The sequence below is a fragment of the Ranitomeya imitator genome, chromosome 1 (genome assembly GCF_032444005.1).
Source record: "Ranitomeya imitator isolate aRanImi1 chromosome 1, aRanImi1.pri, whole genome shotgun sequence".
NCBI classification, from domain to species: Eukaryota; Metazoa; Chordata; class Amphibia; order Anura; family Dendrobatidae; genus Ranitomeya; species Ranitomeya imitator.
The window spans coordinates 233,008,792-233,080,880 of record NC_091282.1 but is presented as its reverse complement, the minus strand read 5'-3'; the positions used below and the strand labels follow the sequence as shown (position 1 = coordinate 233,080,880).

Here is a 72,089-nt window from a genome sequence, read left to right as displayed (position 1 = left end):
AGGTGATGGTACTTTGACCAAAATAGCGTATTTTCTGGTATTTCTTATTACACACAACTGGCCATATGTACCTATCGCTAGACTAATAGGAATAGACACAATATAGGGGCTTGTCTTTCTTTTTCCTAGTCATTCCTCGGCCATTTTTTAAACCTGGATAAGGTCTGGTCAGATGGCAGTGGTTGCTGACTCAGCCATATGATCCTAGGACAGGGTTACAATTGTGAACTTCGTGAAATGGTCAGTCATCACCTGGCAATATTCATAACCACTATGAGATGGGCCAATCATGAGGTAATCTAGCATTAACACTTCCAGTGGTTCAGACATTCTTAATAGTTGCATAGGTGCCCTCTGTTCTGTTGGCTTAGCCAACTCAGCACTTCCAAAAAACTACTTCCACCACTCGAAGTAGCTGGGGCCAGTAAATGAGCCGCAGCAGCCATTGGAAGGTCTTTTCCCACCTCATAAGCATCCATTGCCACACTTAGCACCATCCCTTCAGGAATCACTACTTGCAACGTAGTCCCGAACTCTCGAGGTAACTGTATAAGAGGCAATTCTTCATACAAAGCCGCTCTCATTGCCCTAGCATATGTAAGGTACTGATAGACTATGCTGCCCTCTCTTCTCTGTTAGGCTTCTGGTCTAGGGTCACCCATTTTCTTAACTCCGATAGCTCTGGGACTGACTCTTGCAGCTGTATCATTCATTTCTTGGCGTCCCAGCACTCGGTTTAGTTGATGTTCTTCTCCCGACTCTTGAGAGGCCACTAGAGCTGTCGCAAAGCATCTGAAATCCGGGATCTCCACCCCCTACAACTCTTCATTCATATCTTGGGACTGTCAGTCATGGGTCACTCTTGATAGTGCATCCGCATGGGTATTTTCAGCCTTCGCCTGATAGGCTATCGTATACTGGTTCTTAGATATCCTTTCGACCGACAACTGCTCTAATGCTCCCAGCTTTCCATTTTCTAGGTGGGCAAGTGTGTTGCTGTGAGTCCGCTCATGAACTTCCAACCCCGACAAATATTCTGCAAACTTCGTAGTCATGGCCCACACCAGGGCTAACAATTCCAGTTTGAATGAGCTGTAATTTTCAGGGTTCTTCTCTGTGTCTTAGGCTACTTTCACACTAGCATCGTTTTCAATACGTCGCGATGCGTCGGTTAGGGTAAAAAACGCATCCTGCAAAGTTGTCTGCAGGATGTTTTTTCCCCATAGACTAACATTAGTGGCGCATTGCGACGCATTGACACACGTCGCAACCGTCGTGCGACGGTTGCGTCGTGTTGTGGCGGACCGTCGGCAGCAAAAAACGTTACATGTAACATTTTTGCTGCGTTGTGTCTGCCATTGCCGGAACTCCGCCCCCACCTCCCCGCAACTCACAATGGGGCAGCGGATGCGCTGGAAAAATGCATCCGCTGCCCCCGTTGTGCGGCGCTTGCACAGTATGCGTCGGTACGTCGGGCCGACGCAGCGAGACGGCCCCGTACCGACGCTAGTGTGAAAGTAGCCTTATAGCGATCGACTGGCATAGGCAATTTCTTGTTCCTGCCCCTCCTGGACCTGGGCCAGCACAGCTCCCAGATCGTAGAGACTCCCATCTGTGTATAACACGAATGGTTAAGAGAAGTCTGTGTAGGCCAAGATAGCAGCAGTCCTCAATGTAAGCTTTAGCGCTTGGAAGACCTTCTCTTGTGTCTGCTCCCACTGCATCGGCTGACTCTTGGGACCTCCTGCCATCCCTCTCAGCAGTTCATGCAATGGTGCTGCAGTCTTCGTGAAATCCTTGATGAACTTTCTATAATACCCTGACAGACCCAGGAATTCTCTTAACTCTCACAATGTCGTGAGCGTAGGCCACTTCTGCACAGCAGTCACTTCCTGCTTTGTCAGGTACACACCTTCACTGGAGACTGTATCCTCCAGGTACTCAATTTCCTCCTGAAACAGGTGATATTTTCAAGGCTTTATCTTCAATAAAGCTGAAGCTGCTCTAGCACATGACCAAGTTTAGCTAGATGCTCTTCGAACATAGTGGAGTATATCATAATGTTGTCTAGATATATTGATGTTGCCTCAAAGTTTAGGTCTCCAAGACACCTCTCTGTCCTAGGGGCATTAGCCTTAATGGCATCCAATTCAAATTGAACAGTTCCTCAGGGACTATGAAAGCCGTTACTTCTTGCAGAGCGTGCACGTATTGGGCAACCATCTCTCCCTGCCTCTGAACCAGACAGAAGAGGCAAATACGCAGATTATCAAAGTCAGTGATATCGCCATGCATGTCCTCTAGAATCATGATCACCCTATCTACCGTATCATGATCTTTTGGCTGTCTGAGCATGACCATCAGTCGAGCCTCTCTGTCCTAGGTCAGCAGGGCTATCTCTGCCTATTAGGCAGGTGTCATGGGGTGTGTATATAACATACCGTACTCTTTAGATGTTCAACCCATTCCCACATCAAGGGGGAGGCTTCCCGCTGTGGACTCAGTTACCGATTAATCTGCATTTCTGCACTTGAGTGTTGCATCCTGCTGGCTACACCAAGTGCAGACAGATGGATGCAATGATTCATAGAATGTGGGAGACAGTGGTACTTAACTCACAATTATTTATTTGACTAACACCTATAAGTACTTAGTACCTACTGCACAATATCAAATGTAAAGAAATAAATAGTGTCAATACAGTGAATTATGGCAAGTTAATAACATCATATACAGCTAACCAGGATATTTATACAATACAATATTATTTACACACCGCCACTCTATAGTCACAACTAAGCAAATATTGTCGTAATAATTCTGTCCTAATTCCTCAACTAACGGGCCCTTCGCCGCCACTTCCCGGGTGATATGAAGTACTGCACAGACCCTAAATGGACTCTACGTTACTCCCCGTTAGGCCGCAAGTCTCATATCACTCAGCCCATGTGACATGCTGTCCGCCTCTGTTTTCTGAAGCCCGGTCATTTTCCGCCTGTGTACTGTACATTTGTACCGGATATTATGCTCTTACAAGTGTCTCTCTCCAGCAGTCTGATCGCGTCTCCCGGTTACGGCTTTGCTCACATGACTCGGATCGTCCAACTCGGGTCTCTCATCTCCGGGTCTGGTCTCTTGGGTCTTTAGTCGGGTATGGTCTCTCGGGTCTTCACTCGAGTTTGGTGTCTCGTAACGGTGGCTATAAGCCAACAACAAGCACTTTTCACCTATTGTGTCCCCCCATTTCCTTGTAGATTGTAAGCTTGCGAGCAGGGACCTCACCGCTAATGTCACTGTTTAAATTGTCTTAACTTGTACTGAATTTATTGTCTGCACATGTCTCCGCTTATTGTAAAGTGCTGCGGAATTTGTTGGCGCCAGGGCCGGTGTCAGCACCCGGCGCACCTGGGCAAATGCCGGGGCCCTAGAGAGAGAGGGGGGCCCACTCACGCTGTCATAGATACAGCTGGGAGAGCAGAGCAGGAGAACATGCTCTCTCCACCCACAAAGTCACTGATGGCTGCATTCTCTTAACCCCTATGTGCCAGCTCTGACACAAGCATCTTCTCACTCAGTCAGTGCAGCCAGGCAGGCACACATAGGGGTTAAGAGAAGGCAGCCAGTGTGACATTGTTTGTGGGCGGAAAGACCACGTTCTCCTGCTCTGATCTCCGCCCCTGGCTGGCTGCAGTGCTGCTGAACTTATCAGGCAGATTCTGGAGGAACTCCTATCAGTGCCTGAGTGAGTGGCACTGCTATATACTACATGGGCAGCTGGGCTGCTATATACTACGTGGGCTGGGCTGCTATATACATGGGCTGGGCTGCTATATACTACGTGGGCTGGGCTGCTATATACTACGTGGGCTGCTATATACTACATGGGCTGCGCTGCTATATACTACGTGGGCTGGGCTGCTATATACTACGTGGGCTGGGCTGCTATATACTACGTGGGCTGGGCTGCTATATACTACGTGGGCTGCTATATACTACGTGGGCTGCTATATACTACATGGGCAGCTGGGCTGCTATATACTACGTGGGCTGGGCTGCTATATACTACGTGGGCTACTATATACTACGTGGGCTGCTATATACTACATTGGCTGCTATATACTACGTGGGCTGGGCTGCTATATACTACATGGGCTGCTATATACTAGGTGGGCTGGGCTGCTATATACTACGTGGGCTGCTATATACTACGTGGGCTGGGCTGCTATATACTACGTGGGCTGTGCTATATGCTACGTGGGCTGCTATATACTACATTGGCTGCTATATACTACGTGGGCTGGGCTGCTATGTACTACGTGGGCTGTGCTATATACTACATGGGCTGCTATATGCTACGTGGGCTGCTATATACTACATTGGCTGCTATATACTGTTATGAACAGGTAATTCAGAACCACAATGGACATTGAAGTTAAGAGCACACAAAGTGACCTGACAAATACCAAAAACAAAGGACGAGCTCTGAGACGTGGGAACTCTGCTGACCGCAATCCCTAATCCTAACACACCACACTAGAGGTAGCCGTGGATTGCGCCTAACGCTCCCTATGCAACTCGGCACAGCCTGAGAAACTAACTAGCCCTGAAGATAGAAAAATAAGCCTACCTTGCCTCAGAGAAATTCCCCAAAGGAAAAGGCAGCCCCCCACATATAATGACTGTGAGTAAGATGAAAATACAAACACAGAGATGAAATAGATTTAGCAAAGTGAGGCCCGACTTACTGAATAGACCGAGGATAGGAAAGATAGCTTTGCGGTCAACACAAAAACCTACAAACAACCACGCAGAGGGGCAAAAAGACCCTCCGCACCGACTAACGGTACGGAGGTGCTCCCTCTGCGTCTCAGAGCTTCCAGCAAGCAAGAAAAACCAATAAAGCAAGCTGGACAGAAAAAATAGCAAACAAAAAATAACACAAGCAAAACTTAGCTTATGCAGGATAGACAGGCCACAGGAACGATCCAGGAGGAAGCAAGACCAATACTAGAACATTGACTGGAGGCCAGGATCAAAGCACCAGGTGGAGTTAAATAGAGCAGCACCTAACGACTTAACCTCATCACCTGAGGAAGGAAACTCAGAAGCCGCAGTACCACTCTCATCCACAGGAGGGAGCTTGGCCACAGAATTCACAACAATATACTATGTGGGCTGGGCTGCTATATACTACATGGGCTGCTATATACTATGTGGGCTGGGCTGCTATATACTACATGGGCTGCTATATACTACGTGGGCTGCTATATACTACATGGGCTGCTATATACTACGTGGGCCAGGCTGCTATATACTACGTGGGCTGGGCTGCTATATACTACGTGGGCTGTGTTATATACTATGTGGGCAGTGTTATATACTACGTTGGCAGTGTTATATACTACGTGGGCTGCTATAAACTACGTGGGCAGTGCTGTATACTACTGTGTGGCTGTGCTATATACTACTATGTGGGCAGTGCTGTATACTACTGGGCTGTGCTATATACTACTGTGTGGGCTGTGCTATATACTATTGTGTGGGCTGTGCTATATACTACTGTGTGGGCTGTGCTATATACTACTGTGTGGGCTGTGCTATATACTACTGTGTGGGCTGTGCTGTATACTACTGTGTGGGCAGTGCTGTATACTACTATGTGGGCTGTGCTGTATACTACATGGCTGTTCTATAAACTATGTGGGCCGTGTTATATACTATGTGGCTGTGCTATATACTATATGGGCTGTTATATGATACGTGGGCTGTGCTATATACTACGTGGCTGTGTTATATGCTACGTGGGCTGTTATATACTACATGGCTGTGTTATATACTACGTGGGCTGTGTTATATACTACATGGCTGTGTTTATATGGGATCATGAATCGTGGTATGTGATAAGGGGGGGCCCACTGAGACTCTTTCGCCTGGGGCCCTCAAAAACCTGGAGCCGGCCCTGGTTGGCGCTATATAAATAAAAATTATTATTTATTATTATTAACTCTGCTTCTCACATGACTGTCCTACTACAGGTCCAGGTGCCGACTCCTCCTCTTCTTGAGCCTTTTATATTTAGTAGCTAGTTAGTTGCTATAATTTGGTTTCTATATTCTGCTATGAAGACTGTTAAAGGGATATGAGTAGATTGGTTAAAGGAAAAGTAATTATGGTTTATTAAATTTACTATCATGCCACAACTGTCACCTGACCTGGCGTCTCATCCAGTCTCTCGTCAGGAGTTCTCTCTGCTTTCCCGTTTTTTTTCATCTTTAGGGTAAGTTCACACAGGGCATTTTTTATGCTTATTTTCAGCTGCTTTTTACAGTACCAGCAAAGCCTATGAGATTTCAGAAATCTCATGCACACACATTGTTTTTTTTTGTGTGGTCAGTATTTTGTGCTGTGCAGCGTTTTTTTGACATAGGGCATGTCACTTCTTTCAGCGTTTTTCCACCCATTGACTTGAATGGATTTGTGAAAAAAAGCTGCAAATACGCAAGGTTGACTTTTCTTGCAGCGTATTTGCTGCAGAAAAGTCAAGAAGAGCCGGATGTGACGTCACACTCGGCTCTGCTACATCTAGATGGCAGGCTGCATGGTGCGTCCATGCAGCCTGTCATCCAGCAGAGAGGACCTGATCCCCATTCACTTGAATGGGGGCTCCGACATTACAGTGTTTGCCACGCTGTCATATGCATGACAGTGCGGCAAACACCACTTCTGATCAGCGGGGAAATCCTCCCCGCCGGTCAGAGAACCACGGCTCCCGGCTGACAGAAGACAGCGGGAGCGCTAAGATGTGATCGGAGGTGTAAACTCACCTCCGATCACTGGTGTGAGCTGATGGGACTACTGATCACATCATCTGACACTTACAGCCGCTAATTACAGTGACAGCAGAAGCGGCGGATGGGAGTTTTCATCTGCAGCTCCTGCGCTATAAATAATTAAAAAAAAAAACGGCCTGGCTTCCACACCTGATTTTGATAACCAGCCAGACAAAACTCACAGCTGGGGGCTGCAACCCCCAGCTGTCAGCTTCAGCAAGGCTAGTTATCAAGAATAGAGGGGTCCTCACGCTTTAAAAAAAAAAATAATTTAAAAAAACTGCGTGGAGTTCCCCCATTTTTGACAACCAGCCTTGGTAACGCTCTCAGCTGGGGGCTGGTATTCTCAGGCTGGTAAGGGGCCATTGATATAGGCCCCCCAGCCTATAAATAGCAGCCTGTAGTTGCCCAGATCTGGCGCTTTGCCCTGCTCTTCCCACTTGCCCTGTAGCGGTGGCAAGCAGTGTAATGAGGGGTTAATGTCACCTTGCTATTGTAAGGTGACATTAAGCTGGCTTAGTAATGGAGAGGTGTCAATAAGACACCTATCCATTACTAATCCTATAGAAGTTAAAGGGTTAAATAAACACACATGCAGAAAAAAAGTATTTTAATGAAAAAAAAACAAACACAGAAAAAGAAACATGCATAAACGCAGGGATCAACCAAAATAACAGATTTTATTTATTACAAGTCCTTAGACCACACACTATACACTTAAAAACATTGGGTACTGTTGAAATATACTATGTAGGTCTAGCGGTGTCTCTGCATGGTGAATCTATGGGAGATATGCGCCTGTGCACTAACTATTGATTAAGCAGCAGCTCTGTCAGATTCCTTGAACATGCGCAGTTCTCTGTGACTAGGAGGGGATGGTGTCGATGCGCCTGCGTGATTGGGCCCATCGCAGCGGTGCACCCTCCCGACGTCCTCCTTGGTCGCAGTGTGCACGCAGACTGTGGCATATTGTGAGCAGTATCTACCATGCTGGCGGAGCCGGCGCATGGGTAGGTAGTCTAGTTTACTGTGTTCCCTAGGCAACCATTCATTCAGCATTGCGGTGCATGCTGGTACTTCCGGATATGCGCAATTGCACCCTGTGGCTAGCAACAAAGTGACGGCGACGTTTTGGATAATGGAGTCTCTCGTGGCACTGCTTGGCTCGGTTTGATAGGTGCATTAATGATCATCAGCATGCACTGAGGGATACCTGTATACGAGCTGTCATTATGACTACCATGCATGTATGATGTAGAGCGGCATCGCTGTATCACCTAGGCAACCACTGACCATGCGCAGTGGTAATTTCCAGGACGCTGAGCAATTAGGGCAATCTGATGGCGCTTACATTCCAGAGACAGACTCCCTACAGCTGTAAAGCATCGTACAATTAGTAAGTACTATAAAAATTGGGATCCACTAGCCACTACACTATCTTTACCCCTGATGAAGTCACTGATGTGACGATACGCGTTGGGTGGGCCGCATGGGGGCTGGTTCCCTTTCATCTTATCTTCCTCAGCGGTATGATCGAGTATGAGCATGTCCATTGGGAATTTATTGTGGTAATATGTACTCTCATACGTGTATAGCAACATTGTTATGTTTCTGTCCTTTAGCCGGGTAATATGCTGGGTCTAATATTACAATATTGCTAATCTTATGGCAGAGTAAAGACTCTTGACAGTTTTTTGCACTATTGCACTTTGTTGTCTATATTGGATACCAATACATTAAGGCAGGAGACACTTTAGGACAGTATGCGATTTTGGAGGTAGATTTGTTGGGGATCATGCTCTTTGTGGATTATTAGTCATCTTGGGTAAAAATCTTTTGTACTTTTGCTTTTTAAATGTTTTTAAGTGTATAGTGTGTGGTCTAAGGACTTGTAATAAATAAAATCTGTTATTTTGGTTGATCCCTGCGTTTATGCATGTTTATTTTTCTGTGTTTGGTATGATTCATATTTGACATGCTGCGGGTTGAGCACAAAAATATCCATTGATGGTGCCCTCTATTTGGTAGCTTTCAATTAAATAAAACAACACACAGTTTAGCAATCTTTTTATTGTTCTGCCATTCTAAGAGAAGCCCTCGACCTTCTGTAATAAAAATAAAAAAAGCAAAAGTATACTCCCTGATCCGTCGTAGTCCGATATAACGAGTGTCCCACACAGCAATCCATATCTGGGGGAGATAAAGCTTACAGCCAGGAGCGCTGCTAATGTGACCGCCCCGACTGTAAGCGACTGGGGAATAAATGAGACGGAGCAGGCGCAGGCTCAGTAACGAGCGGTGACGTCACTGAGCCTGCGCTCTCTCACAGCCTGACCGGAGGTAACCTCTGCACCGTGGGAAATTGCCGGGGAAGAGGTTACCGCAGGTAATGTATCTATTCTATCAATCTATCTATTCATTCTATCTAATCATCTATCTATTCATTCTATCTATTCTATCAAACTATCTATTCATTCTATCTATTCATTCTATCTATTTAATCAATCTATTCTATCAAACTATCTATTCATTCTATCTATCTACATGAAGTTGTATTTTCTCTGTGTGCACGCAACTTTTTTGGCATGCACAAAGAGAAAAAAAAACGCATGAAATAAACGTACCAAAAACACAGCAAAAACGTACCAAAAATGCACCTAAACCTGCATTTTTGGCGCAGCTTCTTTCCTGCCAAAATAATCATGTTTTGCTGCAGAAAAAAATGCGCTGTGTGAACTTACACTTAGGGCTCCTACTCACATGGGAGAAACTCGGATGAGTCTCGCACGTCAATACTCGGCACTGCACCCGGCACTCAGATCGCAGCATGCGGCCGCATAGCAATACGTGCAGCTGCACGCTCCGCTGCTGAGTGCCGGGTGCAATGGCGGGTATTGATGTGCGAGACTCATCCGAGTTTCTCCCATGTGACTATGAGCCTTTAGCAGATGGTGATATGCATTTGCAGACACTTGGTTTAGGCATTACTTTGTGTGTCTTCTCACCCATTAATCCCTACACTATGGTTTGATTTCTTTGCCTATGTTGATTGGATGGGTTGGTACCGTTATCTGGTGAGAATTTCATGTCAATAGCACCTTTAGAAATATATTTACTTAGAAAATTGGTCATGTGTTCAATACTTATTTCACCCTCTGCACATTATAAAACTATGCTGTTCATATTTTCAGTGTTTTGAGCGTTTTTCCTCCTTTAGGTTTTAAAAAACGCATGGTGGGATATAAAGAAATTGCACTTTTTTTTAAAGCAGATCCTGAACAAAACCTCTCTAAACTAGGCACTTTCCAATCAAAAGGATGAAAAACATGCATTAGGAAAAACTCTCCAAAGAAGGATTATTTCCCACAGCAGTTTCCACTGGAAAACTCATTGTTTTTTTTTACTGCTGATAAAAACTCCACAAACACACAGCCTCACTTCCCATAGAACAAGAGGATGGGGCATTGTAGTTTAACCCCTTAGCGACCCATCTATTTTTTTTTTAAATCTGACCAGTGTCACTTTATGTGTTAATAACTCTGGAACGCTTAAACAAATCCCATTGATTTTGAGCTGCATGTACCGTATTTTTCGGACTATAAAACGCACCCAGGTTTTAGAGGTGGAAAATAGGGAAAAAAATATTTGAAGCAAAAAAATGTGGTAAAATATTTAATAACATAAATAACATACTATTATATGTGGTGTTATTATATATAATAGTATGTTATTATGTTGGAAGCTGCGGGACCAGTGTAGTGTCGTAAAGTACTATATGAAGATGCTGGAGGGTGAGTATAAGAATGGGGGCACAGGGCTTATATTGAAAGCACCAATCCAGCACTGCAAAATAACACTGGAGTGCGGCTTTAAAATCCCATGGGAGAACTATAACTCCCAGCATGTCCTGAAGATCCTATGGCATGCTGGGAGTTATAGTTCACCAAAGGAGTAGCAGAGTGCTTTATTATGTGTTGTAAAGACTAACTTCTTAATTGTGGCAGCCAGCCACATTGTGGTGAGGTAAAGTCATCCCATGACTGCACATACAGAGCCCTCCCTCTTGTTGCCTCTCCACAGCACAGGTTATAAGAGGAAGCTGCAGATTCTAGTGTTGGAGTCTGAAAGACCTGTGATGACATCAGAAGAGGGAGGGCTCTGTGCTGCCATGTGATGCTCCAGCCCGCCCACTTCATGACATCACACAGGTCCTTAAGCGGCAGCAGAGTCTAGACCAGGCAGGTTTGCAGCTCTCTTGTCCCCTCTGGCCCCTGCTGCTGCCCCCTCCTCCACTGGGCACAGATCTCCCTGCAGGAATCCAGCATTGGGGAAACCATGTGTGTCTGCTGCTTAAGTAAAGTATTCATTTGCTGCTCCCCACTCACTGCTCAGCTGACAGGTGGGCGGGAAAGCGGCTAATGAATATTCACTGCACTTAATCATCGGGACCATGTGGTTTCCCCAGCACTGATTCCCTGCAGTGGTGACATTTTTCTGCCTCCTAAAAGTGGGATCCCAGTGCGATCCCACTAGCCGCTGCCCCCCTCCCAAGTTACATTCGGACCATAAGACGCACCCACACTTTTGTCCCAAATTTGGAGGAAATAAAGTGCATCTTATGGTTGGAAAAATACGGTATTTCTGAGTGCCGGCAGCAGTGCTGGGTATTGAGGTGAAAGACTTGCATGAGTTTCTCGCATTGCACTCGCAAGTGTGACCGCAGCCTAATCCAGACAGTCATACCACACACAAGCATTAATAAATAACATTTCCCTCATGTCTGCTTTATATCAGCCCCATTTGTAAAATGTGGTTTTATTTTGTTAGCATTTTAGATGGTTTAGCAATGTAGCAGTCATTTTTCAAAGAAATTTAGAAAACTCATTTTTTTAATGACTTATTCAGTTTTGAAGTGACTTTGAGGGTCCTATATATTGGAAACCCCCAAAAGTGAAACCATTTTAAAAACCGCACCCCTCAAAGTATTCCAAACTGCTGTCAGGTAGTTCATTATCCAGTCAGGTGCTTTTCAGGAATTAATGCAAAGTGGCATGACAGGAAAGGAAAATGTTATCTTTACCAACTTTGATAACTGTAGAACAGGCTGCTGTGGCCGGTGGACTTTAAAGGGACTCTGTCACCTGAATTTGGAGGGAACAATCTTCAGCCATAGGGGCGGGGTTTTCGGGTGTTTGATTCACCCTTTCCTTACCCGCTGGCTGCATGCTGGCTGCAATATTGAAGTTCATTCTCTGTCCTCCATAGTACACGCCTGCGCAAGGCAAGATTGCACTGTGCAGGCATGTACTACGGAGGACAGAGAATGAACTTCAATCCAATATTGCAGCTAACATGCAGCCAGCGGGTAAGGAAAGGGTGAATCAAACACCCGAAAACCCCGCCCCTATGGCTAAAGATTGTTCCCTCCAAATTCAGGTGACAGAGTCCCTTTAAGGCTGTTATTTGGCTGTGAATTGCCATAGCAAACACCAGGACCACACAATCAAGATCTCAGGGTGCCGTGGGGTTAAAGAGGGAGCCCCCACACTTTGTTAACCATTTAAGTGTCATAGTCACTATTGACAGCAGCATTTAGCATCCCCTGACGGTTGACAATTCTGTAGCTGTCGGCTGTTCACTATAGCTGACAACTTGCTGCTTCAGCCACGTTCAGTGTTGGCATCATAGATACTGACACAATTGAAAACAGTTGAGAGCATTCCTCTCTGCTGCTGACACAGCAAGTACGCGCTGATGTTACTTCATTGCGCACCAGCTGTGTGTCTGGCAGACGGCAGTGAGTGCAGCTGCTGAGGCCGGAGTAAACCCGAAATCAGAGTGGGAACGAGGAGAGGTGAGTATTGTGTTTGTTTATATATATGGATATCAGTGATTCCTGGTTGGACTATACCCTATGAGGAGGCTGCATTATACCCTATGGGGGGCTGCATTATACCCTATGGGGGCTGCATTATACCCTATGAGGGGGCTGCATTATACCCTATGGGGGCTGCATTATAACCTATGAGGGGGCTGCATTATACCCTATGGGGGGTGCATTATACCCTATGAGGGGACTGCATTATACCCTATGGGGGGCTGCATTATACCCTGTGAGGAGGCTGCATTATACCCTATGGGGGGCTGCATTATACCCTATGAGGGGACTACATTATACCCTATGAGGGGGCTGCATTATACCCTATGAGAGGGCTGCATTATACCCTATGGGGGGGCTGCATTATACACTATAAGGGGGCTGCATTATACCCTATGGGGGGCTGCATTATACACTATGAGGGGGCTGCATTATACCCTATAAGGGAACTACATTATACCCTATGGGGGGCTGCATTATACCCTATGAGGGAGCTACATTATACCCTATGAGGGGCTGCATTATACCCTATGAGAGGGCTGCATTATACCCTATGAGGGGCTGCATTATACCCTATGGGGGGCTGCATTATGCCCTATGGGGGCTACATTATACCCTATGGGGGGCTGCATTATACCCTATGAGGGGGCTACATTATACCCTATGGGCGGCTGCATTATACCCTATGAGGGCGCTGCATTATGCCCTATGGGGGGCTGCATTATACACTATGAGGGGGCTGCATTATACCCTATGGGGGCTGCATTATGTACTATGAGGGGGCTGCATTATACCCTATGAGGGAACTACATTATACCCTATGGGGGGCTGCATTATACCCTATGGGGGGCTGCATTATACCCTATGGGGGCTGCATTATACCCTATGGGGGGGCTGCATTATACCCTATGGGGGCTGTATTATACCCTATGAGGGGGCTGCATTATACCCTATGAAGGGCTGCATTATACCCTATGAGGGGGCTGCATTATACCATATGGGGGGCTGCATTATACCCTGTGAGGAGGCTGCATTATACCCTGAGGGGACTACATTATACCCTATGTGGGGGCTGCATTATACCCTATGAGAGGGCTGCATTATAACCTATGGGGGGGCTGCATTATGATTAAACTCATAAAGTAAACCTCAGGAAAAAATATGTATAAAACCACTATTTATTGTTTAAAATAAAGGCGACTAACCCAACCCATAGTGACCAATAAACCAAAAAAAACAACCAAGAAAACATGCAAAAAAAGTGCTATAAAAACACCATTGAACTAATGGGGTAGGCTATATGACCCTAGTAAGGTAGACTAGATACTCTCCTACCTAGCTGCGGAGGTTGACACCCTAGGGGGAACGTACTGGCGCCCCCACTCCACGATGACTGTCCCTAGGGGCCCTAGTGTACCCTACACCAACTAATGGCCACCTCTACCCAGCATCTAAAGGATCCTCTGGTGCTATACAGAGATCTACTGCACTAGGGAAAGCCTGTACCCCAAAATGAACAATGAAGATGATAGACACCTATGGCGGTAGGTGAAAATGCTAACATCAGCACAACAGATAGTACTCCAGTACTCAACAATAGCGGGTAGCTGCACAAGATAAGATATATTGCTACCAGGCCAATCTGCCTAATACACTCTTCCTGGAGCATCCTAATTTGGTACCCCCAATACACCATCGATAGCTTTGTCAAATCAAGACATTAGTGTGTATATGAATCGATAGTACTCATCTGCCGGCATATTCACTCTACCGCCATCTATGAACCACGCCTCAACGCGTTTCGCCTGCCACGGCTCTTCAGGAGGCCAGATATAAAGATGCGTAGTGTCACTAATGATAATGGATGACTGCATTATGCCCTATGGGGGGCTGCATTATACACTATGAGGGGGCTGCATTATACCCTATGGGGGGCTGCATTATACACTATGAGGGGGCTGCATTGTACCCTATGAGGGAACTACATTATACCCTATGGGGGGCTGCATTATACCCTATGAGGGGGTTACATTATACCCTATGAGGGGCTGCATTATACCCTATGAGGGCTGCATTATACCCTATGAGGGGCTGCATTATACCCTATGGGGGGCTGCATTATGCCCTATGGGGGCTGCATTATACACTATGAGGGGGCTATATTATACCCTATGGGGGGCTGTATTATACCCTATGAGGGGGCAACATTATACCCTATGAGGGGGCTGCATTATACCCTATGAGTGCGCTGCATTATGCCCTATGGGGGCTGCATTATACACTATGAGGGGGCTGCATTATACCCTATGGGGGCTGCATTATGCACTATGAGGGGGCTGCATTATACCCTATGAGGGAACTACATTATACCCTATGGGGGGCTGCATTATACACTATGAGGGGGCTGCATTATACCCTATGGGGGGCTTCATTATACACCATGAGGGGGCTGCACTATACCCTATGAGGAGGCTGCATTATACCCTATGAGGGGGCTACATTATACCCTATGAGGGGGCTGCATTATACCCTATGAGGGGGACTGCATTATACCCTATGGGGGGCTGCATTATACACTTTGAGGGGGCTGCATTATACCCTATGGGGGCTGCATTATACACTATGAGGAGGCTGCATTATACCCTATGAGGGGGCTACATTATACCCTATGGGGGGCTGCATTATACCCTATGAGGGGGCTGCATTATACCCTATGAGGGGGCTACATTATACACTATGAGGGGGCTACATTATACCCTATGAGGGAGCTGCATTATACCCTATGAGGGAGCTGCATTATACCCTATGGGGGGCTGCATTATACCCTATGAGGGGACTGCATTATACCCTATGAGGGGGCTACATTATACCCTATGAGGGGGCTGCATTATACCCTGTGAGGGGGCTACATTATACCCTATGGGGGGCTGCATTATACCCTATGAGGGGACTGCATTATACCCTATGAGGGGGCTACATTATACCCTATGAGGGGACTGCATTATACCCTATGAGGGGGCTACATTATACCCTATGAGGGGTCTGCATTATATTCTACGAGGGGGGTACTTTATATTCTATGGGGGGCCACCCCAGCCCCTGCTACATAAGGCATGTACTACCTTACATTATATCCCGATACTAGCTTGTTTTACCACACAATTGGTGGGCTTGTATATAGTTCTATGTAGCTACATAGTGGGCGTGAAGAATGATTTTTTCTGGTGGGCCCAAGGTGCTCCAGTCTGATGCTGGGGCGGACGGGGAGGCGGCCTGACATGTCCTGCGCTGCCTACACTGCTGGTCCTTCTCTGTATAGTGCACACAGTGGTGCCATTACACGGGATCACATGGGACAATGTCTGATGCTGCACGTCAGGTTCATAACACTTCTCCACGCAGGAATATGAGGCCGTCAGGACGTGAAGCAGGGGAGGGAGGATCATGCAGCTGTCTCGCCTCGGCCCCGCATCCCGGTGCAGGCAATGGAGCGTCTTCTGCAGCGTCTAGCGCTAGTGACCATACACCGCGCTGCAGCTGTCACTCCGTCTATGCAGCCTGTGCGCTGACTGGCCCATTCACACGGGTGATCCCCCTCCGCCAATAGGATAGAAGTGCTAATCTCCGCCCCTTCTTCTATTGGCTGAAGCTGACGTCGGGGCGGAGCTATCAGAGCCGTATGTTGGTGCGAGTAGAAGTGGCGCAGACTTGTGTGAGAGCACGATGCCTGTGGACGTGTCTGAGTGGTGCGGGGCTGTGGCCCTGGACGAGGTGGAGGAAAAGCCCGCGCACCCGCTCACTGTGAGCTACGGTCCTGTGGTGATAGAGGAGCTGGGCCAAGTGCTGACCCCTACCCAGGTAGTGACCGTGTAGGCCTGGCGTGGGCGCCACTCCCACTGTGCGGGCACGCTGCCTGGGATCACGCCTTCCAGTACTGGGGTGGGCGATGTATATATGATCAGGGCTGTCCTCCCTCCTCCCTGCTGGCAGACTGCCTGCAAGTCACGTGGGGCTGCATATACTGTCTGTACAGGGTGGATGCTAGGAGTGTGTAACACCGTGTATGTCCTGCCGGCTACATAGTGTATAACCCCGATCTGCAGTGTGTATACTGCCGGCTACATAGTATATACCCCGATCTGCAGTGTGTATACTGCCGGCTACATAGTATATACCCCGATCTGCAGTGTGTATACTGCCGGCTACATAGTATATGCCCCCGATCTGCAGTGTGTATACTGCCGGCTCCATAGTATATACTCCGATCTGCAGTGTGTATACTGCCGGCTACATAGTATATACCCCGATCTGCAGTGTGTATACTGCCGGCTACATAGTATATACTCCGATCTGCAGTGTGTATACTGCCGGCTACATAGTATATACCCCGATCTGCAGTGTGTATACTGCCGGCTACATAGTATATACCCCGATCTGCAGTGTGTATACTGCCGGCTACATAGTATATGCCCCCGATCTGCAGTGTGTATACTGCCGGCTACATAGTATATACTCCGATCTGCAGTGTGTATACTGCCGGCTACATAGTATATACTCCGATCTGCAGTGTGTATACTGCCGGCTACATAGTATATACCCCGATCTGCAGTGTGTATACTGCCGGCTACATAGTATATACCCCGATCTGCAGTGTGTATACTGCCGGCTACATAGTATATGCCCCCGATCTGCAGTGTGTATACTGCCGGCTCCATAGTATATACTCCGATCTGCAGTGTGTATACTGCCGGCTACATAGTATATACCCCGATCTGCAGTGTGTATACTGCCGGCTACATAGTATATACTCCGATCTGCAGTGTGTATACTGCCGGCTACATAGTATATACCCCGATCTGCAGTGTGTATACTGCCGGCTACATAGTATATACCCCGATCTGCAGTGTGTATACTGCCGGCTACATAGTATATGCCCCCGATCTGCAGTGTGTATACTGCCGGCTACATAGTATATACTCCGATCTGCAGTGTGTATACTGCCGGCTACATAGTATATACTCCGATCTGCAGTGTGTATACTGCCGGCTACATAGTGTATAACCCCGATCTGCAGTGTGTATACTGCCGGCTACATAGTATATGCCCCCGATCTGCAGTGTGTATACTGCCGGCTACATAGTGTATACCCCCGATCTGCAGTGTGTATACTGCCGGCTACATAGTATATACTCCGATCTGCAGTGTGTATACTGCCGGCTACATAGTATATACTCCGATCTGCAGTGTGTATACTGCCGGCTACATAGTGTATAACCCCGATCTGCAGTGTGTATACTGCCGGCTACATAGTATATACCCCGATCTGCAGTGTGTATACTGCCGGCTACATAGTGTATAACCCCGATCTGCAGTGTGTATACTGCCGGCTACATAGTATATGCCCCCGATCTGCAGTGTGTATACTGCCGGCTACATAGTGTATAACCCCGATCTGCAGTGTGTATACTGCCGGCTACATAGTATATACTCCGATCTGCTGTGTGTATACTGCCGGCTACATAGTATATACTCCGATCTGCAGTGTGTATACTGCCGGCTACATAGTATATACTCCGATCTGCAGAGTGTATACTGCCGGCTATATAGTATATACCCCGATCTGCAGTGTGTATACTGCCGGCTACATAGTATATACCCCGATCTGCAGTGTGTATACTGCCGGCTACATAGTATATACCCCGATCTGCAGTGTGTATACTGCCGGCTACATAGTGTATACCCCCGATCTGCAGTGTGTATACTGCCGGCTACATAGTATATACTCCGATCTGCAGTGTGTATACTGCCGGCTACATAGTATATACCCCGATCTGCAGAGTGTATACTGCCGGCTACATAGTATATACCCCGATCTGCAGAGTGTATACTGCCGGCTATATAGTATATACTCCGATCTGCAGAGTGTATACTGCCGGCTACATAGTATATACTCCGATCTGCAGAGTGTATACTGCCGGCTACATAGTATATACTCCGATCTGCAGTGTGTATACTGCCGGCTACATAGTATATACCCCGATCTGCAGTGTGTATACTGCCGGCTACATAGTATATACCCCGATCTGCAGTGTGTATACTGCCGGCTACATAGTGTATACCCCCGATCTGCAGTGTGTATACTGCCGGCTACATAGTGTATACCCCCGATCTGCAGTGTGTATACTGCCGGCTACATAGTGTATACCCCCGATCTGCAGTGTGTATACTGCCGGCTACATAGTGTATACCCCCGATCTGCAGTGTGTATACTGCCGGCTACATAGTGTATACCCCCGATCTGCAGTGTGTATACTGCCGGCTACATAGTGTATACCCCCGATCTGCAGTGTGTATACTGCCGGCTACATCTACTACATAATTGTCTAAGGGTCACTTCCGTCTTTCTGTTAGTCTGTCCTTCTGTCACGGATATTCATTGGTCACGGCCTCTGTCTGTCATGGAATCCAAGTTGCTGATTGGTCGTGGGCGTTTTGCCACGACCAATCAGCGACGGCCACAGTCCGGCGGCAATATGACCGCTCTCTCCTCCCCGCAGTCAGTGCCCGCTTCATACTCCCATCCAGTTAGCCCTCACAGGGTTAATGCCAGCGTTACCGGAGAGCAGTGTCGCACTCCGGTTACGCAGCTATTAATCGTGTGACCAACTTTTTACTGTTACAAATTTTCAACTGTTACAAATAATAAAAAAAAAAGTTATTATCACCCTCCGATATCTTCCTGTCCTCGGCAGTGCAAGCGGCAGGTTCCGGTGCTAAGGATGCTATGCGAGAAGGACCTGCCATGACGTCATCATAGGTCCTGCGCTCATACCAACCCTGGGACCGGAAGCTGCCGCGTACACCGCACACAGGCCACAGGACTACAAGGGGCCCCTCGGAAGGTGAGTATATGTTTTTTATTTTTTAACCTGTTACATACCTGGCTGGGCAGTATACTACGTGTCTGTGCTGTATACTACGTGTCTGGGCAGTATACTACGTGGGCTGAGCTGTATACTACATGGCTCTGTGCTGTATACTACGTGGGTTGGACAATACACTACGTGGGCTGGGCAGTATACTACGTGGACATGCATGTTCTAGAATACCTGATGCGTTAGAATCGGGCCACCATCTAGTAGTGTATATACCCCAATTTGCAGTGTGTATCCTGCCGGTTACATAGTGTATATACTCCAATTTGCAGTGTGTATATACCCCAATCTGCAGTGTGTCCTGCCAGCTACATAGTGTATATACTCGAATCTGCAGTGTGTGTCCTGCCGGTTACATAGTATATACCCCCAATCTGCTGTGTGTATACTGCTGGCTACATAGTGTGTATATACTGCAATCTGCAGTGTGTATATACCCCAATGTGCAGTGTGTGTCCTGCCAGCTGCATAGTATATACCCCAATCTGCAGTGTGTATGCTGCTGGCTACATAGTGTATATACTTGAATCTGCAGTGTGTGTCCTGCCGGTTACATAGTATATACCCCCAATTTGCTGTGTGTATACTGCTGGCTACATAGTGTGTATATACTGCAATCTGCAGTGTGTATATACCCCAATGTGCAGTGTGTGTCCTGCCAGCTGCATAGTATATACCCCAATCTGCAGTGTGTATGCTGCTGGCTACATAGTGTATATACTTGAATCTGCAGTGTGTGTCCTGCCGGTTACATAGTATATACCCCCAATCTGCTGTGTGTATACTGCTGGCTACATAGTGTGTATATACTGCAATCTGCAGTGTGTATATACCCCAATGTGCAGTGTGTGTCCTGCCAGCTGCATAGTATATACCCCAATCTGCAGTGTGTATGCTGCTGGCTACATAGTGTATATACTCCAATTTGCAGTGTGTATACTGCAGGCTACATAGTATATACCCCAATCTGGGGGTGTGTGTGTGTTGGCGGCTATATGGTACGATGTGCATATTGAGGTTCTGCTCTATATGGTAAATGTGTGTATATGTGCAGCTCACTAGTGTACAGAGCCAGGTGTACTTTGGTGTCCTCTGCCATCGGTTTTGGCCTTTGTTCAGACGTCCTTGGCTTGATCTTTGTCAGATGTGTAAAAAATTAACTTGCCTAGCACTAGATAAGCCTTCATGTGATATAACTGCGGCTAAACGTCTGTTCCTCAGTCTCCCATGACAGCACCACAGACAGAGGGGATCTGCCCTTCAGGGACAGGAAACCTACAGATAAAATGGCGGTACCTCTCCCTCGCATCAGTTGGTTTCCTGTCCCTGACTGGGAACCTTCAGTGCGGTACCTGGATGAAGAGGACCAGGGCCGGGCAGTCGGGTTCCGGCAGTGAGGTGGCTCCTGCTGTGGCTGATCTGGTACTTGGGGGGGGGCACCGCTGGGACTGATGGGTCCTTTAGGATGTGTGGGAGGGGAATGCAGCCGCCACGCCAGAGTATGGGATGGGGCACCCGGGAGTACACGCGCTGGCAGCGTGTACATTAGGTGTACCAAGATGGCCGCTGCTCTGGAAATGGAGCAGAACTTCTGGGGCGGGTGCATGCGCAGTGGCACTCTCCTCGCTTCCAATGGCCGCAGGTGGAGGGGGCGGGACCATAGAGGACACCGCAGAGCAGCAGATTTAAAAGGAGACCCATGCAGACAGCTTCTGCTGCATGGAAGGCAGCAACGAGCAGCCCCAGGAGCAGCAGCAGCTGCACCAGCTAAACAGCAACAGAAGCACCATCACAAACAGATGGACGGACCAAAGGACAAAGATATGCGGAGCAGCTGTTCCAGTAACCGCTCCAAACAGCGCAGCAGATCGGCTGCAGGAAACGAGTCACCATCTACGGTTCCCTTGGTCCAAACAGCCCCCCCCCCCCCCCCTCCAGATTCGGTACCTGCGAGTTCATCTAATGGTGAGAGGACTTCAAGAAAGTCAATCATTATAATGGGGTTCCCTTAATAGGGAAAGAAGTTGGGGAAAACGAGGAACCGGTCCTGCCCCACGTGTAAGAGGCCCTTATCAGAATCTTGGGATAAGAAGCTCTGTAGATCATGCATACAGAAAATAGTATGTGAGGAAACCCCGGATTTTGCTTCTGAACTAAGATCTGCAATTAGATCTGAAGTTCAGAACGCCTTCTCAACCATCTCCCAGGGGGAAAAAGCAGTAATTAAAGATCCTATATACTCCAAGTCTGACCCCTCTACTTCAGGGGAACTGGATTCGGATGCCTCAGACTCCTCAGCTTCATCCTGGGGTGAAGATAAAGGAGGGCGTTACTGCTTTCCCCTAGACGAAGTGGAAGGTCTGGTAAAAGCAGTGAAATCCACCATGGGGATGGAAGACCCCTGTCCGGATAGAACAATCTAGGACATAATGTTTGGAGGTTTAGGACAGAAGAAACCTAAAGTGTTCCCAAAAAATCAAAATGTTCAAACCCTAATTAAAACGGATGGGAAAAACCGGATAGGAAATACCCTTTTGAGGAGGAGGCATCCAAATCCTGGGACAAAGTTCCAAAAAAGTTTACACTCCCCTTTGACGATATGGGCACGCTTAAGGATCCCCTTGATAAGAAAGCTGACACCCTCCTAAAAGGGGCCTGGGAATCAGTGGGGAGAAATCTTAGGCCAGCTATAGCGGTCACATGTACCTCCCAGATCTCTCAAGGTATGGGTGGATCAACTGGAGAAACAACTAACAGACGGGACACCAAGGAATAAGATCATGAAATCCCTACCCATGATAAGAGGGGCAGCAGCATTCCTAGTGGACTCATCGGCAGATTCAGTCCATTTAACATCAAAATCGGCAGCACTTTCAAATGCTGCCAGACGAACTCTATGGCTCAAAAGCTGGCTGGGAGACCTTCAGACCAAGCTTAAGCTATGCTTAATTCCCTGTGAGGGTAAATATCTGTTTGGTGAAACTTTAGATGATATACTCCAAAAAGCAGGAGCTAAAAAGAAAAGATTCCCGAACCTAGGGCCAACACCATACCAACGGCCCTTTCGGAGTAAGAAATTCTTCCGTAGGAAACCCCTAAGGGAACAAAATAGATGGGAAGAAGGACAGGGGATTTCTCTTTGGCAACCCCTCCCGAGATAAAAAATCCCCAAAGTGACTGTCTCCCCAGGGTGAGGGGGGGATTAACCCTTTTCCTCCCGGCCTGGAAAAAGATATCAAACAATCCTTGGATCCTAGGTCTGATCAGATCAGGGGTGAAAATAGATTTTTCCTCCTTTCCCCCTCAAAACTACGTCATAACTCCACTACAAAGGAACAAATGGCATTAGAAAATGAGGTCTTAAATCTAGTAGAGAAAGCGGAATCAATAAAATCCGCCATCAAGATACTGTTTCCAGGATGCATTATGGTGGTATTGGACCTCAAAGATGCATATTACCATGTACCTGTCTGTAAATTCCTCAGACTAGTGATTTATAAACAGGGAGGTGGAAGGATTCCAATACAGGGCTCTTCCGTTTGGAATATCGATAGCCTCACGGGTATTTACAAAATTAGTAGCAGAAATAATGGCCCACCTGAGGGAACAGGATATTCTAATTAGTCCATACTTAGACGATCTGCTAATGGTGAGCGACTCAGTCTAGAACTGCAGAGTCCAAAGAGACAGTGTAATAAGAACCCTGGAAAATCTAGGATGGCTCCTAAACTTAGACAAATCAAGATTGGAACCCAGCAGAATACAAGAATTTCTAGGCCTAACACTGGACTCACAAAAACAGGAATGCCGCCATTCAGCACGCAAAACACAAAACATTTTACACATTGTAACAAAAGCCTTACAGAATCCCTCCATGACATTAAGGAAGGCAATGTCACTATTGGGCTCCCTCTCAGCTTGTTTACCGGCAGTACAGTGGGTTCAACTACATACAAGAGACCTCCAATCCGTACAAATTAAGAGGCCACATAGAAGGACAACTAACTCTAAATTCCTCATCTACTCATTCCCTACTTTGGTGGACAAATGTCCACAATTTTTCCAAAGGGATTCCCTAGGTAACAAAAATACAAAATATCTTGTATAATTACCACAGATGCAAGCCCCACAGGATCGGGAGCCCACATGTACAACCTAGATACTCAAGGAACATGGAAAAATCAGGAGCTGGAAGCTTCTTCGAATCAGAAAGAGCTGTGGGTCGCTCTCGGCTTTTCTACCCCCAACTGCGGGGTCAACATGTCTGCATATTTTCGGACAACAAAGTAGCAGTAGCTTACGTAAACCATCAGGGAGCTACCAGGTCCCAAACACTGAACACCTCCGCCAGGATCCTCAGACTAGCGGAAGAGCATCTTCTATCCCTCTCGGCACTTCATATCCGAGGGATAGAAAATCAAAAGGCAGATTATGAGTCGTACTCAATTAAAACAAGGCGAATGGGTCTTGAATCAATCCATCTTTCAAAAAATAACAAGGATGTGGGGAACTCCAACGATAGACTTGTTTGCCGATCACAAGAACAAAAAAGCAGAAGCCTTCTGCTCCCTCAATCCCAAGGGTAACCCTCAGGTTCTAGATGCCTTCATGCTTCCATGGACCCAGAATCTGACATACTCCTTTCCCCCATTCATCCTTATACATAGTAACATAGTTAGTAAGGCCGAAAAAAGACATTTGTCCATCCAGTTCAGCCCAATACCTGCAGTATTACGGAAAGTCAGAAGACAGGGCAAGGATGATACTAATAGCTCCATTCTTGCCGAAGAGAACCTGGTTTTCTTGGCTGAGAATACTATCCATCACCAATCCTTGGGTCCTACTTGACCTCCTGTCCCAGGGACCAGTCTCACACCCTCAAGCAGCAAACCTCCATTTAACAGTATGGACTTTGAAAGGTCCCTGAGAGAAAGAGGATTCTCAGACGAACTGATCTCTACACTAGAAAAGAGTAGAAAACCAGTTACCACTAGAACTTACAGCAAAACCTGGAGGAAATTCCTATCCACCTCCAGAGTAAAGCCTCAATTATGGAAGTGCTTGAATTTTTACAAAAAGGTCTAGAGAAGGGCCTAGCGGTCAGCACGTTAAAAGTTCAGGTAGCAGCCTTAGGTGCACTTTATAATCAGAATATTGCAGGCAAACCTCAGTCAAAAACTACCATCCTGGGATCTGAATCTAGTCCTAACGGGACCCCCGTTTGAGCCGATAGACACAGCCTCCCTTAAAATATTATCCTTAAAGACCATACTATTGGTAGCCTTAACATAGGGCCTGAATGTCACTCACTCTACGGGCCGATCGGCAACTTCCCCATTCACGAAGATCCTAGATGAGTTATATTAAAACCTGACCCAGCTTATCTACCTAAAGTGGCATCTTGGTTCCACAGGTCCCAAGAAGTAGTCCTTACTTCCTTTTTGCCCAAATCCCAGGATTAGTAAAGAGGAATTCCACACTCCAGATGTCAAAAGATACCTAGTCCAGTACCTAGAATCCACCAAGAGCTGTAGGAAGGAAGGATCTTAGTTTGCTTTCAGGGACCAAGAAGGGGCCTTAAAGCATCCAAAGGCACCCTGGCAAGGTGGATAAAGGAAGCGATAACCCTGGCTTATTCATCCATCTGGGGAACACAATCCCGGATGGTCTTAAAGCTCATTCTGCAAGGGCTATAGCGACCTCATGGGCATAAAAGTCAGAGGTATCTATAGAACAAATCTGCAAGGCGGCCACCTGGTCATCACCTTTGACCTTCTTTAGGCAATACAGATTAGACTTAAACTCTACATCTGATTTGACCTTTGGGAGAAGAGTCCTTCAGGCTGTGGTACCTCCCTAAGCTTCCATTCTCTGAAATTCTCTCCGTGGTGCTGTCATGGGAGACTGAGAAACACCGGTTATTGGTGAGTAACTGACTTTTCCCAGGTCGCTCTTTTCCATAGATGGCGGAGTCTGTATTAGGGCCCCGCTCCATATATATTCATAGCGCCCACATCTTATCCAGTTCCGGTCCGTCATGTCACTGACTAGGTGCACGTTGTGGTAAATCTGCCCCAGTGGCAGTCATCTTCAGGACAAAGTCAGGTTAGAGCTACATAGCACATTCTCATCACGTGAGTTGCTATAGCAATAGAGAGTACAATATATAGCTAGCGCCCCCTAGCGGGTGACAAGGATGTGTGCTTGAGGCACACTGACATGCAGAACACAAATGGTTTCTATTTGTTAAATTGATAAACTTCAAAGTCCCTGTAAAGGCAAAAATAACGTAAGTTCACCTTATATGAATAATCTGTTCTCAAGAATGTGGGGAATTTTACACTTATACTGCTGATTGCCTAGGTTACCGGCCACCCTGTAGTCTAAGAGACTGACCACCTCTGAGACAAGGAGTTCTCGGCTAACGCTCGCCAGTAGGGTTGAACGACCTTGACCTTTTTAGAGTCGAGCCGTGTTTCGCGAAACCCGACTATCTTAGAAGTCGAGTCGAGTGGAATTGGCCGATTATCGCGAAAAGTCGGGTATCGCACGAAACACGAAACCCAATGCAAGTCAATGGGGGAGCATAGTCGGCAGTGAGTGGAGGCCAGGAAAACATCTACACTGCCCATTTTAATGGCAAAAACATCCATTCTTGTTAAAGAAGCTTGTCAATCGTAATTTACCTTATAATAATTGGAAGGCATTTGAAATTGGGGGTCATTTGGCTAAAGTTGTGGGGGGTAGGGCTGGTTCAAGTAATTAGTGGGCCCAGTAAATCTGGACCACGTCACGGCAGTGGAGCAGGGAGAGGTAAGTATTTCAACTTTGCAAGTGCTGTGATCCTGAGCAAGCAGGGGGGGCCCACTCGTTGGCATTGGCACTGGCACAGGGCCCCTCAAAGTACAGCGGTGTGTTTGCACGGCGGGGGCGCCTCCCACCGGCAGCAACACTTTTGCGTACTATGAGAGGCCCTGTGCCAGTGACGTCGCCAACTAGTATTCCTCCCCCCACCTGATGAAGGAACCTGCACTTTCATCTGCACCTTCCTCTTTGTCCCCGTGTAAGGTGGTATGGTATGCGGGAAGAGGAACCTGACTTTCAGCAGGGTCACAATCTTGCTGTGTAGCGTGCACGGGGAATTTTGCGTTATGGGTCAATGTACCAGCAGACTCATCTATCACTGGCTGGGCAATGGGCAGGATGAGGAGGAAACACAGATATAGGCCCAAAGAATAAAGTTGGCTAAATGCAGTTCAAAATTGGTAACACAGGACTAACCAGGGGGCATTGCAGTGGAGGACAACTGGAATGAGAGGCTGACACAGAGAGTAGGCCCAAATCAGTAAGTAGTCGAAATGCAGTTCAAAATTGGCAACCGTAGTAAACAGGCGGCACAGCTTTGTTCAGTGGAGGAGAACAGCAAGGAGTGGCAGACACCGATAGTAGGCCCCAAACCAACTAGTACGCCAAATGCAGTTGTTCCGTTTAACCACAATTTAATGAGAGCCTGAAGATAGAAGTTCAGGAAAGGCAACCTGGAGAACACCTTGGAGTGTAACACACCATCTCTCTACACCCCATACCCAATTTGTAGGCCTAATGCAGCGTAGTTTCCAACAACTACTAAACGAGAGCCGGAAGATCGAAGCTCAGGAAAGGCAACCTGGAGAACACCTTGGAGTGGAACACACCATCTCTCTACACCCCATACCCAATTTGTAGGCCTAATGCAGTGTAGTTTCCAACAACTACTAAACGAGAGCATTAAGATTGAAGCAATGGAGAGGAAACCTGGGGAACACCTTGGGGAGGCAGACACCGTTAGTAGGCCCTACCAAAGTTGTACCCCCAATGCAGTTTTAAAATTCCTAGAGGCTGAAAACAAGACTATTGACGCTCAGCTTTTTTCAAAGGAACACAGCTGAATTGAGTGGCGCAGACAGACACAGGTAGTAGGACGTAACCCAAAAATGTGGCTCACTGCAGCTTAAAAAAGTTACAGGGGTACACAAGCAGCAGTGCTCTGGGCAGTGGAGGACAATTTCAATAGTGGACCGCAGACAGACTTTGTACGCCTACTATTAAAAAAAGGATGCTCTATGCAATTAAAAATTGGTTCCAGGGGTCCACGGGCAGCAGTGGTGTGGTCAGTGGACGAGTATTGGAAGGAGGGACCGCAGACAGGCGTAGTAGGCCTAACATAACAAAATTAGGCTGTAGACACTGTAAAATTGGTTCCAGGGGTACATGGGCAGCAGTGGTGTGGTCAGCGGAGGAAAATTGGAATTAGGGACTGCAGACAGACTTTGTAGGCTGTCCCCTGTGGACCATGCATCCAACACATTAACCCAGTGCGCCGTAATGGACACGTAACTTTTTGTGGACATGCCTACTGGTCCATGCGTCTTGTCAGGTGCACCTTTCTACTGTTTGATTGCCTGAGTGCTATGACAATGCAGACTTTTTCATGCCGGTGGAGGGCTGGGATGGCTTTTCTCGCAAAAGAAATGTCGACTGGGTAGCTTGAACCGTTGCACAGCGTAGTTCATCTGGGCTTTCTAAATATAAAACAAAGAAAAAAAGGAGGCTACATGCACTTTCAGCTGGGTTCCAGGGGTACACGGCCAGCATTGGTCTGGTCAGTGGAGAACTATTGGAAGGAGTGACCGCAAACAGGCATCGAAGGCCTAACATAATAACACATTGCTGTTGGCAATTTTAAATTGGTTCCAGGGGAACACGGGCAGCAGTGGCCTGGTCAGTGTAGTAGTAGTAGAAAGAACGGACCGCAGACAGGCATCGAAGGCCTAAAATAAAAAAATTGGGCTGGCTGTAGGCAATTTTAAATTGGTTCCAGGGGTACACGGGCAGCAGTGGTGTGGTCAGTGGAGGCCTAGTGGAAGGAGTGACCGCAGACAGGCTTCGAAGGCCTAACATAACAAAAATGTCAATACAATGGTATTGTCAGTGGCAGGCATTGAAGGATGTCAGCGCATAGACTAAACATTGGTGGAGCTGTGAGATAATTTTGCAAGTGGTAGAGCACTGTTTGAGCTGGGGGGGGGGGGGGAACTGTCTTGTGGCCGGCGGTACAGGCCCAGGGCCCCTCATATTACAACGGTGTGTCTGACGTTGGGTGCGCACCACCACCGCCAGAGACACTTTATTGTACTAGGAGGGACCCAGTGGCAGTGCCGTCGACCAAAAGGGGCACACCCACCTCTTCAGACAAACAGCACTCTCACGGGTGCTGTCGCCAAGTGTCGATACCACGGCACCGTGTGGGGAGTTTGGCCATTTAGTGAGGTGTAAACATGTCGTATGCTGGACAATCAGGTGCAGAAAATTACGAGATTGCAAAAGGCATTCAGAATAGTCCACAGGCAAGACCTTTTCATAGGAAAGCTAGGTGTCAGCCGGGCAAGGTGGGGCAAAAGATTTCGAAATCCAGTTGTGGTTCATTTTAATGAAGGTTAGATCATCTACATTTTGGGTAGCCAGACGAGTCCTTTTTTCTGTTAGTATTGAACCTGCAGCACTGAATACTCTTTCTGATAGGACACTAGCTGCCGGGCAAGCAAGCTCCTGCAATGCATATTCTGCCAATTCTGGCCATGTGTCTAATTTTGATGCCCAGTAATCAAATGGGAATGACGGTTGAGGGAGAACATCGATAAGGGATGAAAAATAGTTTGTAACCATACTGGACAAATGTTGTCTCCTGTCACTTTGAATTGATGCTGCAGTACCTGTCTTGTCTGCGGTCATAGCAAAATCACTCCACAACCTGGTCAGAAAACCCCTCTGGCCAACGCCACTTCTGATTTCTGCCCCTCTAACTCCTCTGGTCTGCTGGCCCCTGCAGCTCGTGTGAGAACGATCACGGGCGCTGTGTGCAGGGAATGCCAGAAGCAAACGGTCAACAAGAGTTGATTGTTTGGTTGCTAATATTAGTTCCAAGTTCTCATGTGGCATTATATTTTGCAATTTGCCTTTATAGCGAGGAGGCAGGCCAACCAGTAATCGTCATCGTTCATCATTTTAGTTATGCGTGTGTCCCTTTTGAGGATACGTAAGGCATAATCCGCCATGTGGGCCAAAGTTCCAGTTCTCAAATCTGCGGTTGTGCTTGGTTGAGGGGCAGTTTCAGGCAAATCCACGTCACTTGTGTCCCTCCAAAAACCAGAACCCGGCCTTGCCGCGCCACCAATTTCCAGTGGCCCCGGAAAAGCTTCCTCATTAAAAATATAATCATCCCCATCATCCTCCTCGTCCTCCTCCTCCTCCTCTTCGCCCGCTAACTCGTCCTGTACACTGCCCTGGCCAGACAATGGCTGACTGTCATCAAGGCTTTCCTCTTCCTCAGCTGCAGACGCCTGATCCTTTATGTGCGTCAAACTTTGCATCAGCAGACGCATTAGGGGGATGCTCATGCTTATTATGGCGTTGTCTGCACTAACCAGCCGTGTGCATTCCTCAAAACACTGAAGGACTTGACACATGTCTTGAATCTTCGACCACTGCACACCTGACAACTCCATGTCTGCCATCCTACTGCCTGCCCGTGTATGTGTATCCTCCCACAAAAACATAACAGCCCGCCTCTGTTCACACAGTCTCTGAAGCATGTGCAGTGTTGAGTTCCACCTTGTTGCAACGTCTATGATTAGGCGATGCTGGGGAAGGTTCAAAGAACGCTGATAGGTCTGCATACGGCTGGAGTGTACGGGCGAACGGCGGATATGTGAGCAAAGTCCACGCACTTTGAGGAGCAGGTCGGATAACCCCGGATAACTTTTCAGGAAGCACTGCACCACCAGGTTTAAGGTGTGAGCCAGGCAAGGAATGTGTTCCAGTTGGGAAAGGGAGATGGCAGCCATGAAATTCCTTCCGTTATCACTCACTACCTTGCCTGCCTCAAGATCTACAGTGCCCAGCCACGACTGCGTTTCTTTCTGCAAGAACTCGGACAGAACTTCCGCGGTGTGTCTGTTGTCGCCCAAACACTTCATAGCCAATACAGCCTGCTGACGTTTGCCAGTAGCTGCCCCATAATGGGAGACCTGGTGTGCAACAGTGGCAGCTGCGGATGGAGTGGTTGTGCGACTGCGGTCTGTGGACGAGCTCTCGCTTCTGCAGGAGGACGAAGAGGAGGAGGAGGGGGTGCGAACGGCTACAGCCAACTGTTTCCTAGACCGTGGGCTAGGTAGAACTGTCCCAAACTTGCTGTCCCCTGTGGACCCTGCATCCACAACATTCACCCAGTGTGCCGTAATGGACACGTAACGTCCCTGGCCATGCCTACTGGTCCATGCATCTGTTGTCAGGTGCACCTTTGTGCTCACAGATTGCCTGAGTGCATGAACGATGCGCTCTTTAACATGCTGGTGGAGGGCTGGGATGGCTTTTCTGGAAAAAAGTGTCGACTGGGTAGCTCGTAGCGTGGTACAGCGTAGTCCATCAGGGCTTTGAAAGCTTCGCTTTCAACTAACCGGTAGGGCATCATCTCTAACGAGATTAGTCTAGCTATGTGGGCGTTCAAACCCTGTGTACGCGGATGCAAGGCTAAGTACTTCCTTTTTCTAACCATAGTCTCATGTAGGGTGAGCTGGACTGGAGAGCTGGAGATCGTGGAACTAGCGGGGGTGCCGGTGGACATGGCAGACTGAGAGACGGTGGGAGATGGTATTGTTGCCGCCGGTGCCCTAGATGCAGTGTTTCCTACTACGAAACTGGTGATTCCCTGACCCTGACTGCTTTGGCCTGGCAAAGAAACCTGCACAGATACTGCAGGTGGTGCGGAAAATGGTGGCCCTACACTGCCGGAAGGGATGTTGCGTTGCTGACTAGCTTCATTGGCCGAGGGTGCTACAACCTTAAGGGACGTTTGGTAGTTAGTCCAGGCTTGCAAGTGCATGATGGTTAAATGTCTATGCATGCAACTTGTATTGAGACTTTTCAGATTCTGTCCTCTGCTTAAGGTAGTTGAACATTTTTGACAGATGACTTTGCGCTGATCAATTGGATGTTGTTTAAAAAAATGCCAGACTGCACTCTTTCTAGCATCGGATACCTTTTCAGGCATTGCAGACTGAGCTTTAACCGGATGGCCACGCTGTCCTCCAACAGGTTTTGGCTTTGCCACGCGTTTTGGGCAAGATACGGGCCCGGCAGATGGAACCTGTTGCGATGTTGATGCCTGCTGCGGCCCCATCTCCTCCGCTTCAGAACTGCTGCCGCCTGCACCCTGTTCCCCCAATGGCTGCCAATCGGGGTCAAGAACTGGGTCATCTATTACCTCTTCTTGTAGCTCGTGTGCAACTTCGTCTGTGTCACCGTGTCGGTCGGTGGTATAGCGTTCGTGATGGGGCAACATAGTCTCATCAGGGTCTGATTCTTGATCATTACCCTGCGAGGGCAATGTTGTGGTCTGAGTCAAAGGACCAGCATAGTAGTCTGGCTGTGGCTGTGCATCAGTGCACTCTATGTCAGATTCAACTTGTAATGGGCATGGACTGTTAACTGCTTCACTTTCTAAGCCAGGGACGGTATGTGTAAAGAGCTCCATGGAGTAACCCGTTGTGTCGCCTGCTGCATTCTTCTCTGTTGTTGTTTTTGCTGAAGAGGACAAGGAAGCGACTTGTCCCTGACCGTGAACATCCACTAACGACGCGCTGCTTTGACATTTACCAGTTTCACGAGAGGAGGCAAAAGAGCTAGAGGCTGAGTCAGCAAGATAAGCCAAAACTTGCTCTTGCTGCTCCGGCTTTAAAAGCGGTTTTCCTACTCCCAGAAAAGGGAGTGTTCGAGGCCTTGTGTAGCCAGACGACGAACCTGGCTCCACAGCTCCAGACTTAGGTGCAATATTTTTTTTCCCACGACCAGCTGATGCTCCACCACTACCACTACCCTCATTACCAGCTGACAATGAACGCCCCCGGCCACGACCGCTTCCACCAGACTTCCTCATTGTTTTAAAAACGTAAACAAACTAACGGTATTTGTTGCTGTCACACAACTTACACGGTGAGCTATAACTTCAGTATGATTTAGCTACCCTTTTACAGGTGAGTGAGACCACAACGAAAATCGGGCACAATGTTACACACTCTGTTGTTGGTGGCAACAAATGAGAGAGATGCCACACACGCAGGACTGTCACTGAAGCACAAATGTAAATTTTAATCTCCCACTGATTTTTTTTTTTTTTTTTTTTTTTTTTTTTTTTCAGGGAGACTTTAGGAAAAAAAATAATAGAATAAAATGATTTTTTCAGGAAGAATTTAGAAACCAAATAAAATAAAATGATTTTTTCAGAGAGAATTTAGAAAACAAATAAAACAAAAAAAGGCTTTCTATGGCCCACGGAGTGAGAGATGACGCACACAGGAGTCAGGAGTGGCACACAAGCCCAGAGGCCAATATTTATCTCCCACTGATTGATTTATTGATTTTTTTTCAGGTAGAATTTAGAACCCAAATCAACCAAAAACATAAATAGGCTTTCTATGGCCCACTATTTGTGAGAGAGATGGCACGCTCAGGACTGGCACACAAGCCCAGAGGCCAATATTAATCTCCCACTTTTTTTTTTTTTTTTTTTGTTCCAGGGAAAATTTATAAACCCAATAAAAAAAATAATAAATAGGCTTTCTATGGCCCACTATCTGAGAGAGAGAGATGGCACGCTTAGGACTGGCACACAAGCCCAAAGGCCAATATTAATCTCCCTTTTTTTTTTTTTTTCAGGGAGAATTTATAAAACCAAAAAAAATAAAATAAATAGGCTTTCTATGGCCCACTGAGTGAGTGATGATGCACTCAGGAGTGGCACACAAGCCCTGAGGCCAATATTTTTCTCCCACTGATTGATGTAGTGATTTTTTCAGGTAGATTTTAGAACCCAAATCAAGCAAAAAAATAAATAGGCTTTCTATGGCCCACTGAGTGAGAGATGGCACACACAGGGATGGCACTCTAGCAGAAATGTCAATCTTAATCTCCCACAAAAAAAAAAAAAAAACAGGGAGTGTCCTTCAATTACTATCTCCCTGCAGTAATCTCAGCCAGGTATGGCAGGCAGCAATAAGGAGTGGACTGATGCACAAATTAAATAAAAAGTGTGTACAAACCAAAAAGATAGCTGTGCAGAAAGGAAGGAACAAGAGGATTTGTGCTTTGAAAAAAGCAGTTGGTTTGCACAGCGGCGTACACACAGCAATGCAGCTATCAGGGAGCCTTCTAGGGCAGCCCAATGAGCTACAGCGCTGAGGGGGAAAAAAAAAAAAAAATGTAGCTTCCACTGTCCCTGCACACCGAAGGTGGTGTTGGGCAGTGGAAATCGCTACAGCACAAGCGGTTTGGTGGTTAATGGACCCTGCCTAACGCTATCCCTGCTTCTGACGAAGCGGCAGCAACCTCTCCCTAAGCTCAGATCAGCAGCAGTAACATGGCGGTCGGCGGGAACGCCCCTTTGTAGCCCCTGTGACGCCGCAGACAGCAAGCCAATCACTGCAATGCCCTTCTCTAAGATGGTGGGGACCAGGACCTATGTCATCACGCTGCCCACACTCTGCGTTTACCTTCATTGGCTGAGAAATGGCGCTTTTCGCGTCATTGAAACGCGACTTTGGCGCGAAAGTCGCGTACCGCATGGCCGACCCCGCACAGGGGTCGGATCGGGTTTCATGAAACCCGACTTTGCCAAAAGTCGGCGACTTTTGAAAATGAACGAGCCGTTTCGCTCAACCCTACTCGCCAGATTGCTGGGCCCAGATACCTTCAGGCCCTGAGCTCCGGCAAAGCTGCATCGTGGTAGAGCGTGCCGTTCAGAGCAGCGATGTGACTACGACTTGGTACTCGCAGACGAGCTACACTTCTGAAAAAAAAATTAGATCACCCCTTTTCAAATGGCTGTCCCCTTTAAATAAAACATTCAAAAACACTTTTCCCATAGCCTCCGTAAGTACACCAGTCTCGTCATGTCAGTACATGTATTTATTAATCTATGCAACTTGTATTTATTTATTTAACTTGTGAAATAGGTCCAGAACCGTCCAACCAGCATCTCCTGGGAGGGAATGGATGGCAACAAGCTGTATACTCTTGTGCTTACAGACCCTGACGCACCAAGCCGGAAAACTCCCAAATTCAGGTCCGATTAATACCCTTACAGGGACATTGTCCCCCCCCCCCCTTCAACTTTTTTATTTAATTTTTTCACCTGGTGCCATGGCCCATTGCATTGTACAGATGAAGTGACGGACTGTACAATTCTCCTGTGTTTTAGGGAATGGCATCACTTCCTGGTTATAAATATGAAAGGAAACGACATCAACAGTGGCTGTGTCCTGTCTGACTACATTGGTGCGGGTCCACCGAAAGGAACTGGTGAGTGTACCCGTACTGCTCGGAAAGTTCTCCTTATGGGAATTGTAGCCTAGTTCTACTCGGTGCGGAGCAGATAATGGCAGCCATCGCTGTAATGTGCCAGATGAGTGATTTATCGGCACGGAGCTGGTAATACGAGGTGTTACATAAAGTCCACTCTTAGGCTTCTTTCACACTTCAGTTGTTTGGCATCAGTCTGCTCCGACATCGTGACGGATCCGTCACAATTGTTGAGAAAACGGTTCTAACGGATCGTTTTTTTTTTTTTTTTTAAGGATCTGTTACACGGATGCGTAAAAAAAAACGGATCCGTTAGAACCGTTGCGATCGTTTTTACATCTGTTGGAACCGTTTTTTGACGGATCCGGTTTTTGAAAACCGAGGATCTCAATGTGATTGGCTAATACAAAGTACTGGGAAATGTGACTGGCTACTGGAAACTATATATATAGTACTCCTTCCATCTCTGACACTTTCTCAATAACCTTTCAAAGATGTGGTGTTATATATATATATATATATATATATATATATATATATATATATTTTTAACACCACATCTTTGAAAGGTTATTGAGAAAGTGTCAGAGATGGAAGGAGTACTGACGATTATTGTGAAGATATGTGCGGATTTCACTTTTGAGGCTAATCGGTTGGCAGTCATTGTCCGGGCAGAGTCTGTCTTGCTGGCTGGCACTGTGTTCTCTCTCTGCTTCTCTGCTTGACGGCACATTGAGGAATGAAGCCCACCTGTCCTGTTTATATAGTTTTGGGGTTGTCTGGGAAAAGTATCTACTTTTTGGAGCATGCTCAATTGAAAAAGCGGATTGGGGCGACTGATCCGCCAAATGACGGATCCATCGCCCATAGGCGGCCATTCTACGAAATGGTGAACGCAACAGATCCGTTGCGAACCGCCATTTCGGCGCAGACAAAAAAGTTACGATGTCCGTCAATGTCTAGACGACGTCCGCCAAATTTCGACGGATCCGTCACATGGCGGATGGAACGGACGACCATCCGCCACAATCTGTCGCTAATGCAAGTCTATGGGGAAAATGGCAGATCCGCCCCCAAAAAATTGCGGATCCGCTATGTGACGAAAACGGCGGATTCAAACTGACGCCAAAAGAAAGTGTGAAAAAAGGCCTTAATAGGACAGCAGTGGCGAGGTTCTTGCTTAATCTGGATAATGTGGTGAAAAGTAAAACCTAAACCCCACATATTACAATAGTCGTTCATGCATGAGTATGTCACCTGCGGCAGGAAATGTACCAAACAAAAGTGACCTGATATATCCCCGCCGTGGTTGTCGGAGCCATGATGTGTATCATATTTGTGCACCTGTGCATTAGTTTATACTAAGGGTGTGTGGGTCCTCCTTTTTTTTTTTTTTTTTTTTTTAGTGTGTGGTACACACGTTCCCCCCCCCCCCCGCCCCCTCCATCCATCCACCAATCTTTCCCATACAAGGTTTTAATGGCGAGCTATGCTTGGTTTCCTCTTCACATGAGGCCGTTATGGCAAATGGAGAGATACAACATATAGTGGGTAAGTACTATCTATATTAAAAGGTCACCCTGAGGTGGTTGGATTGCTTTTGTACTTTTTGATCAAAGAATGCCAAGTAACTTTTTAATGTTTACTGCAATATTGGAGTTCATGTATACATTAGTTGCAATGTGCTGATGCACTGTATATGTTAGTATGTTGGCCACGTAATGTATTTGAGCATTAATTTAATACTAAACAGGTGTGGACCATATACTTTTTTTTTTTTTTTTTGTGAGAAGTCTTTCTCCTGTCAATGGCTGACGTGAGATTTGTGATATGGGCCACTTGTCATTCATTAAAAGGTGTGCGCCTCTTAATAAATCGGGAGCATCTGACTCAAACTCTTCTCCTCATCCAGACGGCCCTTAACAACCTGATTAACTAACTGGGGCAATAGCTTAGCTGGTAACTGTGTCACGGAGCAACTTCTTCCTACCAGCTTAGGCCCCTTTCTCTGTGTCTTGCCGTCAGTCTCAATCCGGTGAATTTTGGGAAAAAAAAAACCGATCCAGCAAATGTTGCCGTCAGATCCGTGTGTGTGTTTTTTTTTTTTTTTTTTTCTTTTCCTTATAGCCTTGTAGTTGCAACGGATGGCCTGACGTTTCATCCGTTCGCCAGAACCGTCAAATTATTTATCTGCTGACCGGAGAAAACGGACATAGTAACGTTTTTATGTCCGTTGGAAAAAAAAAAAAAAGACAGCCACAGATTTTTATTTTTTTATTAGGATCCAATTAGCTGGGTCAGCTAGTTGGATCTGGCGAAAAAATGGATCCGTCGCATCAGTCTTTCACAATCTGCGACGGATCCGTATGTGTTTTTTTTTTCTTCTTCAACATTAGACGGAGTGTGACTAATGGCAAAAAACTGATGTGTTGAAAGTAGCCTAAATTACACAAATTGGGAGCGGACTGTCTGTCAAGCTAGGCGTGGAGTATCTGGTGGGGTCTGGCTCTTTCACCCTTCTCTCAATTCCAAGACCGCTCCTATTCTGTGTTGCGACATGCCAACACTCTCTCCTGTATCAAAAACAGGGTCACAAATGGTGCTGCAGATTCTGGGACCCCTGCTGACTTCATGTCAGGTATTTTCTGAGCGAGTATGCATTTCTGCAGTCTGACTGTAGACAGCCAACATTTGGCTATGTGCACACTGTCAGGATTCCCCCCATCACCTCGAGGTGTTATCACATGACCACAAGTATGTGATTTGCTAAATTTCGGTCACATGCAAACTAGCTACTCTGAAATTAACATTGAGAAAAGCTGCTAGTCTGCATGTGACTGCCAGTATGCAAATACAGTACTTGTCACACCACAACCACTTGACTGTATTGTAGTCAAATCCTGTCAGTGTATCGGTGGTTACATAGAGCAACTGCAAAGAAGGAAGATGAGGATATCTTTATTTTTATATAGCGCCAACATATTCCGCAGCGCTTAACAGTTTGCACACATTATCACTGTCCCCGAAAGGGGAATTTAAGTTGAGCCCCATCAGTATGTCTGTCTCCACGCAAACACGGGGAGAACATACACTCCTTGCAGATATCGTCCTTGGTGAGATTTGAACCCAGGACCCCAGTGCTGCAGTGCTATCCAATGAGGCATCCGCATGGCCTGCGTACCCAATGTTTAACATGGGACACATGCAGATGTAGGCGGAGCTGAAGGAAGAGGTGCAGCAGTGGGCAGGGCTTAACTGAGGAAGAAGGCTGCCATCCGCAGCCCTGCCGAACGTTGGTGTGAAGCAGCCCTAATATGCTGGGTGCAGCAGTTAAGATGGTATCTGTTTTCTATGCTGCAGAGCTCAGTTGTTGAGCAGTGTATAACCTCGTCCACAACAGTTTCCTGTGTACCTTATATAGTGACAGAGGGCTCTAATCCGTGTGATTACCCTCCATGTGCCAAGTTGCCCTGAAATGATAAAATGCTTATCAGCATTAAGGCTGGTTTCACACTTGCGTTTTGATCTGCAGCGTTTTAAACGCAAACGCATTTGGTGCAAAAACGCGTTTAAACGCTGCGTTTTTTAGGCGCATGCGTTTTTGCATGTTAACGCAAATGCGGCGTTTTGACGCGTTTATAAGCGTTTTTTCCTGCGTTTGCGTTTTTGAAACGCATGATAAGTGTGTGACAGCTGCCAATCATCAAAATCAACTAGAAAACCAACTATAAACAGAAATACCTAGGGTTAGGATCCCTAGGGATCCTGACACAAACTCTGACACAAACTCTGACACTTAGGGTTAGGATCCCGATCCCTTAGGGTTAGGATCCCGATCCCTTAGGGTTAGGATCCCGATCCCTTAGGGTTAGGATCCCGATCCCTTAGGGTTAGGATCCCGCTTATCAGTGTGTATTCTTGTTTTTCTATAAAAACGCATGTGCTTAAAACGCATGTGTTTACATAGACATCAATACGTTTTTTTGCCGCAAAAAAAGTCGCTAAAATTACTACATGTTGCATTTCTGCAATACAAAGCATGCAGAGAAAAATTGCATGCGTTGCAAAAACGCATGCAAAAAAACGCATGCGTTTTTAATGTTAAGTATAGGGGAAAAAAAGCATGCGTTTCTGCGTTTTTTAGCGCAAAAACGCAAATGTGAAACCAGCCTAAGGCGTGTTTTTTCTTTTTTTTTTTTCCTTTTCTCTCTGCAAAATACAACTCTGTAAGCAACACATTGCTGTAATCAGGGGCTCTGCGCCTGAATTATGATGCTCTCAGATTACATAGCAAGAGTGACAGAATCCTTTTTTGGAGACGGTTACCAGGTCTTTGCTACCTCATTTGAGAGCAGCATAATGTAAGGCTAAAGGCCCTGATTGCAGCGATGTGACACTTACTGGGCTGTTTGATGTAGTTTTAAGAAAACTCTGAGTCACCCACAGGAGATCACTGCAGGTTTGCAAGTCCTTTCATTGACCATGTAGTCCTTGATAATCACAAGCTTGTATTCTTTTTCCCTTCATGAATGATTGGCATTTTTTGCCTAGTATAGAGCTGCCAAAACAGAGGGGTAACAAACCTTGATGGCAGATTTTCTGTCTTTGCCACATGACTCCAGGGCAGCAAAGCCTTAACGTGTAAGAGCAACACCTTGTAGAATTATTAGGGAGTACTGTATTTTTCGGATTATAAGACAAACTTTTATGATTAGGGGGGAAAATGGGGGAGCGTCTTATAATCCAAACACTGTTCTTACGAGGGGTTAATGCTGCGGGCCCAGAGGTTGGGGGTGTTGTGATGGTGGTGGTACGGTGGCGAGCGGTGACTGCATATGGTGGTTGCCATTCTTCTGGGGTCTGGCTTCCAGCTTTTCACTCTGTGCAGGTGCAGATGGAAGAAAGCCGAGATCTCTGCTTACTGAGCTCTCAATCTGTACATGCGCTGCATCCGGCGGCAGGGTCCAGGCAATGCTTCGCTGAGGAGGGAGAGAACAGCTCTTCTTTCTTCTTCCTCCTTCTCTCCTCCTCCGCACACTATTTAATGTTGCAACTACGGTACTCACAAGTCCGAGATCCTTTTAGGAAAGGTGAGCAAACAACCCCCATCATCCTTCAGAATATACTGTATCTATGGGTATATTCTGAAGGATGATGGGGCTTCTAGCCATATTTAGTGTAAATATACACTAATGTAGTGTCCAAAGTGTTTATTGCAAATGTGACTACCACCTCCCTCATCTTTCAGACTAAATCAATATAAATAACTATATTACGGTATTCAGTCATCATAGCTGTAGAAAGAGACATGGGCCACATATCCAATATCACAAGTTGATCTAATGCCACTAGACAAAAATTAATAAAACTGAACATGAGGTTCTTGGTTCAACCTTCTGAGTAGACTGTGTGAAGCCGCTGCCGTGCCCCGGCGGACCTCTTAGTGAGTAAAAATTGGTGAAAAACGCGTCTTGCAGGCCCCAGCCTTGCAGCATGGGTGGCACATTGTCACTGTGGAGGTGGTCTGCACATGACACCGCACCTTTACGGCTACAGTACAGTTAGGGATCCACTGAGAGGTTCATACGGTCTGCTCAGAATGTTAAACTAAAAACCTCTTGTTCAGTTGTATAAGGTACATTTTTGCCTAGTGGCACTAGACCAACTTTTTGGCTACTGCATATTGTGCATTTTTCAAGAATGTCAAAGCAGAAAAGGTTGGCCTAAAAAATTCCTTTTAAACTGGAGGTTATAAAATATGAGAAGAGCATGGGAATAGAGCAGTGGAGAGACATTTCGGGCCGCCTCCAACTGAAAAAATAAGCGTGGAGGAGCTGGAAAAAAGCAAATATGGTCTTCATGGGCGTGGAGCAAAGTGTCCTGAGTTAGATATGGACATTAGAGAGTGGATCACACAACACAGAAATAATGGCCTTTCAGTGTCAGCGAAAATGATAATATATGAAGCCAAGCAGGATCGCTGCTGAGAAAGGCATTGATGGCTTTACTGGATCACTATCATGGTGCTTCAGATTTGAGGAGCTGTGGCCTTACTATGCGCACCAAAGCAAGAATTGCGCAAAAAATGCCACAAGAATATGAAGCCATGATCATGTCTCTCCACAAATTGTAATTGACACCAGAAAGAAAAATAATTTTGAAATGGGCCAGATTGGGAATATGGATGAAGTCCCTCTAACCTTTGATGTGCCATCTAACAGGACTGTAGATGTAAAGGGTGCCAAAACCACAAAAGCAAAGAAAAGAGACATGCCACAAACTGGGGAACACCCTGAATGTATTAAGTACAAATGTATAAATAATTTATTGAAGTCCAAACAAAACAAACCACAAAAAAAGACAGGTAGCATAAAAACATGAGCATTAAAAACAATAACAATAAGGACAACCCCACAAAAGAGGAGAGATGAAGCCCCCCTAGGACCCCAGAACAAGGGTCTGGTACCAACAACAAAGGTATTGCACGATTATACTGGATAGATACTCTACAAAAAGAATTATAAGACATGAAAGAAGTATAATAAACATGATGATGCAGACTGAAAATACAAGATGCCCACAAAATAAGATATATAGGGCGACCTACTGACCAATTATGATAAACACTGTGATATCACAAGATGACCAAATAAACTAGTTTGCTTTTTCAACACAAAAAGAATAAAGAGTAAATCAACTCTATAGAGCTGAAAAAGCCTTATATAACCAGCCAAACTGTGTGATAGTAATCTGACAACTGAAGGTCAGTGGGCTAAATCTGTCCGGCAACCAACAAGAAAATAAGGCATGTATAAGATGCAGACATGCATGTGGTGTATAAATCACAGCCCCTCTGCCTAAAGTGATGAAAATACCTGACACTATAAAATCTCTTGTCATATTATATAGACAGGAAAAATAGGTACATGTAACCACCCATGCCATCCATGAGAAAGACATATGTTGTTGATCTACGGATAAATATCCAAAAATACAACTGTAGAAAAAAGCAACAAACACATGGAGGAGGGTGGGTATATGACCTGTAAACGTAGAGATGCAGCATGAGGCAACTAATTACGGCTGCCGGCCTGAATAGTCGCAGCATGTGTCTGACGATTCATGTCCAAAAAAAGGTGTGCAAACCCAGGGAGAGGTCCAGGGGGGGTCAGAGACCCAACGCGTGTCGCCACAACCGTGGCTTCATCAGGGGTGAAAAGTGGAATGAACGTTTAGACGTAATAACACACTTAAATACTGTACCTGATATTGCAAGATCCCGAACAGCTGAGGAGGTGTGTGTGGCAAGTAGCCCGGAAATGACGTCCCACCGGAAATAGGCCGGGGTGTATATACATGGAGCTGGGTATAGAAACATGGTGGATTGAAACTACTATGGCGCATGCGCAATGTGCGCTGAAGAGGAAATGCTAAATGGATTAAAGATGATCCGGCCCACCAAAGTGAAGCGAGCGGTGAAAAGCGCCGATATCAAAACCTGAAGTCTAGGCAATAGTAAGATGCAGGCTCTAGCAAACCGCACCCCAGACTATATTAATAATAAATATCTCACCGCCCCAAAAATAGGCGGAGGTGTATGCACATGGAGCTGGGTGCAGCAAGATGGTGGACTAAATTGGTACTGTGCATGCGCGAATAATACTGGGCAGAGCATGCCGTGTTGTCATAGAGATATCACGCCCCTTGCCGCCAAACAAATGATGGATACACACCAGGAAAAGCCTAGCTAGAGCTAAATCACCCAGACGAAATTATTGCTATGCTTCCCATAACGCATACATTCAACGCCGAAAATAGTGAATTTATTCCTGCAACCAGATATAACACATTGGTAAATTGAACCAGCACCACTCATACGCCAGTGGCAAAAGGCTGCTAAGTGGATTGATACATGTAATTCCATCCACAGGCAGTACCTATGCATAAGCATTAGTATACAGAAATCCTGCATGCCAGTGAGAAAAAAATAAGGATCTTTTTCCCAGACAGGATTATAATACTACTCTCTACACAAAACTCACAAAAGCTATCATAAACTTGTGGCCGAGAGAAAAATAGTATATCTCTCCCAATATTTTTGCCCGAATCTATGGGACAATATAGGATACTCCACAATACATATAGAACAAGAGAACTGAGTATATAAATCCCAGTACTCATATTTAAAAAAAAAATGTACGTTTTTATTTGTCAATGATATCAAAGATTACATCAATAACACAAATACATATATCACAGGGTAAGGTGAGGAGGAATCAAATGGTAAGCGGCGAAACAGGAAAGAAATTTATTACATCCCTGGGGCTGCTGACATTACACAAAGTCTATAATTTAAGGACTCTTATGACAAATATCATAGTCCTCCATGGTTGCATCATTTTTTTTTTTTGTTTAAATAGTTTTTTTTATTGAAAGCAAACATGCACAATACAATTTATGCACTGTCCAGTATTTTACAAAAATTTTAACATTTTCCAAACCCCCAACAATCCCAACCATACCCAAACCTCCCCCTCCCCTGACAGCTCCTTCCCAGTTATACTTTTGTTACCAGTATTGATGGTTCCTTGAGCCATTTGACTCACTTATGTTCGCTTGTTCCTCTAGCACTCTCTTCCTTTCAGAGGCTCTCACTCTCCCATTTCCCATAACTACTCATCCCAGCTCGAGCCACGGAGACCACATTTTGTCAAACGTTTCTATTTTCCCACGTCTTTTATAGACCCCCTTTTCCAGATTGAGACCATGTTTAACATAATTCAGGAATTCACCCCTCGTAGGCGGTTCCTCCTTGATCCAGTTCCTTGCTATTACCTTCCTTGCCATGTATAATAGCCTAGCTATTGCTATCTTCCAGATGTTATCCACTCTAATTTCCTCTACATATCCTAGTATACACACTATCGGATCTCTCGGCACTCTGCATTTATACGCCCCTTCCACACGGCTCATTACCACCAACCAGAAAGCAACCAGTCTTGGACATGTCCACATCATGTGGTATATTCCTGCATTCCCAGTCTTACATCTCGGGCATTCAGAGTCAGCACGCAACCCCGCTCTGCACAACACTTCCGGTGATTTATAGACTCTGTGCAAGATGTACAGCTGCGATAGTCTATACGGCTCGCTCAGCGACACTCGTGGAACCGACTCCAACACCGACTCCCAGGTTTCATCCTCCATTGGGCCTAAATCTTTCCCATTTCGCTCTCGCTTTTAAAGGGAAGTCTAACAAATATGCATGTAGAAGGTCCTTATAAAGGGTGGTAATGACTCCCCTTGTGGACCCTTCCCCACACACGTATTCCAGAACTATGTCCTCTTGGATCTCAACACCACCGCCCCTGTTTTGAGCTTTAAAAGCATGTTTCATCTGAGCATATTGATACTCCCCAGTCGGTCTCAGTCCAAACTCCCCTTGCAGCTGCGAAAAGGACTTTAATCCTCGTTGTTGAACTATCTGAGCCACCAAGTGGATTCCTTTGGCCCTCCACTCCGTCAGCACTCCAAGGGCCGCAAACTCAACCAAATTATTATTAAACCATATCGGTGTAAATTTAGTCAGCCCCGTAACCCCCCGAATCTGTCGCAGTCTGGTCCATAATTTATATATCAAAAACATAGTTGGGTATAATTTCCCCAATACTCCCAAGGAACCATCCTCCAGACACTGCGCTACCGGTCGTCGGTCTGTCACCCTCTCCATCAAGTGCTGTACCGCACTGGAGGACACCTCCCGTGCCCAGCCCTTCAAATGTTGGCTCTGGGCTGCAAGAAAGTATAACTCAGGATTGGGTAAAGCCAATCCTCCATCTTCCTTGGGTCGCTGAAGCGTCTCCAGGCGAATACGTGGGTACCGCCTCCCCCATATCAGACTTCTAAATAGAGCATTAATCTGCCGGAATTTCCCACGTGGAATCCAAATTGGCGCGTTATGTAGGACGTAGAGTAATTTGGGCATCAGAACCATTTTAATTAGATTAACCCTCCCCACCACCAATAAGTGCAATTTATTCCATGCATCCACTTTTGCTTTAAGGGCGCCCACGAGAGGTGTCAAATTCCTATACAGAAACTCTGTAACTGGCATCGAGATCCATATTCCCAGGTATCTGAAAAGGGATACTACCCTAAGCCGCCCCTCTCCCAATGGCTCACTTCTGCTCTCCTCCACCCCATCCACCTCAAAGAGGACCGATTTATCCCAGTTTATCCTCAATCCCGATAAGTCTCCAAATTTCCCAACGATCTCGATAGCCCCATTCAAGGCTTCATCCGGGTCCGCTAGGAACAGTAGGATGTCGTCTGCATATAACGCAATCTTCTCCTCAACACTCCCATAACTGAACCCAGGGACTTCATCCGACTGTCGGATCTTGGCGGCCAATGGCTCCACAGCTAAGGCAAACAGAAGGGGCGACAGTGGGCAACCCTGCCTCGTACCTCTGGCCAGCTTTATAGGCTGAGAAAGTTCCCCATTCACTCTAATTCTAGCTGTTGGTAGTGAATATAACAGTTGAGTCCACGCCACAAATTGCGGGCCAATACCCATACATTTCAACACCCGCCAGAGATATCCCCACTCCACACTGTCAAACGCCTTATGGGCGTCCAAGGATGCAATAACCCTTCGGCCACAATTGTCAGACTTCAGCTGCAGGTTCATATGCAGCCTCCGCAGATTAACCGCTGTAGATCTGTCAGGCATAAAACCAGACTGATCCGGATGCACAAGGTTAGTAATGACACTAGACAGACGGGTAGCTAACACCTTGGCCAAGAGTTTGACATCAATGGTTAACAGAGAGATTGGCCGATATGACTCAGGCTTCCCCAGATCCTTATCCTCCTTCGGAATAACCACTATAATAGCCTCCCTCATAGATGCTGGGAGATACCCTTTACATCCAGCCTCCTCCAGTACTAACTTTAATCTGGGAATCAGCACTTCCTCCAAACTTTTATAGATTTCGGCTGGTAACCCATCAACCCCAGGTGCCTTCCCATTGGCCATAGACTTCAGCGCCCGACTCAGTTCCTCCTCGGTGATAGGGGCATCGAGGCTCACCCTATCCTCCTCACTCAATTTCGGAAGACCCAGACTCTCAAGGAAAGTCTCCGTATCTCCGGCTGACTCATTGACCCTGGAGGAATATAAGTCCGCGTAAAAGTCCGCAAAGACCTTTATAATATCAGGTGTTTCAGATACCCTGCTCCCCCCATCCGAAACCAACGAGTGTACATATGAGGTACTACGCTGAGCCGCGGCTACCACCGATAGCATGTGTCCCACTGTTTCTCCCTCCTGAAAATAAGCCACCCTCTGAAACTCCCGCTTCCTTTCAGCTTTTCCCAGCAGAATCTTTTCCATACAATTTTGCGCTGTTCTCAACCTTTTCTCTGCCTCGGTGGTCCCCAGTACTACCATCTCGTCCTCCGCGGCTTTCAACTCTTCCAATGCCACTCTCTCCGCTTCCCTTGTCCTCCTCTTACACCTACTAATGTCTCTAAAAAGTAGCCCTCTCAGGTACGCTTTCATTGCATCCCAAACAGTCAGAGCATCAGTACTCCCATCATTTAACGCAAAGAATTCCGTCACCTCCTTCCCTATACCGTCCAAGTCAATACTCTGTAACCAGTTCGGATGGATCTTCCATTCTCTCCCGCTTGTAGTCCGTGTCCCCAACAACCTAACCTCCACCTCAATTGGACATGGTTGCATCATTAATTAAAGTGCCATAGTGCATAGTGCAAAAAATTGGTCAAATATTACCATATATGAATGTCAAGCAGCTTACCCATCATGTATGGATGTCTCTCCTAGTTCCACACGCGACCCCTTGACGCACGTTTCGCGGTCTGCTTTTTCAAAAGGGGTTTATATACTCCGTTCTCTTGTTCTAATAGGATTATAATACTAGTTAACACACATACATCGTGCCAAAAGGAATTAAAGGCGTGTAGGTGGTACGTGTAAGTACGCAAATATTCCTAAGCTGACCTAAGACGTACTCAAAAAGTTGGTATACACCAATCACATCCGTGAAGAGCTGCGCCAACATAAGGAGTACCGATAGAGCAGAGCACCACACGAATAGCAGGAAAAAGAAATACATTTAATCAAGTAGATGGATACTACAATGAGTTACTATGAACAGCAGTCCTAGTAATTAACGTGAGACCATAACCATGATAATATCAGGCAGACAAAAACCATTCCTAATGTGGAATGATAAAGTCTAGTTGATACATAGTTGCCATTAATTATCTGAGTGTCTGACCACTACTATAGACAAGGGTGCCAAAACCATAACTGTAAAAACCGCAGGACATGAAGAAAAACCATTACACCGTTGTGTTGTCCTGCTGTGCCGATGGCACTAAATGGCCACCAATGCTAATCTTAAGAAAAAAAGATGCTAAGAGGCAGTCCCACAAGGAATCGTCGTGCACGTTCGGATGGACGAGAACAGAATGATTGTGGGTTGACAAAGTTTGGTCCAAATGTCCTGGGGGGCTTTTGAAGAAGAGAGGGGTGGGGGGAACATTCCTTGTTAGTGCTTGACCAGTTTAGAGCACACATCAGTGAAACCACAAAGAAGGTCTTTAAAGAAGTGAAGACCAATCTGGCTGTAATTCCAGGGGAACTTACTAGCCAGCTGCAACCCCTCGATGTTTCCATCAACAAACCATTTAAAGTCTTCATGCGAGAAGAATGGAACAAATGGATGACTGCTGGCAATCATCATCTGACACCAACTGGTCCAATGAGGAGGCCCACGATCACTCAATTTTGTGAGTGGGTGAAAACATCATGGCAGTCAGTGAAGGATGAAACGGTTATACGGTCATTCAGAATGTGGGATTAGTAATGCCTTAGATGGCACTGAGGATGGTGCGCTATATGAGGACAGTGAAGAGAGTGACACTAATGACTGTGGACCTGAGTTTCCTGGATGCCGACAGTACTGATGAGGAATTCCTGGGGTTCTCTGACAACTAAGAGTGCCGTACCTGAGGATTAAAGTTTCTCCTCACTAATTGAAAATGCTGTTCTTATTGTTACTGTTATTACATGTTACCCACAATGCTGCTGTTGAGTCTACAATGTTAAAATATTTTTTATTTAAAGGTTTCTCTAGTCACCTTCCACGACAGCCACTTCGGAGGTTGTCTTCCCCGCCCTAATAGGGGACAGGAACACAAGAGGTTAAATACCCCTCCCCTTCCTGCACCGCCAGTGTTTTCCTGTCCCCTATGGGGCATGAAGAGATCTGAAGGGGCTGCCGTGGCCGGCGACGGAGCTCCACTTACCAGAAAAAGTCGGGCGGCATGAGGTCGGGCTCCCTCCTCTAGTATGCTGCTCCTGTCTCCTCTCTTCGGAGGGACTCGGGACCTTCCTGCCCCTCCGGCGCTCCCTTTGGGAGCAATGCGGGGCGGTGACGTGCTTGCCGGGGGCCTCCTGCAGCCCCCCGGTTCTCTCCTCCCATGGCTGCAGCGCTGGAGGTGGGGCGCGTCCCGGGCTGTGGCCGGAGGCCCGATGACTTCCGGGTTAACGCGCGTCACTTCCGGTTCATTCAGGGAGCGCTCCATGGAGCGCATGCCGGCCGGCAATGGCGTCCAGCAGCTGAAGCACGCCATACAGACAGCGTTTCGGGGGCGTTCCAGGACCTACCCCAATCGGGCACACGTGGGGGGGAGGAACACTGCACGCTGGGACCACCGATCCTTATAAAAAGATCCGGGTAGCAAGGTAAGCTGTCTGACTGTTAACAGCTGACGGACATGGACAGTGACAGACCCCCTTGCTCTGCATCTGCAGATGCCAGCGTTCCCCCTCCTACCAAAGTAAGTAGCAGGTGTTGGGCCCAGCTATCCCCTATATACATATGTGCTTTCATGGATATATGTAGATGTATACCTCTAAGTGGCTTAGCAATCTCCTCCTCTCTCCCCCTCTCTCCCCCTCTCTCCCCCTCTCTCCCCCAGCATTAGATCTCTCATTAAAGATGAGGTCCATTCTTCTATGGCTACCTTCTCACAAATGTCGGTGCCTCAGCCACCCCCTCCAAAAAAAGAGGAAAAAAGCCCCAGTAGAATCCGACCTGGACTCGGGAGAAATCCAGTCCTCAGGTTCAGAGGATAACTGGGAAAACGAAGGCTCTACTTCTACCCCCACCTGTAAATCAGAAAACAAAAAATATTATTTTAGTTCTGAGGACATGAGTGAACTAATCGGTTTAGTAAGAAGCACCATGGGGGTAGAGGATGAAGAAGTTACACTCACAGTACATGATGAGATGTTTGAGGGTCTGAAACCCAAAGACCAAAAAGGGTTCCCGGTGCATAAGAATTTACGAGATCTAATTCTGCATGAATGGGACCTCCCTGAAAAAGGTCTGACTATACCATCGGAACTAAAAAACCGGTACCCATTAGATGGGGATAACTCCTTATGGGAGACCCCGAAAGTAGATGTTCAGGTGTCTAGGGTAACTAAAAAAACTGCCCTCCCCTTTGAGGACTCTTCGCAACTCAAGGATCCGATGGATCGTAAAATAGAGAGTTTATTAAAGAAGTCCTGGGACACCTCCACAAATCTGCTGAAATCTAATATAGCCTCTACTTGCGTAGCCAGATCTCTATTTATCTGGTTACGCAAACTTGAGGATCACTTGACTCAAGGCACCCCAAGGGAGGAGATTTTAGACTCCCTACCATTACTACAGAAAGCTACGGGGTTCCTAGCCGATGCGTCTGCTGAATCAGTTCGAGTAGCCGCAAAAGCTGCCGTTCTCTCTAACTCGTCCAGGAGAGCACTCTGGATAAAATCCTGGGGAGGCGATTTTGTCTCCAAGTCCAAATTATGTAGCATACCCTTTCAGGGTCATAATGTATTTGGACCAGTCCTGGACAATATTTTGGATAAGGCGGCAGATAAAAAGAAATCTCTTCCTGAGCAAAAGACCCCCAAAAAACGCTTTTTTCGTCCCTCCCGTGATCAAACCTCACAAAGAGGAAAAGGCAAAACGGGAAGATGGAGTTATCCTAAGGGAGGCAGGGGAAAAATATCCTGGCCCCTCAGGCCCAGCAAACCCCAGATAAGCAATGACTGTACTCCGGTCGGGGGTCGACTCTCACGATTCTTCACCGAGTGGCAAAACATCTCCACAAATCAGTGGGTCCTTCGTACCATTCAAGAAGGATTAAAAATAGAATTCGTGAGACCACCCCCACAATGCGTAAAGATAACCTCCCTTCAAAACCCAGATCTCCAAAACTCCTTGTTACAAGATCTACAAAAACTAATGCAATCAAATGTGATTTCTCAGGTGCCGAAGTAAGAGGAAGGACGTGGTCATTATTCACGCCTTTTTCTAATAACCAAGCCGTCGGGGAAGAACAGAATTATCATAAATTTGAAACCCTTAAACGAATCTGTCCGATACAGGAGATTCAAAATGGACAGTCAAATCCGTAATCCCCCTCATCGGTCAGAGTTGGATGATGGCGACTGTGGACCTGAGGGATGCGTATTACCATGTGCCAATCCATCCAGAGCACAGGAAATTCCTCAGGTTCGCAGTCTCCAAGGGTCACCAAATCAAACATTTTCAGTTCAATGTTCTCCCCTTCGGCATCTCTTCGGCCCCACGGGTTTTCACAAAGATTATGGCGGAAGCGATAATCTTCATCCGTCAACAGGGAATATGCATAGTCCCGTATCTAGACGACCTGCTTATCATGGCTCCATCTGCCTCCCGTCTGGAAACAGACGTATCAAAGTCCCTAGAGATATTACAAACCCTGGGTTGGATCCCAAATCTGGAGAAATCGGAGGTCCATCCCTCCACAAGAAGGAAATTTCTGGGGGTGCTACTGGACTCGGATGTAAGAACATCTTTTCTACCCAAAGATCATCAAATCAACCTTGTCCGCAAGGTAACCAAGTTCAGAGGCCAGCGTGCACCGACCCTCAGAGAATCGATGTCTGTACTAGGGTCCCTGACCGCATGTATACAGTCGGTTTCCTGGGCCCAGGCTCACACACGAACTCTCCAGACTTATGTTCTCCTACATTCCAGGAGACGACAGACTCCATTGAATCAGAAGATTCTTCTCCCTGGCCATGTGAAATCAGCGCTAAAATGGTGGCTAGATTACCAAAATCTCCAGAGAGGGGTCAGCTGGGACCACCTTCCCCTAAAAACACTCCGCTCAGATGCCAGCAAAAGAGGCTGGGGTGCGGTGGTAGAGGGTTTCCACTTTCAGGGACAATGGACATCGAACATCAGCAGCAGCTCCTCGAATCTAAGAGAATTAAAAGCTGTAGAGGAGGCCCTAAAGGCATCATCTGCACTGATCAAAAATCATCACGTTCGTATTTAATCGGACAATATGACCACAGTAGCCTATCTACGACACCAAGGGGGGACAAAGTATGCCTCTCTCAAAGAAGTGGCTGCAAGAATATTTTTCTGGGCAGAGAAGAACCTTCTATCGGTCACAGCAGTACATCTGAGGGGATTGGACAACACTCAGGCGGATTTCCTCAGCAGGAAAGACGTTCATCCGGGAGAGTGGTCCCTAGACCAAGCAGTGTTTCAGTCCCTAACCAAAAAATGGGGTACTCCAGAGGTGGATTTATTCGCCAACGGGCAAAATGAAGGTAGAAACATTTTTCTCCCTTCATCACAAAGACAAGGCACAGGGAATAGATGCCTTTTCACACCAGTGGAAATTCAACCTTGCATATGCCTTTCCTCCCATTCCCATGCTGGCGAAAACTCTGCAAAAGATCAGGACAGACGAAGTGACCACAATCTTGATTGCCCCATTGTGGCCCGGGAGGAGTTGGTACGGCGCCCTATTAGATATGGCCCTGGAAGGTCCCTGCCTTCTACCTCAAAAGACCGATCTCCTACACCAGGGTCCTCTACTACATCCGGATCTAAACAGATTGAACTTGGCGGCATGGCTACTGAAGCCACAATTTTAAAAGCTAAAGGGCTCTCGGATGAAGTAATCCAGACCCTTCAAAAAAGCAGAAAGGCAGTAACCAATGCCATCTACACTAAGGTCTGGAAAAAATTTACGTCCTGGTGCTCCCCAGAAGTTCCAGACCCCTTCAATCCTGATATAGCAAGGATCTTACAATTTTTACAGAAGGGCTTGGATATAGGCCTTACCCCTAGCACACTCAAAGTGCAAGTATCGGCCCTTCGTAGCTTTTTTGACTCTAATTTAGCCAATCATCGCTGGATCAAGCGATTTATGACAGCCGCATCCAGGATTCGTCCTACACTCCGTAATAGGGTACCCTCCTGGGACCTCAATACTGTACTTAACGCACTAACCCAGGATCCATTCGAACCCCTGGATGCTATAACCATTAAAAACTTAATTTTGAAAACAGTCTTTCTAGTCGCAATCACTACGGCTAGACGTGTTGGGGAATTACAGGCCCTGTCAATACAGGAACCCTATCTAACGATCACTGCGGATAGCATTGTACTAAAACTAGACCAGTCCTTTTTACCCAAAGTGGTCTCGAATTTCCACAGAGATCAGGACATTCTACTTCCTTCTTTTTGCCCAAACCCCTCCAACCTTAAAGAACAGACCTTCCACACCTTGGATGTTCGCAGGGTGGTCTTATTTTACTTACAACAATCTGAAACCTGGCGAGTTGATCAAAATTTATTCATTTAGTTTTCTGGACGAAACAAGGGAAAGAAGGCGGCAAAAAACACCATCGCAAGCTGGATCAAACAATCTATTTGCTTGGCTTATTCATCGCAGGGACTGGATCCACCTGCCTCTCTGAAAGCACACTCTACCCGAGCAATGGCAACATCGTGGGCAGAGAGGGGGAATGCCTCAGCAGAGCAGATATGCAGAGCCGCCACCTGGTCGTCCATCCATACGTTCACCAGACATTGCCGGCTAAATTTCAATAGGGATTTAACGTTTGGCAGACGTGTTCTGCAGGCTGTAGTCCCTCCCTAGAGAAATTAGCTGTTGGTACTACTCCGAAGTGGCTGTCGTGGAAGGTGACTAGAGAAAATAGAATTATTCTTACCGTTAATTCGGTTTCTAGGAACCTTCCACGACAGCACTAATTTCCCTCCCTACCTGATATTCTTATTGGATGATTCCTGCACTTTTGTGGTAACTATACATGCTACTGTGTCCAGGAAAACACTGGCGGTGCAGGAAGGGGAGGGGTATTTAACCTCTTGTGTTCCTGTCCCCTATTAGGGCGGGGAAGACAACCTCCGAAGTGGCTGTCGTGGAAGGTTCCTAGAAACCGAATTAACGGTAAGAATAATTCTATTTTTTGCACACTATTTGACTCAAAATATATATATCTTATTTTCCTCTCTAAAATCTAGGTGCGCCTTATAAAGCAAAAAATAAAGTATTTTGACCAACTCCAAGCTGTATAAATGTGAATGTTTATTGGATGAAGCTGATCAGGTGATGGTGTATGTGTAGTGAAAGGGGATGAGGCCTAAGGATACAACATCCTATGTCAAGATGTGCAGAATTATTATTATAGCTTGTTTTTCCTCAAGCAATATGAACTGCAGAGATTTTAATTTTTTTTTTTTTTCAAATGGATGCAGTCTTGAAATTGCTAAGCTATTGGAGTGTGATCACATAACTATCGAGTGTTGTTGCAAATGATCAACACTAGGGCTGTGTGACTTTTACTTTTATAGGATCGGGTCGGGTTTCACGAAACCCGACTTTTTCAAAAGTCGGGTCGAGTGAAATCGGCCGATCCTATAAAAAAGTCTGGGTCGGGGTCGGCCGAAACTCGAAACCCAATGCAGTGCATTGGGTTTCCAATGGTTCCCAGGATCTGAAGGAGAGTTTCCTCTCCTTCAGGCCCTGCGATCCATATTTAAGTGTAAAATAAAGAATTAAAATAAAAAATAATAAAAAATATCGCTATACTCACCCTCTGACGCGCCCTGGTACTAACCGGGAACCTTCCTTCCTTCGAATCGGCGCTTGCAGGACCTTGCGGTGACGTCTCGGCTTGTGATTGGTCACGTGACCGCTCGCGCGACCAATCACAAGCCGCGACGTCACCGCAAGGTCCTGCGAGCGCTGATTCGAAGGAAGGCTGCCGGAAAGAAGCAGGGCGCGTCCGAGGGTGAGTATATTCCTATTAGGTATATACTCACCCTCGGACGCGCCCTGCTTCTTTCCGGCAGCCTTCCTTCCTAAGAATCAGCGCTTGCAGGACCTTGCGGTGACGTCGCGGCTTGTGATTGGTCGCACGAGCGGTCACGCGACCAATCACAAGCCGCGACGTCACCGCAAGGACCTGCAAGCGCTGATTCGAAGGAAGAAAGGCTGCCGGTTAGTACCAGGGCGCGTCAGAGGGTGAGTATAGCGATATTTTTTTATTTTAATTCTTTATTTTACACTTAAATATGGATTCCGATACCGATTTCCGATATTGCAAACATATCGGAACTCGGGATCGGAATTCCGATACCAGATTCAGAAGATCGCCGACTTCATGGCCGACCCCATACAGGGGTCGGGTCTGGTTTCATGAAACCCGACTTTGCCAAAAGTCGGCGACTTCTGAAAATGGCCGACCCGTTTCGCTCAACCCTAATCAACACTGTTGCAAACATGTTGCTATAAAAACAAAAGTACATTACACTGGTCAACACAAAATTATCAGCAAAGGTAATATGTCTTTTATGGAGTTTGATGTGCTGATTCCAAAAATATGCTTAGTTTTGCTCAATCTATTATGTTATTTCTAGTTATGAGCAAATATACTCGTTACTTGAGATTTCCCGAGCACGCTTGGGTGACCGAGTATTTTTTAGTGCTCAGAGATTTAGTTTTCCTCACCTCAGCTGCATGATTTACATCTCTTAGCCAGCTTGATTACATGTGGGGATTCCCTAGCAACCCCCACATGTACTTTATGCTGGCTAACAGATGTAAATCATTCATCTGAGGCGATGAAAACTAAATCTCCGAGCACTATAAAATACTAGGACACCCGAACGTGCTTGGGAAATCTCAAGTAACGAGTACCGTATATACTTGAGTATAAGCCAACCCCCTCCTCCCCCCTAATTTTGCCACAAAAAACTGGGAAAACTTTGACTTGAGTATAAACCTAGGGTGGGAAATGCAGCAGCTACTGGTAAATTTAAAAAATAGATACCAATAAAAGTAAAATTAATTGAGACATCAGTAGGTTAAGTGTTTTTGAATATCCATATTGAATCAGGAGCCCCATATAATGCTCAATACAGTTCATGATGGGCCCCATAAGATGCTCCATACAAAATACGCCCCATATAATGTTCCGTATACAAATGTGCCACATATAATGCTCCATGCAGTTCATTATGGCCCCATAGATACTCTGTATACAAATATGCCCCATATAATGCTCCATACAGTTCATTATAGCCCCATAAGATGCTCCATATACAAATATGCCCCATATAATGCTCTATACAGTTTAGTATGGCCCTATAGACACTCCATATAACAATGTGCCACATATAATGCAGCTGCTGCAATAAAAAAAACAAAAAACAAAACATACTCTCCTCTCTTCGCTGCTCCTCAGCGTCCCGTCTCTCCGCACGAACTGTTCAAACAGAGGGCGGCGCGCACACTAATACGTCATCGCGCCCTCTGACCTGAACAGTCACTGCAGAGGATGTGGAAGACTGAGCGGCGCCGACGCTGGAATGAGGGAAGGTGAATATGAAATGCTCGCCTGCTCCCGGAGAGATGGTCTCCGGCGCCCGCAGCTTCTTCCTGCATTGAGTGGTCACTGATACCGCTCATTACAGTAATGAATATGCGGCTCCACCCCTATGGGAGTATTCATTACTTTAATGAGTGGTACCACGTGACCGCTGAACAGAGGAAGACGGCGTCGGAGACCATGGGACCGCGCCAGGAGCAGGTGAGTATGTGACAGTCGTCGCTCCCCCTCACCCGCCGGACCCCCTCCCCCGCCTTCCATGACTTGAGGATAAGCTAAGAGGAGCACTTTCAGCCCCTTTTTTTTTTTTGGGGGGGGGGGGGAGGCGGCTGAAAATCCCGACTTATACTCGAGTATATACGGTCTATTCACTCATCACTAGTTATTTCTGCACTATCAATGAATGTGGCTTTTCCTATGTTATTCCCACTTCTTTTCTTGTCTTAATTGTGAATTTTCTTACAGGGATAACATCAGTAAAGGTTTTAATGAATTTTATGGGAAGGAATATTGACAGTGCAGTCAACCAATGACTGCTTCTCAGAAAGTGGCATGTTATGGGGAGGAGCTAACTGTTATGAGGCGGTAAGATTTGAGTCATTCAGAAAAGGATGGTGCCAGCAGCAAGGACTGGTATCTGAGATTCTGACAGGAGATGGGCCTCTACAGAGATCTGAGCCCTGCCTCAGTGAGATAAAAGGGAAGGCAGCGGAGAGCCATCATTATGAGAGGATTTTCACTGCATTTCTGGGAGGGAAAGTAGCCTCAGAGGGAAGAAAATAGCTCAGCCACTGAGGTGTAACTGAGTGAGGGTATCCACATAGAGAGATCCTGAAAGCAGCCAATATCACACTGAGAAACTGCCTGTCTGCAAGTGTTCTTCTGTAAGGAATAGGCTGACCTATTTACCTCATAACTATATACAGTTATCTACTAGATTACCTCCAGTAAAATCAGTTCTAAATACAAGCTGCCTCTGTCATCTCTGGGGAAATATTTACATATAGTCGGTCGGCTCATCACATATTTTCAGTTTGTGACCACCATTGAACTGAACTTACTCTACTGTCTGATCTGATTTAAAGGAATAAAATGCCCAACAGTGTATCTATCATCTGAACAGATTCTGCTATGTGTGTGGTTCTTTTACACCAAAAGGCCAAGTAAGTTCATTTACTCATGATATTAAAAAGATGTACTCTAAGTGTCCACTTGGTGATCAAGACAAAAGCTGGGCCCCTCATGATTAGTTGAATATGAGGAAAGTGTCTATGCCATTTGCTGTTCCCATGACTTGAAGAGAACCCAAAAATCATAGTGATGGCTGCTACTTTTGTTTTGTCAAACAGAAGGGCTTTTCTACAAAGAACAAAAATAAGATTAATTACCCTGAACTTGAATCTGCGATTAGGTAAGTTCCATATGATGGTACATTGCCAGTTCCTGTACCTCCATCGTCTGGATTGGATGAACATGAAGTAGAGTATGAAGACTATGGAGCTGAAACTACTGGCAAAGACCTGGAGGCCTCAAGTCAAGATGAGTATGTACATGATGGAGCAGCCAGAACGCTTTATTCAACATGAATTAAATTATCTCATCAGAGACCTTTCATTGTCAAAAGATAAAGTTGAACTTCTTGTATCTAGGTGGAAACAGAAGAGTCTTCTTCATAATGATGTCAAAGTGTGTTATTACCGAAACAGAAGTAATACTAACACAATTTTTCACAGTTGATGGACCAATCATGTACTGTAACAATGTGAATGGCCTCTTTGAAGAACTGAATCAAGAGTATTCTGTTGCAGATTGGTGAATGTTTATTGACTGATCAGAGTGAAGTTTGAAAGCCGTGTTGCGTCACAATGGAAATATGAAACCATCAATCCCTATTGCTCACTCATGTCATCTAAAGGAAAGTTATGAAAATCTGTTAGTTGTTTTTAGATGCTATACAATGTAAGCATCAATGGAATATCTGTGGAGATTTGAAAGTGATTGGTTTGCTATTGGGAATGCAAGGAGGTTTTGCAAAATATTGTTGCTTGTGTTTATGGGACAGTAGAAATACAGTAGAGCAATATGTTCATAGTGATTGGAGACAGAGAAACATATATACTCCAGGTAGAGACAATGTTCAGCAGTGCGTCTTGTAGTCCGAAAAATACGGTATAAAGTTGAAATTGATTAAAAACTGTGTGAAAGCCATGTTAAAGAAATTCACAAGGGTTCCAGTACATTTCACAGAAATTCTCCAGCATTTCACCAGCAAAACTGAAGGAGGGGGTAGTTGTTGGTCCTCAGATCAGAGAGCTTATGAGAGATGATGTGTTTGAAGGAACTCTAACTGATAAGGAATTGAGATCTTAAAGTACCGTTACACTAAACTATTTACCAACGATCACGACCAGCGATACGACATGGCCGTGATCGTTGGTAAGTCGTGTGGTCGCTGGGGAGCTGTCACACAGACAGCTCTCTCCAGCGACCAACGATCCGGGGAAGAACTTCGGCATCGTTGAAACTGTCTTCAACGATGCCGAAGTCCCCGGGTAACCAGGGTAAACATCGGGTTACTAAGTGCAGGGCCGCGCTTAGTAACCCGATATTTACCCTGGTTACCATTGTAAAAGTAAAAAAAAAAAAAACACTACATACTCACATTCCGATGTCTGTCACGTCCCCCGGCGTCAGCTTCCCTGCACTGTGTAAGGGCCGGCCGTAAAGCAGAGCGGTGACGTCACCGCTGTGCTCTGCTTTATGGCCGGCGCTGACACAGTGCAGGGAAGCTGACGCTGGGGGACGTGACAGACATTGGAATGTATGTGTGTGGTTTTTTTTTTTTTTTTACTTTACTTTTTACAATGGTAACCAGGGTAAATATCGGGTTACTAAGCACGGCCCTGCACTTAGTAACCCAATGTTTACCCTGGTTACAGGTGAACACATCCCTAGATCGGTGTCACACACGCCGATCTAGCGATGACAGCGGGGTGATCAGCGACCAAAAAAGGTCCTGATCATTCCCCACGACCAACGATCTCCCAGCAGGGGCCTGATCGTTGGTCGCGGTCACACAAAGATATCGTTGCATCCAGTGCATTTGTTTAGAGGCCTAGGCAGGTAAGAACCTCTGCCGTGTTTTGCTGTTTTTTTTCTAATTTTTGGAGGATCTCTGAATCTCGGCAATGCGACGGGTCGAATCTGACGCTAGTGTGAAAGTAGCCTTAGAGACCCAAAGAGGATGGAGGCCGGGCCATGCCTGATTTCTTGATGTATTTTATCTTTTCCCAATTGCAACTCCTTAGAGGCTGGATTAACACGGAGTTGCCTTCGTTATCTGCTAGAATGATACAGCGTGTCCTGGAGGTCAGGAATCTGATGGGTTTTCAGAGGTGTGGTTCCATTTACATGACTTTAATTGGAACTTGGTCCAAAGCCAAATTAACAATGGGATTTGTGATGTGTTCTAAGTAGTGATGAGTGAATATACTCGTTACTCGAGGATTCCCGAGGGTGTCCTCCGAGTATTTTTTTTTATTTTTTATAGTGCTTGGACATTGTTTTCTTCGCCGCAGCTGAATGATGTACAGCTACTAGCCAGCTTGATTACATATGGGGATTCCCTAGCAACCAGGCAACCCCCACATGTACTTAGCCTGGCTAATAGCTGTAAATCTTTCAGCTGAGGAGATGAAAACTAAATCTCCTAGTAGTCACCCATCTGGGGCAACGCTGCATATCCAGTATTCCATAAGTTGGAAGGTTTTTGCTTTTAGCAGAATAAAGGTCTTCGTCATATTCTGCTAATAATTCAGAACAACCAATTTAGAACCTTTTTAAGGAGCTTCTGGAAGAGTTCGATATTCAGAATAAAATGTTTAATCAGTATCTACAAATTATGGGAACTGCATTCTTAACATTGTTAAAGAAGGCTGAACCCAAGGGATAATCTCATGCAATTACAAATGTCTGATGGAGCAGGCCTTTAAAAGTGGGGGTGTAACTTTAACGTCTAAATAGGAACAAGATGTGGGGACAGTTTCTGACACTATTGTTTGATATCCTGGAATTCCTAAGGTATACAATGAAGCAAATAAGTATTTGATCCCTTGCTGATTGTGTAAGTTTGCCCACTGACATGAACAGTCTATAATTTTAAAGGTTGGTTAATTTTAACATTGAGTGATAGAATATCAAAAATAAAATCCAGAAAATCATTGTATAAATTTATTTGAAATTTGCCAGTAAGGAATAAGTATTTAATCCCCTACCAACCATTAGAAGCTCCTAATCAACTTATCTGCATTAAAGACAGCTGTCTCATGTAATCGCCTTTATGAGGGTATGTGCCCACGCTGCAGATTTTCCCGCAGCGGATTTGGAAAACCACTGCGGATTTTCTTCCGGTTTGTTCTGCGGATTCTTCTGCGGGTTTTCACCAGCACTTTCCTATTGGTGCTGGTTGAAACCCGCTGCGGAATCCGCACAAACCATTGACATGCTGCGGAAACTTTGGAATGGGCTACAAAAGCTTAAGTAAGACGCTGGGTGAGAAGGAGACAGCTGTTGGTGCAATAGTAAGAAAATGGAAGAAAGCCTGAACGTCCATGTGAGCGGACGGGTGATAGAGCGCTCCCGCTGCTAACGCTGACATTATCCTTATAAGCCGCAGCTGAGCGGCGATTCAAGACGCTTACCGGCTGCAGGAGAGTCCCGGGAGTGCGGCGGTGTATAGAGGCGGCCCCGAGGTCAATAAATATGACCAGGAGGAGGCAAAGAGATGCAGGAGCCGGCGAGGCTCGGATCAGCCAAGATGGCGCCGACGCCAGAGAGAAGGCGGAGAAGGACAACGCGGCATGCCAGAAGAGAATGGCGGCGGCGGCAAAGCTCCAGCAGTTTGCTAGAGTGGAGGCCGCAGGGAACACAGGAAAAGCAGAGGAGGACGCCGGAGCAGACACAGAAGGAGAGGAGGAAAGCCCAGCAGAGGAGCAGGAGGTACAACAGGGGAGCAGGGATGGTGACATGGCGGTGGTAGTAGGGGGACCTGAAGATAAGGAGTCAGGAGCAGAGCCCACCCTTAGAGATGTCTTTGCATTGGTATCATCATGCAAACAATCCCTGACCCAGCAGATACAGGAGGTCAAGGGGGATACAGCCCAGATAAATGCAGCCCTGCAGAAGATTGACAAACGTGTGGGGGCTGTGGAGGAAAGCGTGAGCACTGCAGAAGACCATATAGTGCAGCTGCAGAAAGCGGAGAGGAAGTTTACTCAGGCAATATCGGAGCTGGCTGCAAAAAATGAGGATCTGGAGAATAGGTCCAGAAGAAATAACATTCGTATAGTGGGTATCCCTGAAAAAACTGAGGGGAGGAATCCCACGGAGTATATTGAAAGCTAGCTCCTTGAGACATTTGGTGATGCAGCACTGACAAAAGTATTTGCGGTAGAAAGAGCCCACAGGGTCCCACCGAAACCACCTGTCCCTGGAGCAAGTCCCCGTACCATGCTTGCCAAAATCCTAAACTACAGAGACAGAGACATTATCCTGAGGAAGGCTAGAGACATGACTGATCTGACAATTGGAGGTCAAAGAATTGCTATTTACCCTGACTATTCCGCCCTGGTACAGAAACAACGGATGATGTTCACGGGTATCAAGAGACGGCTGAGAGAACTGGGAGTGCAGTACTCCATGTTGTTTCCGGCACGACTGAGAGTGGTAGCGTTGGATAAGATTCATTTTTTCCAGACGCCGGAGGACGCTACCCAGTGGATAGATCTTAACGCTAAAAAGCTTAAAGGGAAAGGAGATTGAAAATGAGGGGTGGGTTAGTCGGGAGGTATTTTAATTCTTTCAAAAAGGAGAAAAAGAGTTTGACTGACAGTACATTGATAATTGAAATGTGCAGGTTGGGTATTATTCAGGGAATGCACTGGGAGTGCTGATACGGCGGAGAAGTACGAGGGAGGAAGGGTGTGCAGCGTACTAAAGTTTATTTAGTTTCTTGTAGTTGTAATGTAATACAGGTTGAATTATATTGTTCTTCTAAGACTTGCGCCGAATTCTGTTATAAACTGTAGCGGGAGGCGGAAGGAGAAGGTTACGCTAACAAGAGTGTTCGCAATGGGTGATTGTGCCCCACTCTTGATAAGAGGCAGAATGTATAGTATTGGGGGGTGTGGGGGAGGAGGGGGGGTAAGGGTGGGGAGGGAAGTTAGACAGCTCAGAATCGGGAGTAACGACATAATTAAAGATGATGAGTCACATAATAGGAGACCGCTTTAAGATACTGAGTTGGAATGTGAGAGGTCTGGCGGATAAGTCAAGAAGAGCTGCGAGCTTGCAGTATGCGAAGGATCAGCGGGCTTCTATGATATGCTTGTTAGAGACGCACTTAATACAGGAGAAAGTGGATGTACTGAATAGACGGTGGATACAGAAAGGGTATCATTCTACCTTTTCGACGTACTCAAGAGGGGTGTCAGTGTTGGTGCCGATGGGAGTGCAGTATGAAGAGGTGAAAGTATGCGTGGATGCTGAGGGTCAGTATGTGGTGATACAATGTATATTGTATGGAGTCAGATTGTGTGTTGCGGCAATGTATATTCCACCTCCATATTCAAGTAAGAAGATCAGGGAGGTGTTGGAGAAGGTGGAACGATGGGAACCACTACCACTCTTAATTATTGGGGATTTGAACAATATCTGTGATGACTTTTGGGATAAAAATAAGAACACCCAGAACAGGTCGGAGGGGCACACTACAACATTTGGTACCTATGCGTGAAATAGGCATGATTGATCTATGGAGAGTTAGACATGTTGGGGAGAGAGGGTACTCGTGCTACTCGCCGGCTCATGCTATGCTATCCAGAATTGATATGGCGCTGGGTAACCGCCTGTTGGACACAATGGTGGGAGAGGTGCGTTATCTGTCGAGGGCCCTTTCGGATCACAGTCCAATTGAGGTGGAGGTTAGGTTGTTGGGGACACGGACCGCAAGTGGGAGAGAATGGAAGATCCATCCTAACTGGTTACAGAGTATTGACTTGGACGGTATAGGGAAGGAGGTGACGGAATTCTTTGCTTTAAATGATGGGAGTGCAGATGCTCTAACTGTTTGGGATGCAATGAAAGCGTTCCTGAGAGGGTTACTATTTAGAGACATTAGTAGGTGTAAGAGGAGGACAAGGGAGGCGGAGAGGGTGGCGATGGAGGAGCTGAAAGCCGCAGAGGACGAGATGGTAGTGCTGGGGACTTCCGAAGCAGAGAAAAGGCTGAGAATAGCGCAAAATTGTATGGAAAAAATTCTGCTGGGAAAAGCTGAAAGGAAGCGGGAGTTTCAGAGGGTGGCTTATTTTCAGGAGGGAGAAACAGTGGGTCACATGCTATCGGTGGTAGTCGCGGCTCAGCGTAGTACCTCGTATGTGCACTCGTTGGTTTCGGATGGGGGGAGCAGGGTATTTGAAACACCTGAAATTATAAAGGTCTTTACGGACTTCTACGCGGACTTATATTCCTCCAGGGTCAATGAGTCAGCCGGAGATACGGAGACTTTCCTTGAGAGTCTGGGTCTTCCGAAATTGAGTGAGGAGGATAGGGTGAGCCTAGATGCCCCTATCACCGAGGAGGAACTGAGTCGGGCGCTGAAGTCTATGGCCAATGGGAAGGCACCTGGGGTCGATGCGTTACCAGCTGAAATCTATAAAAGTTTGGAGGAAGTGCTGATTCCTAGATTAAAGTTGGTACTGGAGGAGGCTGGACGCCAAGGGTATCTCCCAGCATCTATGAGGGAGGCCACTATAGTGGTTATTCCGAAGGAGGATAAGGATCTGGGGAAGCCTGAGTCATATCGGCCAATCTCTCTGTTAACCATCGATGTCAAGCTCTTGGCCAAGGTGTTAGCTACCCGTTTGTCCAGCGTCATTGCTAACCTTGTACATCCGGATCAGTCTGGTTTTATGCCTGACAGGTCTACAGCGGTTAATCTGCGGAGGCTGCATATGAACCTGCAGCTGAAGTCTGACAACTGTGGCCGAAAGGTTATTGCGTCCTTGGATGCCCATAAGGCGTTTGACAGTGTGGAGTGGGGATATCTCTGGCGGGTGTTGAAGTGTATGGGTATTGGTCCGCAATTTGTGGCGTGGACTCAACTGTTATATTCACTACCAACAGTTAGAATTAGAGTGAATGGGGAACTCTCTCAGCCTATAAAGTTGGCCAGAGGTACGAGGCAGGGTTGCCCACTGTCGCCCCTTCTGTTTGCCTTAGCTGTGGAGCCACTGGCCGCCAAGATACGACAATCGGATGAGGTCCCTGGGTTCAGATATGGGAGTGTTGAGGAGAAGATCGCGTTATATGCAGATGACATCTTACTGTTCCTGGCGGACCCGGATGAAGCCTTGAATGGGGCTATCGAGATCATTGGGAAATTTGGAGACTTGTCGGGATTGAGGATAAATTGGGATAAATCGGTCCTCTTTGAGGTGGATGGGGTGGAGGAGAGCAGAAGTGAGCCATTGGGAGAGGGGCGGCTTAAGGTGGCATCCCTTTTCAAATACCTGGGAATATGGATCTCGATGCCAGTTACAGAGTTTTTGTATAGGAATTTGACACCTCTCATGGGCGCCCTTAAAGCAAAAGTGGATGCGTGGAATAAATTGCACCTATCGGTGGTGGGTAGGGTTAATCTCATTAAAATGGTTCTGATGCCCAAATTACTTTACGTCCTACATAATGCGCCAGTTTGGATTCCACGTGGGAAATTCCGGCAGATTAGTGCTCTTTTTAGAAGTCTGATATGTGGGAGGCGGTACCCACGTATTCGCCTGGAGACGCTTCAGCGACCCAAGGAAGATGGAGGATTGGCTTTACCCAATCCTGAGTTATATTTTCTTGCAGCCCAGAGCCAGCATTTGAAGGGCTGGGCGCGGGAGGCGTCTGCCAGTGCGGTACAGCACTTGATGGAGAGGGTGACGGACCGACGACCGGTGGCGCAGTGTCTGGAGGATGGCACCTTGAAAGTATTGGGGAAATTATACCCAACTATGTTTTTGATACATAAATTATGGACCAGACTGCGACAGATTCGGGGGGTTACGGGGCTGACTAAATTTACACCGATATGGCTTAATAATAATTTGGTTGAGTTTGCGGCCCTTGTAGTGCTGGCGGAGTGGCAGGCCAAAGGAATCCACTTGGTGGCTCAGATAGTTCAACAACGAGGATTAAAGTCCTTTTCGCAGCTGCAAGGGGAGTTTGGATTGAGACCGACTGGGGAGTATCAATATGCTCAGATGAAACATGCTTTTAGAGCTCAAAACAAGGGCAGTGGTATTGAGATCCAGGAGGACATAGTTCTGGAATACGTGTGTGGGGAAGGATCCACAAGGGTAGTCATTACCACCCTTTATAAGGACCTTCTACATGCATATTTGCTAGACTTCCCCCTAAAAGCGAGAGCGAAATGGGAAAGAGATTTAGGCCCAATGGAGGATGAAACCTGGGAGTCGGTGTTGGAGTGGGTTCCACGAGTGTCACTGAGCGAGCCGTATAGACTATCGCAGCTGTACATCTTGCACAGAGTCTATAAATCACCGGAAGTGTTGTGCAGAGCGGGGTTGCGTGCTGACTCTGAATGCCCGAGATGTAAGACTGAGAATGCAGGAATATACCACATGATGTGGACATGTCCAAGACTGGTTGCTTTCTGGTTGGTGGTAATGAGCCGTGTGGAAGGGGCGTATAAATGCAGAGTACCGAGAGATCCGATAGTGTGTATACTGGGACATGTAGAGGAAATTAGAGTGGACAACACCTGGAAGATAGCAATAGCTAGGCTATTATATATGGCAAGGAAGGTAATAGCAAGGAACTGGATCAAGGAGGAACCGCCTACAAGAGGTGAATTTCTGAAATATGTTAAACATGGTCTCAATTTGGAAAAGGGGGGTCTACAAAAGACGTGGGAAAATAGAAACGTTTGACAAAATGTGGTCTCCGTGGCTCGAGCTAGGATGAGTAGTTATGGGAAATGGGAGGATGAGGGCCTCTGAAAGGAAGAGATTGCTAAAGGAACAAGCGGACATAAGTGAGTCAAATGGCTCAAAGAACCATCAATACTGGTAACAAAAGTATAAATGGGTATGAGCTGTCAGGGGAGGGGGGAGGTTCGGGTTTTGTTGGGATTGTTGGGGATTTGGAAAATGTAAAAATTTTGTAAAATAATGGAAAAATGCATAAATTGTATTGTTCATATTCGACTTTAATAAAAACCTATTAAATAAAAAAAAAAAAAGAAAATGGAAGAAATACAAAATGACTGTCATTTGACATCAATCTGGGGAACCATGCAAAATCTCACCTCCGTGGGGTATCCTTGATCATGATGGAAGGTGAGAGTCAGCCTAAGGCCAGGATCACACATGCGAGAAACACGTCCGTGTCTGCATGTGAAATCCAAGCTCTGGCGCCGGTACTTCAGAGCGGAGCGTGCGGCTCCATGAGTTGCTATGCGGCCGCACACTCCGCTCCACAGTGCCGGCGCCAGAGCTTGGATTTCACATGCGAGACACGGACGTGTTTCTCGCATGTGTGATCCCGGCCTAAAACTACATGTGGGGAACTTGTTAATGATCACAAGACAGCTGGGACCTCAGTCACCAAGAAAACCATTGGTAACACATTATGCCGTAAGGGTATGTGCACACGTTGTGGATTTGCCAGCGGATTGACCGCTGAAGATTTGCAGTAGTTTTCCATCAAGTTTATAGTACTATGTAAATCTATGGAAAACCAAATCCGCAGTGCCCATGCTGCGGAAAATTCCACACGGAAACACTTGGGTTAATTTTCTGCAGCATGTCAATTCTTTGTGCGGATTCCGCAGCTTTTTACACCTGCTCAATAGGAATCCGCAGGCGTAAAAACGCAGGTGAAATCTGCACAAAAAACGCTGCAAATCTGCGGGTAATCCGCAAAAAGGAATTTGACCTGCTTTACCTTGAAGAAAAAAAAAAAGTGGGCTCCATGGCTGAACTTCTTGGGTCTCACTCCTCTAACCCTGATGTGGTCAAGGTTATTTGTTTTCTTCTTTAATTACTACCGTATATACTCGAGTATAAGCCGACCCGAGTATAAGCCGACCCCCCTAATTTTGCCACAAAAAACTGGGAAAACCTATTTACTCGAGTATAAGCCTAGGGTGGAAATGCAGCAGCTACCGGTGAATTTCAAAAATAAAAACAGATCATTATTTCCCCATAGCTGTGCCATATAGTGCTCTGCGCCGTTCATATCTCCCCATAGCTGTGCCCCATACAGTGCTCTGCAGCGTTCATATCTCCCCATAGCTGTGCCCCATACAGTGCTCTGCAGCGTTCATATCTCCCCATAGCTGTGCCCCATACAGTGCTCTGCACCGTTCATATCTCCCCATAGCTGTGCCCCATACAGTGCTCTGCAGCGTTCATATCTCCCCATAGCTGTGCCATATAGTGCTCTGCAGCGTTCATATCTCCCCATAGCTGTGCACCATATAGTGCTCTGCAGCGTTCATATCTCCCCATAGTTGTGCCCCATACAGTGCTCTGCACCGTTCATTTTGTCCCATAGATGCTCCACATAAATCTGTGCCGCTGCTGCTGCAATAAAAAAAAAAAAGCCATACCTCTCTTGCTTGCAGCTCCCAGCGTCCGGTCCCGGCGTCTCTGCACTGACTGATCAGGCAGAGGGCGCCGCGCACACTATATCTCCGCTCTGACTGTGCAGGTCAGAGGGCGCGATGACGCATAGACGCCGGGAAGATGGAGCGGCGCCCGGCGGCTGGAACGCGGACAGGTGAATATGACATACTTACCTAGTCCCAGCGATCCTCGCGCTGTCCCTCCCGTCCCACGGTCTTCGGTGCCGCAGCTTCTTTCTCTATCAGCGGTCACCGTTACCGCTGATTAGAGAAATGAATAGGCGGCTCCACCCCTATGGGAGGTGGAGCCGCCTATTCATTTCTCTAATGAGCGGTCCCACGTGACCGCTGAAGAGGGGAAGAAGCTGCAGCACAGAAGACCGTGGGACGGCAGGGACAGCGCGAGGATCACTGGGACTAGGTAAGTATGCCTCAGTGCCCTCACCCGCCGACCCCACCGCTACCGTGACTCGAGTATAAGCCGAGAGGGGCACTTTCAGCCCAAAAATTTGGGCTGAAAAAATCTCCGCTTATAATCGAGTATATACGGTAGGTACCTTTCATAACTTAAAACAAAAAAAAATAGGAGCAAAAAAATCGAACCAATCACATAATATAGTAGAATTCAAGTAGACAACAACAGAATCGACCCAAAAAAAACACTTGAAAAAAAGAATATATACCAAAATAAATCACAAACAAAAAATGTATTCAAATATAAATAAGTTTATTAAGGACACCAATCCAATTAGACACACACAATAAAAAACATATGACAAGTCTAAAAACTAAGGGAAACAGAGCACCACCAATAATCAGGACTAATTGCCTAAAATAAGCATATACTTTGATGCAAATCCAGCTATTATAAGTAAGGAAATATGTATTTCATGTCATCATTAACATATTAATTAAATAAAAATCCTAATCTGATCGGTATATCAAAGTGCTTTAAGTCACAGGGTACATATAGCCCCAAATAATTCATAAAGTGCACATACTAGGATTATAAATAGTAATCCCCAATGGGAAACCTAGCCAAGATAAAATGAATACATATACCAACCAGGATTCATTTCCCTCGTAGTGCTGCTGCTGTCCCGCACTCCAACGCGCGTTTCACACGTTGCTTCGTCAGGGAGTGATAGGGAATGAGGGCTACAGCCAGTTATATATAGCTCAGCATGACCTTTCATAACTTAGACTTCCACTTCTGTGCCTTTTTAAACACCTAGCTTCTGAGATATACCTGAGACGCTTTTAAAATTATAGGTGGATGATGGGATATCAAAGAATGTATACTTTGAAGTTGTGGCTGTATATTATTGGAATAAGGACTTGTGTGTATTAAGATTTGCTGTAAAATACTGTTTTATATGCATACTTGGATCTATCTGCCCCCTTACCACCCTCAGCCAGCAAGAGTGATGAGACTGTAAGGAAACTATGGACATTTCTTTGAATTCATCTACTACAGAGGACACAAACCTTTTTGGATTCAACTGGAACATCATTCTGCAGGACTCTTAGGCTATGTGCACATGTATTCTGGTCCACTGGGATTTGATAAATCCGCAGTGCAAAACTGTTGCGGATTTACCGCGGTTTTTCTACAGATTTCACTGCGGTTTTCTATTGGAGCAGCTGTAAAACCGCTGCGGAATCTGCAGAAAGAAGTGACATGCTGCGGAATGTAAACCGCTGCGTTTCCGCGTGGTTTTTTTCCGCAGCATGTGCGCGGCGTTTTTTGTTTCCCATAGGTTTACATTGAACTGTAAACTCATGGGAAACTGCTGCGGACCCGCGTCATTTTTCGTAGCGTGTGCACATACCCTTACTAGAGTTGGGTTTTGGTGGGTTTGGGAATGTATTGTGTTGGGGGAGGGGAAGTGTTCTTAAAAAGCTAGTTAGACCCTTTTCGGGTTTAAGATGGACTCAAAATCAACTAATAGTGATGAGCGAATATACTCGTTACTCGAGATTTTCCGAGCATGCTCGGGGGTCCTCCGAGTATTTTTTTAGTGCTCGGAGATTTAGTTTTTATTGCCGCAGCTGAATGATTTACATCTGTTAGCCAGCATAAGTACATGTGGGGATTCCCTAGCAACCAGGCAACCCCCACATGTACTTATGCTGGCTAACAGATGTAAATCATTCAGCTGCGGCAATAAAAACTAAATCTCCGAGCACTAAAACAATACTTTGAGTACACCCGAGCGTGCTCGGGAAATCTCGAGAAACAAGTATATTTGCTCATCATGATCAACTACCCAACCTACTTGTATGCTTCAAGCAGTGTTACAAAAAAGAGTCTGGACAATGCTTCAGCACATGCATTAAAGGGACACTGTCACCTGAATTTGGAGGGAACAATCTTCAGCCATGGAGGCAGGGTTTTTGATTCACCTTTTCCTTACCCGCTGGCTGCATGCTGGCTGCAATATTGGATTGAAGTTCATTCTCTGTCCTCCATAGTACACGCCTGCACAAGGCAATCTTGCCTTGCACAGGCGTGTACTATGGAGGACAGAGAATTAACTTCAATCCAATATTGCAGCCAGCGGGTAAGGAAAGGGTGAATCAAAAACCCCGCCTCCATGGCTGACGATTGTTCCCTCCAAATTCAGGTGACAGTGTCCCTTTAATGGCAGCGTTAACGGACTGTATTACACTGCGGTGTAACGCAGTCCGTCTAACGGACTGCCATAATGCAGTGTGGTGAGACCCCAGCCTTATGGTGAAGAAAAGTAGTCATCTCTGATCAGTGTCTGGGAGGCTGTGGTTGGCGCTGCCCAAAAAGTGGATTCCAGATTAAGTAACTGACAAACTCCCTGGATGAAAGGCTTATTGAAAATGGGGGGCTATATTGGTCACCGGGTATTTGGGGGTCAGATGTATTTTTGTACATTGAGAAGTTTGGTTATTCTCACTTTAACATATGACCGTAAGCAATTGAGATGGGAAACGTGTACTTTTTTTATGTAGTTGCATTATTCTGCATACAGATATTCCCAGAAAGGAACCGGATTTTCTTCCTTAAATATTCAGGTTTATTAACCTTTTGGATTGACTGACAACACTGATTGTTCAATAATAAAATTCTCAAATACAAATTGCCTAATAATCGTGCACAGTGTAAATTGTTGTTAATGTGTCTAAAAACTTATCATTCAATACACTGTTTGTGATGATAGTTCGGTTGTAACTGATGTATATATTTTTCTTGATGTTTTAAAGGATATTCCTTATTTTCCAGGTCTTCATCGTTACGTCTGGTTGGTCTATGAACAGAAAGAACAGCTAAACTGTGATGAGCATGTTCTGACCAATCGCTGTGGAGATCACCGAGGGAAGTTCAAGGTCCTTTCATTCCGTGAAAAATATGGCCTGGGAAGCCCAGTTGCAGGAAGTTGCTTCCAGGCAGAGTGGGATGATTATGTCCCAAAGCTGTATGAACAGCTGGCCTCCTAATGTGTAACTTGCCCCCATATTGCACTCCTGGAATCACCTAACTGTTTTAGGTTGTTTGCAGTTGCAAAGTGGGTACAATTTTTAGTTTGTTGCTTAAAAACCCAGCACAATCTCTCCAATACGTCCAGTGTTAGATCTCTATTGCCATCATTAGAATTGTGCAACCTTCTGGAAACCTTTTTATTTAATTCTAAAAGTTGTCTACTTTAAGCAAAATGGATCTGTGTATGTTTTGGTGCATGTTTATCCTGTTTAATTATTTTGCATGAAATTATGAAGTGCATTGGGTTTATAAACTTCTGGTTCTTATTTGCTGTATGTGTTTTTTTTCTGTGGTCATTTAATTGATTAGTTGTATATGTGTCCAAGAAGAAGTTGCAGTATGCTAGTAGATGGATTGTCCATTGCTGCGCGTAAGAAGTACGGTATGTAAATAACATATTAGAGCGCTTGTCCAGACATAGAATATTGATGAACTATAAATAATGGCTGATATGCAGGTCTCAGTGCCCAGCGCTACACATTGAAGAGAACTATGTGGTTCCCCTCCATTCAGTGTCTACTTCTGTAGTGTCACCAACTGCACCTATACTAAATGACAAAACAACTCTTTAAAGGCAGTCTATCATGAGTAAAGTACATTTTAATCAATAGATCTTTCTAGTAATAAGTTCCACAATTGGATGTGTTATAAAAGTGTCCAAAAAATGTAGAGCTGCTCCACTTGATAGCTGACACACACACACACCACCACCACCTCTGGCCAGAGGAAGAAGCTCAAGTCACTTATGATAAGTGAGTAGATACACTGCTCAAAAAAAATAAAGGGAACACTTAAACAACAGAGTATAACTCCGAAGTAAATCAAACTTCTGTGAAACTAAACTGTCCACTTAAGAAGTAACACTGTTTGACAATCAGTTTCACATGCTGTGTGAATGGAATAGACAACAGATGGAAATTATTGGCAATTATCAAGACACACTCAATAAAGGAGTGGTTCTGCTGGTAGGGACCACAGACCACATCTCAGTACCAATGTTTTCTGGCTGATGTTTTGGTCACTTTTGAATGTTGGTTTTGCTTTCACACTTGTGGTAGCATG

General features: G+C 46.1%; 1 protein-coding gene across 1 annotated transcript; it reads left to right on the top strand.

Moving 5' to 3' along the window:
- Window positions 1-16,375: 16,375 nt before the first annotated feature.
- LOC138666272 (phosphatidylethanolamine-binding protein 1-like) lies at window positions 16,376-71,293 on the top strand. Its single transcript, XM_069754502.1, has 4 exons — window positions 16,376-16,566; window positions 34,691-34,800; window positions 34,936-35,036; window positions 70,770-71,293. Exons 1-4 carry the CDS (start codon window positions 16,432-16,434, stop codon window positions 70,982-70,984), a joined length of 561 nt encoding a protein of 186 aa, XP_069610603.1. The 5' UTR covers window positions 16,376-16,431; the 3' UTR covers window positions 70,985-71,293.
- Window positions 71,294-72,089: the final 796 nt, after the last annotated feature.

Excerpts from the sequence above, each read along its gene's own strand:
- LOC138666272 (XM_069754502.1), top strand. The coding sequence starts at position 16,432 with ATGCCTGTGGACGTGTCTGAGTGGTGCGGGGCTGTGGCCCTGGACGAG. Across the intron at positions 16,567-34,690 it reads AAGTGCTGACCCCTACCCAG|GTCCAGAACCGTCCAACCAG; the intron begins GTAGTGACCGTG and ends CTTGTGAAATAG. Across the intron at positions 35,037-70,769 it reads GGGTCCACCGAAAGGAACTG|GTCTTCATCGTTACGTCTGG; the intron begins GTGAGTGTACCC and ends CTTATTTTCCAG.